Below are 71,185 nucleotides of genomic sequence, written 5' to 3'. Positions count from 1 at the left end.
TGGCAGCAGGGATTTAAGGCTTCAGTGCCGCCTGCTAGCTAAAACAGAGCTAGCCTTAGCCGTGGCTTTAGATGAAGCTTGAGCGGCTGAACATGCAGCCCAGTCCGCTGCTGTAATTCAGAAATGTCAAGCCTCCCACATGCCATCCTCAGCAGCAGCCGAAGTTAACCAGCAGTCTACTGAGGAAGCAGAGGAGAAGCAAACGAATGTCGAAATAGCACGTATCAATTTGACAAGGGATGGCAGATGGAAGCCAGCCATGAATGCTTCTCAGGCAAGCTGCCTGAGTTGCAGAGGGGACCATCTGCAGTCCAATTGCCGGTTTAAATCAGCTGTCTGCCGGCGTTGTGGGAAGATGGGTCACCTAGCCTATGTCTGCCGTGCCAACCTGCCTGCTACAGATGTTGGTTGTAATGGGAATAGAGCGGTGCAAAGACAATCAGGCCATGCCAGGGAGACCTGCAACGCCATCGACCGGGACAGCGAGGAAGAAGGAACTGTCAACACAGCCTCTGAAGAAAAACCCAGCTGTCAGAAGATGTTTACCACTGTTGTAATTGAGGGATCTCCTTGTAAAATGGAGATTGACATGGGGTCGGCAAGATCCATTATTTCCTGGGGCAGCCTTAAAAGGATCCTGCCCACAATTTCTAGAGCAGAGTTAGTCCCAACTAGCTGCATTTTAAAGGATTACCCAAAAAAGAGTTATTCCAATTGTGGGTAGTGGTCAATTTCAAGTGGAGCATGGCAATTTTAAGGGTACACTACCATTAGTAGTTGTTGAGGGTCCGCTTGCTTCTCTCTTGGGATTTGATTGGTTTGAAGCATTGGGGTTCTCTATTGCAGGAATTCACACTACAGAAATTGCTGCCGGGTTTGAAGACCTGACACAGGAGTTTGAGGACGTTTTTAGCAATGAATTGGGTAAATATAATGGAACACCAATTTCTTTTAATCTAGATCCAAATGTAACACCCATTAGGCTTAAAGCTAGGCGGGTTCCTTTTGTGCTGCAGGAAAAAGTAGATGCAGAGCTAGATAAACTGATTAGGCAAGGAATATTAGAACCAGTAGATTACGCAAAGTGGGAGACCCCAATAGTAATACCAATTAAATCAGACGGTTCCATAAGGATATGTGCTGACTATAAAACAACAATCAATAAAGGATTGCAAGCACATTCCTACCCAGTACCTGTAGTGCAACACCTGTTGCACTCGTTAGGTCATGGACGCCTGTTTGCTAAGCTTGACCTAGCTCAAGCTTATCAACAATTACCTGTAGATGATGCAACGGCAGATGCCCAAACTATCATCACACATAGGGGAGCATTTCGCTGCCGTAGACTCCAATTTGGAGTCTGCGTGGCTCCCGGCATTTTTCAGAGCATCATGGAACGGCTACTACAGAGGTTACCTGGAGTATTACCATACTTTGACGATGTGCTCATTGCAGCACAAAGTCAGGAGGAGTTACTAAATAAACTTAAAACAGTTTTCCTCCGTTTCAGGAAGGCTGGTCTGAAATTGAAGAAAAATAAGTGTCAAATTGGAGTGCAGGCGGTAGATTTCCTCAGGATATTGATGCCCAAGGTATTCACCCAGCCCCTTCAAAGGTAGAAGCTATTAATAAAGCTCCAGCTCCAAACAATAAGACAGAGTTACAAGCTTTCCTGGGTTTATTAAATTTTTATGCCATGTTTTTACCCCATAAGGCTTCTGTAGCGGAACCTTTACATCGATTGTTAGACGCATCCACGACTTGGAAATGGGGCAATCGTGAGGAACAAGCATTCACGGCTGTCAAATCGCTCCTGACGTCGTCTGCTGTCCTCATGCAATACAATGAGGCACTACCTTTAATATTAGCTGCGGACGCCTCTCCTTATGGCATAGGGGCTGTTCTTAGCCATAGATGCCCAAATGGCAGTGAGGCTCCAATAGCGTATTTTTCGCGTTCATTGTCCAAGGCAGAAAGAAATTACAGTCAGTTGGACAAAGAAGCGCTGGCAGCAGTGGCTGGAATCAAACAGTTCCACCACTATCTATATGGTCATTCTTTTATAGTACAGACCGACCATAAACCGTTGCTTGGCATAATTGCAGGAGACAAGCCAACTCCTGCAATTCTGTCACCTCGTATGTCTCGATGGACTGAATTCCTTGCAGCATACAGCTATCAACTGGAATATAGACCAGGAAAACACATGGGGCATGCTGATGCCTTAAGTAGATGTCCATTGCCTCAGAAGGCTTAAGACCCAGCTCCAGCTTCAGAAGTGTTTCTAATAGAGGACTTAGAATTACCACTCTCCGCTTCTGATATAGGAAGCCATTCTAAAAATGATCCTATTTTATTGCAAATAATTGAATGGGTCACTAGAGGTTGGCCTGCAGGAGAGCGGTCTGAACAGTTTTTGCCATTTTGAAAGAGGTGCCTGGAACTGTCAGTAGTAAAAGGGTGCATTTTATGGGGAAACAGAGTAGTAGTTCCACAAAATTTAAGAGTGCAAATTCTACAACGTCTACATGAGGGGCATCCCGGCATAGCTAGAATGAAAGCATTAGGCCGTAGCTACGTCTGGTGGCCCAATCTGGATGCAGAAATAACAAATTGGGTGGCCAATTGCTCTCCTTGTCAATCATCACGCCCTAATCCAGCAGCTGCTCAACCTAGGGTTTGGAAATTACCACAATCTCCATGGGCAAGAATTCATATAGATTTCGCTGGGCCAGTAAAGGGGCATACATTTTTAGTTGTGATAGGCGCATTTTCAAGATGGGTGGAAATTGCATCCATGAATACCACTACATCAGGGGATTAAAGAATTATAATCTATATTATTATATTCACTATTAAAGAATTACAGAAACTATTTTCCACTCACGGACTATCAGACACCTTAGTGTCTGATAATGGGCCGCAATTCACATCAGCGGTGTTCCAAGCTTTTTTAGCAGGCTTAGGTATAAGACATGTATTGGTAGCGCCTTATCACCCAGCCAGTAATGGTAGAGCGGAACAGGCAGTCCGTGCAGCTAAAGACACTTCGCAATGTTTGGGGTCAGGTCCGTGGGAACAGAAAATAAATAAGTATTTATTAGAACAACATTCAACACCTTGCCCGATAACGGGTAAAAGTCCAGCAGAGTTAGTAATGGGACGGCGTCTTCGCACCGTTTTAGACAGGTTACACACGCATTATCATGCAAATGCGGCTCCAGAGTTGACAGTCCACACTCTGAAGTTTAAGTTGGTGGAAAGAGTTTATGCTAGAAATTGCATAGGGGATCCTAAATGGGTACCGGGTCGGTAATTCAAATAACTGGCCCGTGTTCTTATAGGGTCCAATTAGAGGATGGCCGGCAATGGAGATGCCATATAGGTCAACTGCAGCACTGCAATGAACAGTTAATACCACATGATATTACCCCAGCATTGAATTATGCATCATTGCCACTGCATTCAGAAGACAGCAATGTGCGTCCAGCCTGCTACCCATCCAGTTTCAACGCATCTACCTTTCCAATATCTTTGTCACGTGATCCCTTACCTGTTGAACTATACCAGCCAGAAGGGAAGGGCTCGTTAGAGGAGCCTGCGGAGGAGGCGGCAACATCAGCGGAGAGACAAGAACAAACATCTGCTTCAGCGGAACAGAACGGAGTGCGGAGATCGGAAAGGATATCCAGGAAGCCCGCATATCTCAGAGACTATGTATGTTCCATCCGGGGGGAAGGAGTGCTACATTCTGAAGTCTCGAGAAAGGCTTGTCAATCAATGGGGGGAAAAGGAAGCCGTTGAATCTGGCCTGTGTGCAGGCCCGAGGAAGCTGGGGGAGCTTCCTATTGGTTAACAGTTTTACAGCCGCATATAAAAGGCTGTCAGTTAAGTTCGTTACTTTGTTCGTTGTCAGCTACGTTAATAAATGGTTAGCGTTACATTGTCTCCAGCAGTTTCTTGAGGAGAATACTTTCCAGCGTGCATGGCCATTTTGGGTTCTGAGGGCGTTTTGATTTTGCCGCTCAAAAATGGCTGCTTGAAGTTATGCTAATTGCTGGATTGCTACGCTCTTTTTGGTTTGCCTAGTTGCCTTCCAATCCCACCTTTGTCACCAGTGTTAAATCGGATAATGGGAAGGCACACTCAGGCTTAGGCAACAACAGCTCTTTATTGTAAAATAACAAGTATGTACAATCCAGCGAAGGTTCAGTCTGACAGCAGCCCTTTTATAGGGAGCTGTCAGATCCTTCGACCAATGAGATTAAACCTCTGTTCCCGTCGGAACAGAGGACCTTGGTGGAAACCATTATGACAGTTGCTAGTATCTAACCCCCAGTTTCATGGATTCCACCACCAACCCAGCAATCTATTCTAGTAGTTTAAGCAGGGATTATGCTATGTAGCACAGTAGGTTATATGAGAGAAGCAATCCTAACTGTTCTCGAAGGCCCAGCTTCAGCCAAGAATCTTACATTTGCTGAGCAGAGCTTCTGTAAGAGCTTCAGCTCCCTGGGAATACCAATTATACTGCCTCCAATGGTGATTCGAGAGATGCAAAACCCAAAACCTAAGTGGGCCTATTTGTAAGAGGGAAATACTCCCCTCTAAGCCCACTCTGATCTCAGTTACGCAGACCAGATCAGGTCCCTCATCCAGAGAGATTATTGGATTAGTGTGACCAAATTGAAAAACATAATCTGTTCATTTTCATTTCCTACAAGATTTATGAACAATTTAATTAAGTTGCTAAATAGTCATTATTTTGTGGATCATAAAGTTATGATTAATAAAGTATAAATAATCAATTGTGGTTTTGGCATATAAAAGGAGCTTCCAATCAGGATCTACAGTTCAGATGAAATGTTAAGCACTCGTGTATAGAGTGAACAAACTGCATGCAGTGCAGTTAATTCACTTATTCTCAGTCGCCATGGCCCATAGCAATTTGTCTTACCATTTTGTGCAAACGTGGCTAGACCCTGCCAAAGGTCTCAGTTGCACGTCCTGCTAACCAATGTCAACAAGAGTGCTGCCAAGGTGGACAGTGAACTTTGTTTTGGAGGCTACAGAGGATAAGACCTCCCACTTTGGGGGAAGCAAGGACCCAGGCTTTAATTTATGCCAGGGTTCACACTGAAATGGCATGGACTTAATTCGATTTTGTTATGAAAATGTAAAACAACAATTTAAAAGAGCAACGCAAAACTAGAACCTTATTCTCGTGATTCTGTTTAATGGCAGAATTCAGCCACCAAATATAAATGTGCAATTTTCTTAATATTAAACAAGAAAGAAAAGAACATGGCTCCAATTCTTTATCTGAAACAGACAGTATAGTTTAAAAGACTAGGGATTCCATTTCTCACAGGTGCATGTCTTACAGCTAATGAAAGTCAAATAGTTAAGCAGTAGAATAAAAGTGCCATACTTTCTATTGCTACCTTTATCAAATGGAAGTATAGAGGGCTAAGAAATCAAAACTACTGGATCTCTCTTAAAATAAGTGTGAAATAAGAATTGGAATATTGGAGAAAATGGAAAAAACTTGCCTGCGACCAGAGGTGGGTTGCTGCCAGTTCGGCCTGGTTCAGCTGAACCGGTAGTGCCCTGGAGCAGCTGAGAGCGAACTGGTACAGTGGCTCTTTTGGCCCATTCACCCTCCTATGCTCTATACTTGTTTTTATGGCAAAAGGCAAATTGTAGACGCGTGTACAGCATGTGACGCCTGTGCAAGCCCCAACAATCAGCTGGTTCTCACAGGGGCGGTGGATTGCGCTTGCACAGTGCAGGTAAGGCATGTGAGGAACACATGTGCGCACAATCAGTGAACCGGTAGTGAAGGTAAGGGAAACCCACCACAGCCTGGGACTAAAAGAGAGGGAAAAAAAGAAACACCTTTCCTTTCTCTCCATATTGATGATAGAGTGTTTAACTTGGACACTGTTCATATAAACCAAAATTTGAACTGAAATCAGTATTACAGATCAATATTACAAATTGCACCCCTCAGTACCTTGGGTGCAAAAGTAGAAATATTCTACAGTACATTCTGCATTACAGCCTTCAAAATTTGATGACTTCTGCATCATTTAATCTTATCTTCTAAAACGAATGCCAAAAGTCACTTAGACCAGTAAATATTGCCGAGCTATCATTATCTGAACCCAGAAATTCAAGGAATATGAATTGTTATGAACTGTAAAGTTTAGAGTCCTTGCATTGCAGAAGGCTGGAGACCTGACCTTCTACAGAATCCCTGAAACCCTATCTCACTGTTCCCAAGAAAATTGCAGACAGCTAGGCGAGATTTTTGTAACATAGGGGACTAACAAAAAATCTTCTCCTTGATACAATTCACAAGTGATTCTGGTTGTTTGCACCTGACATATAATAATAGTATTTCACAAGTTAAAAGAGACGATTTGTCCCTTCGCTCCCTTAGTCTCTATAGTTTTTTAAATGGTGACAAATTTCTGTCTATTCTTTTTCTCTAGCTCTGTGCTTACCTCTGCATCATTCCTTGAAATCCTGCTAAAATTAAAGAAAGCAAAGCAAAGCAATCTTTAGGTAGCATTGTGAACCTCAGACTATATAATTAGGCCTTACTGAAGAAACCATTTCATATGACTGAAGTTAGTACAGCACTGCGAGCCAAATGTTATTACCCACCCACCCCCCACATCTTCCAGAATGTAGTAAGAGCCAAGAGACACGGGTGCTTTTATACACAGGAGTAGAATAAGGCAAGAAAATTCTGAAAAGGTCAATTCAGAATGAATGAGTGGATAGATGAATGAATAATGTAATATGAGAGTTGTCTGACTCCTTTCATTTCATTTCAAGGATATACATACATACATGTATACATGTATACATGTATACATACATGTATACATGTATACATGTATACATGGATACATGGATACATGGATACATGGATACATGGATACATGGATACATGGATACATACACACATACACACACACATACATACATACATACATACATACATACATCAACCTTCTTTGTTGTTTGTTAACTGTAGTGTTTTGCAGTGTAAGCAGAATAAATGGGAAGCTCTAATTACCAGACTCTTGGTACATTCTGTCCCTATATAGTCACTAGATGGGATCATATCAAAAACACATCCTCTTTCTAATTAGATTGACAGCTTGGGTTTGCCTGGCCTTATTCCTGGAGAAAAAATACTGCCTTAACATACGCTCTCCAACTGCTTATGTATTTAGCAATGTTGCTAAATACATAAGAAGGGAAGTTTCTTTCATAGTAAATGTGAACACTAAAAGAACCATGAAAAATGCCATATAGGATATTGTTTACCCAACAACCTCTAATTACAACATTACATGCTCTAATTCTGCTAGAATATAGTTGCTACTTTTACCATTACGTGTTTTTTGCATGTAATAAATCATACAAACTAGAAAAAAAGGAAGATGTGGAAATAACAGAAATAACTGATAAATATTTATGCTTAGCAACCTGATACTTAGTAGAAACGGATTATCAATAATTTTTTTACCAGATTTTTCAAGGAACATATTGCACTAAATTGTAAAATAATGCATTTTTTTCTAATTTATGTATGTGATATACTTCTTGACCAACATAGATCATGGGTGTCAAACTTGATTTCATTGAAGGCCACATCAGGGCTGTTTTTGACTTCAGGGGGCTGGGGTGGGCGTGGCCAGGGTGGATGTGGCCAGCTCAACATCACTCATGTTGGGGGTGCCTGTGGTGGCCTGAATACTCTGTCAGTGAAAATGGGCTTCTGAGCTCCATTTTGGATGCAACAGCCTCCTGCAACCTGCTGCCAGTGAAAATAGAACTGGGGAGTGCCACCTGCAGCCCTCCTGAGCTCCATTTTTGGTGGCAGAGCACTGCGGCTGGGCCAGTCCTTTTTGGTTCCCAGGGCGGCCCTAGGGGCCAGCTCTAAGCAGCCCATGGATCAGATTCAGGTCCTGGGCCTTGAGTTTGACACCCCTGACATAAACCATGTTCACTGCTCAAAACTGCAAGAACCATAATTTAATTTGGAAATTTGTTTGCTCTTAATGTAAAGCCATAATGTAAATACTCAGAAAAAAAATTGTACTGAGGAAAAAATTAATAGCAGAAGTTTATTACATTCTACATGGCTGGATTAGTTAATTTATAGCAGGGGTGTCAAACTGGCGGCCTGCAGGCTGGATGTGTCACATGGAGGCCATGTCCACCCCAGCTCCGTGAAGGGGAAAAAATCACAAAACGTCACATGACGGGTGATGTGATGTGGTCAGTTTGACACCTGTGATTTATGGCTATTTATGGCTATAACCAGAAGTGACAAACGTCTCTGCAGAATATCTTGCTTGATACAGAATATAGAAATCAAGCCCCAGAATTTAAAGGACTTTTACCCTGCATTTTCCAGTATTTTTCTTTATTACGTTTTCCAGTGACCATACTTTGGATGTTCTTTCATGGCCTTGAAAATGGGTGACATCTGTTTCAATGCTGTCTTGCTTGAGAATTGCTATTCCTGTTTTGCCAGGTTCAGCTTTTACAGTACCTGATAGTTAAAAGGTCATTTATATGAACAAACATGCTTAACTCCAATCTTGCAGAATACTTTCAGGATACCTTTACGCCACTGTTTCTCAACTCCAGCAAGTGTAAGATGTGTGGACTTCCAAGAATTCCCCAGCCACCTGAGCTGAACCATTTTTCATTTGCAGGAACTTGTGTATCTTCCAGTACCCGAACTCTTACCTCCTCCATCTCATCAACAGAGATTAAGCCTTTGCAATTTTGTAAAATAATTTTAGGTTTTTTTAATCAAACGCATAAGGGATTAGGGTCCTTACCCCATTATTAATGCTCAGATTATTTAAATGCCAAACAATAACAACAGTAACAACTATTTATATATTTGTGAGGGTACTTGGTTCCAGTGGTGGGATTCAATTTTTTTTACTACCAGTTCTGTGGGTGTGGCTTGGTGGGCGTGGCTTGGTGGGCATGGCTTGGATGTGGCAGGGGAAGGATACTGCAAAATCCCCATTCCTTCCCTGCTCATGGAGGAAGCTTACTGGAACATCCCCATTATCTCCCCACCCCACTAAACCTGCTTTCCAGCTCTGTTCTCCTGTTCAGGGCAACAAAAGAAGATCAGCTGGGAGGCAGTGAGGGCAGGGCCAGCCTATTTGCCAGTTCTCCGAACTACTCAAAATTTCCACTACTGGTTCTCCAGAACCTGTCAGAACTGGCTGGATACCACCTCTGCTTGGTGCTCCCTGAGCTTACATTTTTTCTTGCAGACATTTCACTACCCTAACAAAGTAACATTATCAGTACACTGATGACGTTGCCTAGTTAGAGTAATGAAACGTCTGCAAGAAAACAAGCAAGCTCAGAGAGCACCAAGGACTCCTTATTTCAAACCAGAGCTACAAATATTCGCTTTTAGTGGTATCATATATTTGTGGACAGCTTGATATAGCTTTTTGCTCCTTTGGTCAGTTGTGATAAGCATTGATTTTCTCCTGTAGTATATTATCTATCTTTTGAGATTAATAGCAGAAAGAACATCCACAGGATTGGTATAAAGCTGTTTCTGAGGGTTTGGAAAACGAAAAGTGTTATGGAAGGGACCTCAGTCTTACCTGAAGTTGGAATTCACAAACCACAAATAGAAGCCATAATATGGTTGGAGGAAAGACAAGAAACCATAAGACACCTATACATTATATGTAGGCCTTGATTTATGACCACAATTAGGTTGCTAAGTGAGAAATGTGTTAAGTGTACCTCTTTGTCCAATGTAGGAAGTAAAAGCAGGCTGTTTTCATGGAAACCTTTTCCTTTTGAACAGCATCTTCAATTACTTTCTAAAAATATGGACATTTTTGCCAGAAAGGAAACATTGGGGAAGATAAGATCCTTGAATAACAGTTCCACCTCCGTCTGTTGCCAACTGTGCTTGTGAATATATCAAGCCAACTATACAGCAGCTGAGATTTATAAGATCCAACAATTGGTTACCATTTTGTTTCCCCAAAATGGTAGTAAAAGAGTAACATAAGAAGTGAGGTTTGAACTAGTTAAATTTGATAGTATCATTTTGTTGCCTGCAGGAGAAGTAATACTTAAGTAGGAAAATGAATGATTTCTTTTTGCTATGGACATAAACTTCCCTCATGGTGTGGAACAGGCCAAGAGGCAACCTACTTCTGAAAGAGCACTGGGGCACATTTTTTAAAAGAGAGAGAGCAGTAACTTACTCCAGGGCGTTATGGTTGGCATTCCTTTGGTAAATCTCTATGGTTTTCCTATGAGGATATGGACTGAAGAGGTGCTTTTACCTCACGTTTCCTTGTGGAAAGCAAATAGGATGATGGCTTTTAATAGCAATAGCAATAGCAGTTAGACTTATATACCGCTTCATAGGGCTTTCAGCCCTCTCTAAGCGGTTTACAGAGTCAGCATATCGCCCCCAACAATCTGGGTCCTCATTTTACCCACCTCGGAAGGATGGAAGGCTGAGTCAACCTTGAGCCGGTGAGATTTGAACCGCCGAACTGCAGATAGCAGTCAGCTGAAGTGGCCTGCAGTACTGCACCCTAACCACTGCGCCACCTCGGCTCTTTTCAGTCTATTTGATGCTGGCAAGAGAAGTGGCAGCCAGAATATTCACTTCCTCCTACCTACTCACCCCATTTCTTCTGTCATCCATAGGTGACAAGAGAAGTCAGAGACACCACTTTTGTCTCAGTGGGAGAGTCCTTAGTTTCCTACTGCCAAATAGTGAATGACTCTGAAAGTCAATGCCTTAAACCTACTTTGGAACTATTTGCTACAGACTGATTGCTCAGCATGGCTTGTTCTGGCAGGGGCTGAAAAGCACCATTAATGGAAGTAAGAAAAGATGACCAGAAGCTAGTTTTGCAGTGGGCCAGGGAGGCCTGGGTTTGAGAAATAGTTAGTGAGGAAGCAGATATGCAAATGATCCCTAAATCTACCAGTTTTCCCTCAGTAACAAACTCCTGTCATCCCCAGCCAACATGATTGTTTTCAATATCAAGTCAAGAAAAGATGTATCACAGAAGTGTGTTTTCCATTCTGCTTTTCACTTCAAGCTGCCTAATAGACAGCTTTCTTCCCTGGTCAGATAGCTTATACGGTTGCCAAGGTAACCTTTGCTATCCCTTTTCTCACACTATTCAAAATTATGCTCATTTTCCTAACTGTGTACCAGTAAATACTATCCCAACAGGAAGAAAGAAGGAGAGTTGTGGTCATTAGCTATGAGTCATCCAAGATTCAACAGAAATAGAAAAGATAACTTCCAATACATCAAACCTTTCAACAAAAGATTTGAAAGGCTCCTGATAGGGAAGCTAAACAATGTGATCTAGTTTCATCAATGATTGATACCACCTCTACAAACACAATGCCATAATTCAGGCACTACTCTGATTCCAGCTAATTAGGATTTGCATTTGTAGAACTGAGATTTATCTATAAATGTACATAGCGGTGGGTTGCTAACCAGTTTACTACCAGTTCGCTCGTGCTTGTGCGCACTCATGCGCAGAAACATCCAGTGGGCAAAGCCTCATCCAGGTGGATGGGCGAAGCCTTCCACCACTGCCACTACCAGTTCAGAAGAACCCATCTCTGATGTATAAGCATAATTAGATACTTATATCAGACTAATTCACTTATAGAATTTATGGTTAAATTGCCAGGCTAAAAACCAACAACTGAGAGTTCTACTTCTGCCTTAAGAACAAAGTTAGGTGAACTTGGACCGATCTTTCTCTCTCTTAGCGCTAGGAAGAAAGCAATGGCAAATCACTTCTGATAATATTGCCACAAAAACTTTATGAAGTATGAAAACTTCTCCACGGCCTTAGCTATGGACATTGTAGGCCTTTTGCTTCAATATAATAAAAGCAGTGACTACCATATTTTTCAGAGTATAAGACGTACCAAGATTTTGAAGGGAAAAAACCCCCAATTTTGCACTCTGCAGACCTTCTCAAAATGGCCCGTTTTTCACAAAAACTGTCCCTTCCTTTTTTTTGTCCAAAAAAGGGCATGCATAGCCTTTAGGAGGCTTCCAGGGTGCTCTTGGGAGCAGAAGGGGCCAAAAATGAACAAATACAGCCAGTTTTTTGCTCATTTTTGTCCTCCCCAGCCCCCAGGAGCACTCTGGAAACCTCCTAATGGCTATGCACGGCCATTTTTGCAAAGGGGGTGGGGTTTCAGGAGGCAAAAAGTGCTGTATTCAGTGTATAAGATGCACTCATATTTTCACCCTCTTTTTTGAGACTATGTACTAAACAAAATGCCTTTGCACGTACAACAAATGCAAAGCTTAATCTTATAAGACAAAATCATACATTAAACCAACAAGAAATTAATACATGACATTCTTATTTTTAAGTATTGTAACCATCCAGTATTGTAACTCGTGTATCTGTTTTCATGGACAAGATCCAATAGCCATGGCTGAATAAGCTTATACCTTTTGGCCTTCTGTACTTGTGAAATTGTTATCCTGCAACCTGTTCTGGTCATATGTGAGGTCAGAAACAGTAGTTGGTAAATAGTTGGGAATACGTGGCCGATTTCATTTTTGTCACATTGCCCTTGCCAAACTCTTCTCCAATCCCTGTTCAGTAAAGAGAATTGTGTAAAATGGTGAGATGTGTTGGATGAAATCCAGAGATACATCCCTTCCCCAAATCATGAGAGTTAGTGAGAGTAACTCATAAGGCCTTGTGAATCCATCTTAGCATTTAATGCTTCCAACAAAATGGGGCCAGATGGCCCCAAATTTTCAAAGAGGAGCTCAATCCAATATATTCAAAATAGAATAGGATAGGATAAAATTCTTTATTGGCAAAGTGTGATTGGACACACAAGGAACTTGTCTTTGGTGCATATGCTCTCAGTGTACATAAAAGGAAAAAAAGACAAAAAAATACATTCATCAAGAATCATAAGATATGCTCTTAATGTTTTTATATATAAAGTATTAGCCCATTTTAAGTAATCCTAAAGCTAGAACCAGAAAACTATGAAATGAAGCCAATTGGATGACTTTGGACAATTCATTCTTTTACGCCTAAGGGGGCGGCAACGGCAAACCACTTCAAAAACTCTTGCTAAGAAAACTGCAAGAATTAATACAGACAATCATCAGGTGTTCATACTAACACAAAGGCACACACAGATACAAAATATGTGATACATACATACATACATACTGTACATACATGCATACATGTGTTGTGTACATGTATTCTTCACACACACACACACAAACACACACACACACACACACACACACACAGACATCATTGCAATTATTTCAGACCGGTATAAAATAAGTGTTGCAGAAATATGCATGCCTCAAGTTATGTGCATAGCAGAGCAACTGCTGTGGCCAGGTACAATTCAAGCTGGTGACTATTTGAAAGATGGATATTCACATTTCAGGAAAATCTGGGTACTCTATGATTATAGTGCATATATGATAATTCTAGGCTTCCATTTGAACAGGGCCTCTGAATTATACTTCCTGGAAGTTTCTATAGTGTTTAACCATGTGGTTAACCTGAGTCTAATTCATATTTCTGATGTACTGTGGAGAGACAGAAGTCCTGCAAAAAGATAGGGAAAGAGTTTGGGTATTCCGGCTGTGCCTAAACATGGCTGTTGCACTGCCCTGCAAACATATGATCCCCATTTGCAATATTTCCTCCTAGCTTCCCCAGAAAGTCAGTGGGGGAAACTGGCAGTGAAGTCGTAAGCCAAGCTGTTTCCTGAGGGCTGGTAGAAACAAGTTTGTCCTGAAATCCAAGTTTGGATTTCTACTTTGAATGAAAGAGCTGCTTAACGGGACTCCAAGGGACTCCATCTTGCACAGGGCTGAATCACTGGCAGTTAGTTCTTCCACACTCACGAGAGACTTCTCTCCAGGAAATCTTCTCTGTGCTGTCATTTTCAAATTATTTATTTATTTATAAAGATGAAGGTATTTTTTTCTGATTTCTCCAATTCTTAGGACATTTCGCCAGTGTATTTTATTGAAAGCCTTGGCCTACTTAAATCCATTAAAAAAATTTAATTCTTTTTCTCTCTCCCATCAAAACCACACTTTTTCAGAATTGCTAAATCAGTTTGTTTTTTTAAAGTTATATTGGCACAGTTTTAAATGTTGTAATGTTAGCAATTCCATTTGAGGGCAGAAAGACCTGTTAAATATTTATTAGATTTGTGTGCGGCCCATCTCATCTAGAGGTAGGGTATTTTTAAATATTTCACTTTGTGTTACAGGACAACCAATGAGCAAGATTATATTAATGTTTACTTTGTTGGGAGTTTTTTATTTTTTTCGGTAATTCCTGTGTGCTATTTACAGACTGCAGTTTTAATGTTCAATTTAATTGTATATAAAACCCATCATCTTATAAAGCAAAACCAATGAATGAGTAAATAAATTAGAGAGAGGGAAAACAGATGCCTAATTTGTATATTAGCAGACATTGTTACTGTTTTACAATTTGTGCTTTTTTTAATGACTAATACGGAGAAAAAGATGACTAAGTGCTCATCTATGTGTCCTCTTGGTTAATGAGATTTTAAGGCTCAATTGGATGGAGACCAAAGTGAAAGATTGGTAAATGTCCCCATAAGAATAAATATTAGTATTGGAGCCACAGACAGCCAACAAACCTTTAACAATTCAAATTGATAAAATTTTCTTTGATGAAATGACAGCAAACTAAGGATTTGTAAAAGAATATTTACAACAATATTCTTCACAAATAAAGAAGTATGCAATTTGGAGGTATTTCTGAAATATTGTAGAGACAGTTTGGGGTGGATTTGCGTGTCTACATCTAAAACAGGCACAGATGGCTACATTCTCACGTGCCTCAATTTGCATGTGAAATTTCATCCGATTAATACAGGCTTGTTCATTGTAAATGTATAGATCAGCACTTTTTAATTTTTAATTAAAAATTAAAAAAAACACACTGCCATTCCAGATTTCACTATAATTGATCAAAGTTCAAGAGCTCTGTGGTACTGTGTAAATGGCCAGCTCCTCCTGCACATAATCTATCTTGTTCTTTGAGGTCAAAAAGGAATGGAACTCTTTTACTAGCCCTGGTCTTTTCAGAAACAGAATCTATCAAAATGCAGTCTCATTCCTTTTCCAATTACTGTATCACTTATCTTACAGGCATTTAAAAATAAAATATCTGGGCAGATTAGACAAGCTTTAAATCTTTTGTCCTTGTACTGACCCAAATCAGGCGCTCTCTGCTTTGGAACAACAATTTATTTTAGTTTATTTTGATGCAAGTGGTAGGTTACCAAGTTGCCCTTAATGTGGATAGTGATTATAGCAAGGACAAAAGCCTGTTCCAGCCAGATTGCATCTTCATGCTTGCAGTTTTGCTGGCTTCTCTAACTTGGCCCAAATTGGAATAAAGGTGAAGGGATTCTCTTCTGATTTTTAGGATATCTCTCCACTATATTTTGTTGAAAGCCATGGCCTACTTAAATCCATTTCTTTAAATTTAATTATTTTTCTCTCCCATAAAATCATACTTTCCAAAATTGATAAATCTTGGTTGTTGTTTTTTTTAAAATTATATTGACTCAGTTTTAACCGTTGCAATGTTAGCAATTCCATTTGAGGGCAGAGAGACCTGGTAAAATGTCAATATTTCCCAAAACTAGGAACAGGTACTTGGCCTCAAATTTTATCCTTTTAAAACAATAACCAACTTGCCAATCTTGACTCATGTTAAAAATTATGTAGGGTTAGATCAGGATATTATTTGGATGGGAGACTAGCAAAGATTTTTAGCATTGTATACCAGAATGAAGTTAAAAGAAAAAAGACCCAAGAGAAAGCACTAATTACTTCATATGGTGGCCAAGAAAATGACATGGCTATCTCTCTAAACTCATACGCTGTATTCCACTCGAGTAAAAGCTCACTTTCTTAACAACCCATTTGTTCTGGTGCTTCTGGCATTCAAATTATAAGCTTGTGTGTGCAGTTACACTGTTTTCAACTGTCCACTTTACTCCTATGTCACGTAAAGTGAGTTTGTTAGGCTTTTAATATAGTCAACTTAGATAAAAGCATTCCATAACTACATTGTTACACCAATGATCACACAGTATGTGCTATTTCTGGCTGTCCAGCTGTTTAAAGTTACAGAATCTCTGCCAGAAAAAAAAAATTAAAAGCACCAGGGATAGTTTTTGGCTTTAAGTACAAAATATTCTTCCTTGGTTTCTCTGCACTCTGCACTCATTCCAGATCGGGGTCTCCAACCTTGGCAATTTGGACTTCAACTCCCACAATTCCTCAGCTAGCAAAGCTGGCTAAGGAATTCTGGGAGTTGAAGTCCACAAGTCTTAAAAGTTGCCAAGGTTGGAGGCCCCTGTTCCAGATCATTTGCTACCATCTCCCTTATTGTGGAATAACGTTTCCAGTTCAGCCACTAGCCTTGGTAAGCCACTAAAGTTGACAGTGGACATCTTTCCAATATATGTATCTTGAATTTGAATCAGAACCGTAACTTGGCCCTTCAACTTCTAGTAGAAACCTCAACTCAGGCAGCATTTCCTTCTGTCATTTCTAGTACAGGGGATCAGTGATATTATGAGACCATCCATAAATAGCTCTGTGAAGTGATGGCAGGGACCTGCTTGTTTACATGCCTGCTTGCTTGCTATAAAAAAAAGGGAGAGGAAGACCATCACTTTTTCTTTGTTTTCCTTCTGTTGTTGAATCAAACTTCACATCTACTTTTACTCCTGGAAAACTTGAGAAATGCTTATGGAAATGTCTTCATCTTTGTGACGCTATTTGTGAACCAGCCATTGTGGCTTGTTAAAAAAAATACAATTAAATTAAACATGGCTCAGCACAATGTGTAATTTCATACCTTTTTTCTTTCCTGATCCCATCCTCTGAAGTAAGAGAACAAGGCAGTCTAGTAACATAGGAATTTTAAAATCCTATCATGTCATCTCTAACCTACACTTCCCCAAACTAGACATAATTCTTTCAGTATTTCTGGATAGGACTTGATTTCCCATTTCCTCACATTCTAGTTACCAAGTCTACACATATTAGTTACCAAGTTACTAGTTACCAAGTCTACAGAGAGCTAATGTGGCGCAATGGTTAGAGTGCAAGTACTGCAGGCTACTTCAGCTGACTGCTAACTGCAGTTCGGCAGTTCAGATCTCACTCAAGGTTGACTCAGCCTTCCATCCTTCCGAGGTGGGTAAAATGAGGACCCAGATTGTTGGGGGCAATATCCTGACTCTGTAAAACCGCTTAGAGAGGGCTGTGAAAGCACTATGAAGCGGTATAAAAGTCCAAGTGCTATTGCTATTCCAGTTTGTCAATTTGTGAATATGTGATCCTTAAAAAGTGGTACTTCAAATCAGACATATTTAAATGTGGCTTTACTTCATCCTGGTAAGCATAACATTGAAAAGTTATTATGAGTTTGGTTCCAATAGAAAAAAAAATATTTATTCTTGGCTGTCATTTGATTATATAAAGTTTCTTTTTTGTAGGCCAATTTCATTATTGTGCATACCAATCATATGACTTTCTTTGGATCATAAGCTATTTATCGATGGACAAAGTATTGACTACAACAGAGAAATAAAGTAGCAGAATTTATTTATGAGAAAGCTGAAGTTTGTAGAACCAGCAATAAAATATACAAAGAAATTAAAATGGCTATGTTCTTCAAGAGCAACTTGCTACAGCAAAAAAAAAAAAAAAAAAAAAAAAAGGGAAACACTGAACAATTTGAGAAGGGAAATAAATGGCACAAAAACAACTTGATTAGGAAAGACGACAGCAGCTTAGCACTGGAACAATTCTAGATTAGCATGACTGGAGATCATTATTCTCTTCCTAAAAGACTGTTGTGGCTGCGAAAAAGGCTAGGCAGGATTACAACTCTCATTAGCCAGACTGTGGTTACAACACAGTTGCAGGTTGCCTAACCAGCTGTAGGGAAAAAGTACAGTTTGGACTAGAAAATCTTCTTTCCCTTTATTTAGCAAATGGCTGGGTTCAAACATTACACTAGCTATGTTTAGATTTGGCTTGCAGTGTTACAGTAGCTTATTCAGCAAACGATGATCAAAGCAAGCAATGATTCAATTTTCTGTATGAATGTTGCAAAGCAATGCCTCTGAATCACTCTTCCTTAAATTAATGCTTTCCAGATCAGTTGAACTTCATCACCTTGAACCAGAAAGCTGAAGTCCAGCACATCTGGAAAACATAGTTGTTCTAATGAGTGGGAAAAAACTTTATTCACCATCATCTTCTTGCATAGCGACTTTTCAACTCCAGTGAACCACAGTGAGATTAGAGTGGTATCTTCAGCATTAGAAGCCTCCAATTCATACAATGGAGAAACTATAATAGCCAAGCAGCAACTGAGTAACATTGTCTACAGCTGGGGCTAAATTTTAAAAAGCCACATGAGAAGGGGGCCACAAGGAGAGGACCAATAATGCTGACAGAAATGAATGAGCAACAAACAGTTTGAATGTTAAAATATTGCCTTTTAAAGGGGTAGTTTTAAACAATATATCTTATGGAGGAGAGGAAAAAATACTAATAACCATCTCTGTTAACTACTTTAAATAGCTGTTGTTGGTTACTAATATATTTGAAATAGCACACAGAGGCTAAGACACATGGGCATCTGTCCTGTAGACCAGATTTAAATTCCACTCAGCCATAAAATTTGGATGATTATGGGACAGTCAATATTCAGCAGCAAGCTTCACCTTTAATTTTGCTCGAGGGAAAACCCACCCTTCCTTTTTAAGGATGAATGCTGTCCTGCGTCCTTTTAGGCAAAGTAAATAAAAGTGCAATAAATAATAATAAAAGTAACAAACTACATGCTGACAACAAATTTGTGATGGAACCTAACACAGAACTATCAGCTCACTTTTGTCCCATAATCTCAATCCAATGCCTTAATCTATAGACAGTAAAACATTTCCCCATGATCAAAAGTTTTGGGTGAAAGGAAGTGGAGGGAGAACTGACTTTTAAGTTGAATGACTGAGGTTCAAATACTGTTTCCACTGGGGTTTATGCTGCAGTCTTGAGTATTAGTAGTCTATGTAGTTGGAATGTTCTAAAGTCTTTGATAGGAGCATCAAAGCTCAAGATACCCAAGTGATCATTCTATTGGCTATTTTTCTAGCCCTTACCTTGCAGGACTGTTCTATTAAGGTATATTGATAATCATAGAAGCGTTCGAAAGCAAGGAACAGAAAGTACATTGTTTTGGAAAAGAAAAGAAAAAAAGCACACACTCATTTCTAAGAAGTGTCCTTTCCTATATCCTTTCCTCTCCCTCAGCTACTTGAACAGACTCCTGCCTGTCAATTTCAACTGCTTTATTTCTGGATAAAACACTTAAGAGGGTAGCATTTCAGAAACAGCTTTTTGTGCCATGCAGTAAAAATGCGCAGAAGACCAAAAAGCACTGTTGAGGAGGAGCACTTGATCTAATTGAACACTAAAACAAAATCTTCTCTCCTTATATTAATAACCAGTATACAAAATGGAAAATATTGCATGGGGAAAAAAACAGCTAAACAGAATTTCTTCCCTCCAACTGTCTTGAGATCAGGCAAGAAGCTCCAGCAGTGGTGCGCTTAAAGGATGACCCTCAATCAAATGTCTCCTGTTGAGGCAGAGCAGAGATGTCTGAGCTTCATGATGCTGTAAGGGGAGTAAATGTTTGATGCCAGGAAGCCAAAAATGGCGAGCTGTTTACAAAAGGTGATCACATGGGTGAATTGGCACATTCAGCAGTCATCTCCATGTCGAACACCTGCAAGGACTCTGCAAGAGATACAGAAGAAGAGAAATGCAATCCAATTTCACATTGCAAATATATTCACGCTCAGCAGATTTAATATTTAAAGGCCAGATGAAATCTAGTCTACCAGATGTTGCATTCAAGAGCTGTTTCCACTGCCTTGTTAAACGAAGCTGCTCTTTGCATTTTATTAGTTTTATTTCGGCCAACCTGCCACTGTTTTTTATTCTTGCAAAGTGTTCTGCCAGTTTCGTCTTTGTAGTTTCTTATCTTTCAATATTAAACATCTGTGAGGGCTACAGGCTGCTGTTCTTTCATTATTTCATTAAAATTTCATTGATGTTTCTGTTCCACAAGTTTCATTTTATCTTCTGTCTCATTCATTCTAGAATATGAAAACTTAAGACTCTAGAACACATCTATTCCTGACATTCCCTCATGTGATATTTTGTTCTCACTTTACTTTTAGTCTGTCCTTCCTGTCTCTTCATTAACAGGGCATTTCACTTTATCACTTGACCCAAACTTTTGATCAAAATTAAGCAAGAATCCTTTTTAATCAATTGAGGGACTTCATTTAACCCCACCTTAAGCAAATATATATCTTTTCTATGGTTTGGGAAATGATAAACAAGTGTTTATATTTGGGCAAGTGGAGATGTTTTATTTTATAAGTTTACTTACCCATTTTCTGTGAATAGACAAACTACATTTAAACAGTCCTTTGAGATTAAATTGAGATTAAATTCTGGTTTGCAAAACTGGTTGGAACACGCTGTCAACAATCATAGTTTGTTGAGTGAAATACAGAAGCAACTAAGTACATAATAAAAGAGTGTTCAGTATTTAAGCTGAAATGTCAAAAATCTGGAAGACACAATGCTGCCTCCTTCTGGTTTAAATGATGGTTGGATAATTAAGAATATCCCAGCCTGCTTCGCATAACTGCCTAACTACAAAAGCAGCAGGAACAAAGTGATCCTGCTATCCTTCCACCACAGACAGTTGAACTATAAGCCATGCACTCACCAAACTGCCCGCTGGCATTTCCATCAGCTCCTTCACCATTACTGCCAAAATGGATCAGGGATTCAAGTGTGCGGGGAGACATGGGTAGTTCAATAGTGCTACTGCAGGTTGTTCTGAAAAGGGGGGGGGGGAGAAGAGGGTTTAGCAAGAAGACACAAAAGTTAGAAGTTGTGTAAGATCTGGTCGGACATGGCTCTTCCAGAGACATTCATCCACATACTAGATACCTTTGAGATAGACTGGAGAAGGCATTAGTAGAATGGTGAGGGTGCTATAATGGCTGTTTGGGCTAAGAATGTAAGCAGGGATTGGTCTTTTAAGCACTTGATGGGAGACCTCCCGGGGCTTTGGGAAGCTGAAAAATATACTGGAAAAAGGCAGCAGTAATCTATTTGCATATTATATGCATGTATCTATGAATTCACCAGGAATCAAACTGGACTCAAAGGAGACTTGTTACTTTTCGTTCATTACAACAGAGGCAAGAAGAGAATTTTGGAGTCTGTATCATACACACACAAATGTTTTCCCTTCTCTTTTGCGATTATTTTGTGCTTATCAAAAGTTTTAAAATACCCATTTTACAATGGATTGTTGTAGTCTAGCTGAGTGCCATTGGATTTTGGCAGCACAATTAGGGGCTTTATATAGAGGCAAGTTGCATACAGCTTAATTAAAAAATTTATGTGCAATTATTCTCTAATCTGTACAGCAGAAGCAAGGGATGTTGCTAGGAGGCGAGGCAATTAACACCCACCCTTCCTTCTGTTGCAGGTAGTCCTCAACTTACCATTCATTTACTGGCAGTTCGAAGTTACAAGGACACTGAAAAAAGTGATTTATGTGTTTTACATGCAGCATCTCCATGGTCACATGATCAAAATTTGAATGTTGGGCAACTGAATCATATTTATGATGGTTGCAATCTCCTGGGGTCTCATGGCCACCTTTTGCAGTCAATGGGGAAGCCGGATTCACTTAACAACTGTGTTACTAACTTAATAATTGCAATAATTCACTTAACCACTGTGGTAAGAAAGGCTGTAAAATGCAGGGAAAAAAATCACTTAACAACTACCTTGATTAATAATAGAACTTTTGGGCTCAATTGTGGTCATATGTTGAAGGCCACCTGTACTTTTGTATCTATATATTATCTATTTTGGGATAAAAACCAATGATAATTGAAGCACAAATACCAATAAAAGAGAATATTTACAGCTCAGGGTTGAAATGAGGGATCCTTGGTGCTCTCTGAGCTTACTTGTTTTCTGGCAGATATTTCATTACCCTAACTAGGTAACACCATCAGTGCTAGTAAGGAGTGCTGTTTGCTCTCAGTGTCTTGGCTGGCTGTGTGGGTGAGGGGGCCCTTAGACATTCTTTGGTTGGGCTGAAGCACAAATAACTGGGGAGAATGTTATAAACAAATATGTAATTGCTTGATAGAATCCATGGGTCCTAGTGAAGCAACCAGACTTACGGAGTTACACAGATGAACTTAGTCTTCAGATACGGAGCAGCGCCTGTTTGTGAACAAGAGAAAAATATGTTAGTTTGTGTATCTTAAAATGCAAAAAGGGTCTCCTATTCCAATTGCATTTTTGTTTGTTATGTTTCAATAAAAAGATGTGGAGATAGATATATGAGGAGAAAGCAAATAGAGAATTACCCCAGGATTTAGGTGCTGTGAATTGTGTTGTCTTAATTGACAGCCCTTTATTTACCTGTAGGTACATTTAAACTTAGTTTAGTGGAAATGCTAAATTTAGATATTCTTGCCTTTGCATATGACTGGACTTGCAAAGCAACTTTGGATGTAACAAAAACAGGCAAGAATGCTAAAGGCTTATTTTTAAATTGCCTTTTCATTTCCCCCCAGTGTTTGTTTTTAATCAACCAACAAGTGCCACCAACACCACCAGATTAAATTAGAAAAGACTCCATAGCAAAATTTTCTGGTTTGTATAAGTGGCTGACAGGACATTCACTTCTATATATAATATGAAGATTTGGTTGAGAAATCCTAATTAAATCAGCTTTTTTTTTTAAAGAGAAAACCAAATGTAGTGAGTAGAAAGTCTCCTGGATGGCTTCAAGGTAACATACAGGACTGATTTGTTTGAAATGGAAACCAAAGAAAGTCAGGGCCTGTTTTAATACTTGTATCTGAGAATGCAACAATAAACCACTGCTATGCCAAGAAAATGGCATAGATGTATCCATAAGGAAATCAGGAGTTAAGTTCAATTTGAAGATTTACTGTAGTGAGTGGACTATGACTTGCTTCATAGGTTAAAGGGTCCATCTTCAGTTAACATATTTATATAAATAAATCACTATAAATCACTATAAATTATATATAGTAAATCACATTAAATTCCATTAAATATTGCATGTAAGATTACATGTAGTTCTCCAAGAAGATATCCTTCCACCCAAAAACAAAGAATGACAGCAATACTTAAGAATCTTTTTCCGAGGTCCAATTTCCATACGGCTTTTGCGCAAATGTAAGAATCCTTTCAGCAGCCAAGGTACCTATTTAATGCTTTTGGCCACCTAATGGAATGATAATATACTGTATGGCACATCTAGGGAAGCTCAAAGGTTTTCCTTTTCCCATTGGGTTTTAGGAGGCACTTTTGGAGGCATTCTTCCTCTCTCTCTCTCGACATAATTTATACATTATTTATGGTGTGCGCTAACAGTATTTATGTATGACAGGAAGCTGGAAACTACGCCTCCAGTGTTGTATGGCTATGACTGAAGAGAAATCCAAGAGCTTGCAAAGGAATTTGGGACTGCAACATACCTACGATAATCTTGGGGGGTGGGGGGGAACAGCACAGAAAGTCAACAACTACCTGGGTCAGTGGCTTCAGGATGCTCCTGGCTCTCAGGACGGCAGTATTTTCCAAAGGCCTCTTCTTTAGGAATATCAGGGTACAAATAAACAAGTGGGGAAACCAGGATGTTGGTAGCATCCATGATCTTGTAACCCATAATAATCTCAGCAAATGACATGTTATTGAGTTGTTGCTTGGTGTATGGCTCCACTGACTGAATTTGTGTTTTTCCTGTAGAAAGAGGATTAAAAAGGACCAATAGACTACATGTCCAAGATGGAGAGAAAAGAGGGAGAATCAAACTCACAGCAATAAAAAAGTAGTCTGAAAAATGTCACAAAATTAAAAATAAATCTTGTATACTGATTAGAAAATGGTCATCGCTGATTATGCCCTTAGTAAACAGATGAATTCTTCTGATGTTATAGAACATTCATTAAAATATTACACATAGTAACTCTGTAAGAAATAAAATATCAGCATGTCTTGAGCTAGAAGTAATATGTTTGTTGGTTCAGTCCTTGCCACTTCTATTTAAAGATTTCAGCAAGGATGGGAATGGACTTTCCATAGAATCCTATAAAGCCTAAAGAGACAGAAGTTGATGAAATTAAAAGTTATTTGCAAAACCTAGGAATAAGGAAATTGTCTTATCCTGATAAACCAATGAAATATTGCTTTAAATAATGTGCAATTTCCCATTATTTTAAAATTTAATATACAGTAACAAAAATGCTATGTCTACAATGGATTCCTTAAAAATGTTGTGTTGTAATTACCTTGCTGCTGGAGACTTAGATATTAACTCAAATTGCTTATACTTGTCCTATTATTGCTGTATTTTGGATTGAAAAAAGATTGTTAATGTATGGATCAATTGATAAGTGTTAAATATGCATATATTATTTCTGATTATATTCCTAGTATCTGAAATTATGACAAGAACTGGATTTTTCTGGCATATATGGATGGCAAAAAAAACAACAGTACACAACATTGGAAAGATGTGGATTGTCGGGATGTACTATTTCTCAAGATTTGAAGCAGGAATTGGCAGAGTTCTAAGAAACAATTGGGTGTAACTTTTAAGCAATATAATACCATCTGGAGTCACTTGGCTGAATTGGGCGGCTACAGAATGAACAATCAAATAAATTGGGAAATTTTGTGTTCTGTTTATATTTTTTCCTTTTCTTTTGTATCATAAATATGTATTCTGAGATCACATTATGCTGTTTATATTATTATATGTGATGTTTGGTGTCATTCAATTTGATGTAATTAATATAAACATTAAAATAATAAGGATAAGGGGCAATTTATCTATTTTTAAACAATGGTCTAGTTTGTACTTCCAGAAGTAATAGGTAGATTGGAACAAAATTGGTTTTTAGATTTCACTCTTATTCATTTGTGGCATTGATTCCAAAATGACATAAGATGTATGTATTAGGGGCAGTTGCATATAAATGCATCTATTACAGAAAATTGCATGCAAAATATGTATTTTTACAAATTTTATGTTCAAACACACAGAAAGCTGACAAGGACCCATGACGGATGCTGAACATTCTCTTCAAAGAGGCATTTTCTCTTTTTTCTTACAAATAACAGGAAACACCACTTCTTAATGCTTGCTAGGGCATAAATGTATTGAAAATATACTTACTGGTTCCGAAATAAATATATTCTGGCCTTATTCCCATTTAATAGATTAAATCAATAAATCACCTGAAATTCTCGAATTGATATTAAATGCTTATTTTTATGTTTCATTTCTTTTGGGGGTAAGCTGAGAAAGGTGGAAGAAAAGAGGAGGATGACCATCAGCAAGCTGGATGGGCACGTCAATGGTGATAAGATGCACCACTGAAAGACCTGGAAGACTGGGCTAGATACAGTTTATCATAGATAAAATCTATGTGGTCACTAAGAGTTGGCTAAGACTTCTTAGCACATCATCCAGCCTGGCACAGGGCACTTTTATCATTTCAGGATTGCATTCCTTACCACTAATATCTTTCTCCACCCATGTGAAAGTGATTCCACCTTCCTTGCTGCTTTCGCTGAAACGCAACAAAAAGGTTCCTGGTGGCTTTGTGCTCAGGATGGCTCTTTCCCTCTCTTTGCTGATGAAGCCCATGATATATCTAGAGAAGGAAGAGGAGGAGAAATATGTAGTTTCAATATGGTATATTTTACTTATTTTTAAAATAATCACACAATCATAGAGTTGGTTGTAATTATGCAGGACAGTGATTCCCCAAACCTTTTGCTCATTTGAAATTCTGGATGCATCTCAAGGATTATCACAAAATGGCTATCTGCTGTAGTCAACATGGCCAGTTTATTTTATGGATCCATTTATTGTATTGTTAAAGCAGTGCTTTTAAAATTGACTTAAGATCCAAATGCCAGTATCCTCAAATTTGGGGGGGGGGGGGGACAGGCAACCCCAAATTGTGGGAGGCTGGTTTAGAACTTTCTCACCTTTGAGGACCGATAAGTGACAAGGACAACTTTTTCTAGTCGGAGATACTGTCAACAATTATGATTTTTCTGATCATGCTTACCCTTCATTCCAAAGTGCCAAGATGTACTTCTTCACTAGGTCAATTATATTGTCCAGCCACACCCAGAATGAAAAGCCTTTTCCTGCCATGTTCTCCTGTAGAGGGTAAATCAAGAAGGCCATTAAGCAAACTGGCTCACAGTTTGACCCACGATCATATGCCTCACTTTCCAAACCCTTACCTTGCAGAATTTGGCCCATGTTATTTGGCATCCAGAGTAATTGACACCAGGTCCTAGGACAAATAATGAGAATGGATGAAAAAAACATTTATTTGTTTGTATTCCTCCCTTATTATTTTTACAAATAACATGAGGTGGCAAACATATCCAACATACTTTTGTCCTCCTGTTTTACCAAAAAAAACCATATGAAGTGAGTTGGACTGAGAATGACTGGAGAGACATCCAGCCAGCTTTCATGGCTAAGGAAAGACTTGAACTCACAAAACTTCTATTTTTTAGCCTGGTGCCTTAACCATTAGACCAAAGATATTAAAATCAAATCAAAATTAAAGCGAGCCATTATGGTATAATTACAGTTTTAAACTTTCAGCAATGATAAAGGAGGGCCAGATTCTAATCCCTTGATCTGCCATTGAGGGTCGCTAGAAAGCTCCTGGGCAGCTGTTCACTGGATTCATATACTCAACTAACACAAAATATAACTTTGTTTGCTCTGGCTTAATGTTCATGGATGTTGCAGGGGGGAATAGGCATCATGTGCATCATATACATAAATAATGTCATCATGGTTTGCAAAAGACACCCATCTTAGCATGCTGGGTTAATCTAAATGTTGTGGTTTGTAATCCAGAGGTTATTGGTTAGCATGTTATGTGATCTCAGCTAACTGTGATCGGTCCAAGAATCCAAATAAGCCACTGTGATCATGTGTTTAAATTGGCAGCTATCACTACTCACTTGAGATGTTGGCAACGGGAGATAAATCCCTCCATACCATCTTGATTTTCTTGGAGGAAAGGCACTTTTAAAAGCAAGGTAATAGCTGTTTTACAGGAATTTAGGGTGATGTGGGAGGGAATTGCCAGCACTGAAGCATTCTGTACATACTCTGGGCCTGGGTTTCAATAATCAGCCAATGATTCCCCAACTCTATATTTGAAAATTCTGTTAGGAGTTCAAAACTGAGATCCTTGGGCTTTAACAAACCCCTAGTCAAGCTGGGAAGATGACAATCACTTAGCATCAATACATGTTAAATGTGTGTGTGTATGTGTGTGGTTGTTGTTACCAAGTAGCTTTTCGGCAAGAGTTGTCAACTGTTCTATGCTGAGTCCCCGTTTGGTGGTTGAGGAGAACTGCCAGCTGAGCACCTCAGCAACTTGATCCCATGTGCCAATGGGTGGCTTTGTGAAAAAGTTCACGTTCTGCCAAGAGAGGAATTACTCATAATTCATGAAATCAGGAGAAACGGCCTCTTCCTCCCCATTCCTCTGCACTGGTGAATTTATAGCATAGCATACCTTGGGATTATTTGTCAGCATGTTGTACCACAAAATGGATGCCCATGCATTTGGCATCTGGCAAATGTTGGAGATCACCACTACTGGAAGTGAATGGGTCTAGGAGAATAAAATACAAGTTACCTGAGCATATCTTTTTTGGGAACTTAGGATCTTATTCTTCACAAGCAAATTAAATATTTTTTTAGTTCTCCCATTTCACTAATCAGGACGTTCGGGAGATCATTTTACAACATTCATCTTAATGTTGAGCTGTGGTATCAATATTAAAAGGCTGATATGGTAAGAGCAGTTTAACAATTGTTTCTGCTTTAATGGGCCATAGCAAATTCTAAGATTGAAAGTGCATTGACCCACTTTGATTTTCTAGATTCCCTTTTTCATAAACGTCCTTAGTCTGGATTTTTAAGTTTGGGAACTCATATTTCAGAGAAAGATTTATAGCATAAACTAATCATTGGGACTACAGTATTTTTCAGATTATAAGATGCACCTTTTTCCCTCAAAAAAGAGGCTGAAAATCTGGGTGCTTCTTATACACTGAATACAGAATTTTTTGCCTCCCGAAACCCCGCCCTCTTCACCAAAATGGCTGTGCTTAGCCTCTAGGAAGCTTTTAGGGAGCTCCTGGGGGCTGGGAAAGGCAGAAATGAGTGAAAAACAGGCTGTTTTTTGCTCAAATCCCCCCCCTCCAGCCCCTAGGAGTACTCTATAAGCCTCCTAAAGGTTATGCATGCAATTTTTTTGACAAGAAAACAGGCCCATTTTTGCAAAAAAAGGGCCATTTTTTGCTTGCTTTTGGGGGGGGGCACCCCCCAGGAGCACTATGCAAGCCCCCTAAAGACTATTCATGCCTTTTGTGGGGGGGAAAATAGCCTGTTTTTGTGAAAAACAGGGTGTTTGGGGGAGGTTTGCAGAGTGCAAAAACTTTTTTTAAAAAAATTGCCTATTCAAAAACTTGGTACGTCTTATATTCGGGAGCGTCTTATACTCCGAAAAATACAGTATATTCGTTTAAGGAAGTGGGTGCTTTCAGAGGAATAGTTCCTTACATAAAGGCAAAATAAATACCACATACAATGACTATATGTCCATTACAGTCCTTTATTTTAGAAAGCCTTAAAATCTATCTATATCTATCTATCTATCTATCTATCATCTATCTATCTATCTATCTATCTATCTATCTATCTATCTATCTATCTATCTATCTATCTATCTATCTATCTATCTAGCATTCAACTGTAGTACCCCCTATCTCACTATCATTTGTTTGTTTTTGTTTTTGAATCTTCCTTTGTAAAGCAAAGTTACAATGTTTAGTTTATAAATATTTTTTATTCTTTAGAACTTTCTTTCAGATTTGCTCCTTTTTCAGGTTTGTTCTTTATTTTTTCCAAGAAAATATGGTCATTGTACACTGTTAGTGAAATTCGTCATATGGGCATCATTATCTCCTTTATGTGTTTTCTTGGAAACTGTTACCTGAATGTTACCATAATTCAAGTAAAGCTTCTTGCTTCCTGTAGTATATTTGATTTTGTTCTTGGAAAAATTCCAAGATGTTATCTAAACTATTACTACAATACAGAAGCTTCCATTCCAGCCATAAATAAGCCTTCTCATAAAGAAATAAAGCTACAGTTAAGTTAATAGATCTGGTAATATGACAGATTTTTACCTCCAGGTCAATTTTCAAACCTTGGTGGTAAACTTCTGTCTCAAATGTAATAAGATGGAGTTCTTCTGTGACGATGAGAGAAGCCTGAGAAGAAAATGATGAGAGAAAAAAGTTAAAATTTTCATAAATTATGTACATACCTAGCTATCATTCAACTTTCAACATAAGCTTAAGAGCGCAAAAAGAAGTTAAAAATAGTAAGCTGAAGAAATTAAAGGCACTGAATAAGAAAAAGAAACTTCTGACACTAATTTACACCAATAGAGGTTCATAACCCCTTCTGTTCTGGCCAACCATCCCTGATTCCACCACAAACATAATGCTTCCTACATTGTTGTTTTCTTATCTCAAGATTTCACTGCCTAAATTCAATTATAATTTTTCCAGTCATCCACCTTAATGTCCTTTTCAAACCTTAGACTGATGGCAATAAAAAAAGCAAGGCAGTTACATATTTGTGAACTTTTATCTACCTGTCAACAATCACTCAACAGAAACTTAGGTAGAAACAAAGGGGTGCTGTTAAACAAAGAGCAAAGTCTTGGAAAAACAGAAAATATGAGTTCTTCCTCGATAAACATGTCAGTGTTGTAAATCTATTTGTATGAAGAAACTAAAGACAGGAAAGCTAGATTTTCCAAGAACAGACAATGAGGCAAGACCTAAAGAATTTCAGATAGAAAACTAGTCCAGAAAATCAAGCCAAATGATGGGAATTCACAGGAACAACATTCAAAAGTATAAGGGTTTTTTTCCCCCCTCCAAAGGGCATAGAATCTGGAGGTTCCCATTATATAGTGAAATTTCTGTAATTAGAATAGTTAATAATTCCTTCCGTGGAGTCATGCTGATCTCTACTGGTCATTAGATGGAAGTATAATTTAGAGCTTGGTACTTCAAAAAGCCATGTTTGCTATCCTAATTAGCAGTCTCTTGGACTGAGTCTCTGATCCTCATGCAGAAATATCTGATAACCCACAGTCATCAAAAAAGGGGCCTCAAGAGGGTGTGGGAGGCCTGCAGAGTGCTCCTGGGGAGGGGGAGAGCAAAACCGGGTCCATTTTTCGCTCGTTTTTGACCTCCCCAGCCCCAGGAGCACTTTGCAGGTCTCCCAAACCCTCTGTGCATCCATTTTTGTGAAAAACTGGATGTGCGGGGCAGGGTTTTGGAGGCCAAAAATGCTGTATTTAATGTATAAGACACACCCAGATTTTCACCCTCTTTTTTTGGGGTGGTGGTGGTAAAAATGTGTGTCTTATACTCAGAAAAGTACGGTACATGTATCTCCCATAAAGCTTCCTTAGGTCCAACATGCTGGTGACTTCATATTCTGCCTGATAATTGGATAATGATAATGACAGTTGGAGGGACGCGGTGACTCAGTGGCTAAAACACTGAGCTTGTTGATCAGAAAGGTTGGCAGTTGGCAGTACTAGCACCACGTAACTGAATGAGCTCCCATTACTTGTCCCAGCTTCTGCCAACCTAGCAGTTTGAAAGCACATAAAAATGCAAGTAGAAAAATAGAGACCACCTTTGGTGGGAAGGTTAGAGGGCTCAACAACATCGCCTATACATGACATACATATTTCTCGGTAAGTGGAAGAACAAATTAAGTAAAATGATACCCAGATAAATAATAAGAAATTGGTCCAGGAAATCCCACAAATGCCGATCAAGTGCTGGGAAACTGTGAAAACTCCATAGAGATTGTGCAAAACAACTGTATACTCAATATTGTCATGTGGGTTAGGAAACAGGGTTTTTTTTACTAATCACTTTCAGATTTCCCCTCTTGGGAAATCGTTTGGTGGAAATCCAGGTCTTTTGCATGCACTCAAAGAGTTCTAAAATTTGTTGGAAAGAGCATCTGTTGCAAATAATGATCTGGATGACTCTTTTTTTAAATGAAAAAATATAGAGCTGCAACTGATGGCAGGAAAGAATGGAATAATTGTTCTTTTTAATGTTTTTGAGATGACGTCCCTCAGTGTTGCCAATGTAGAATCCAAGAGGCAGTAAATCTGGAAGAAGGAAATTTGATCTATCCAACATTCACTGCATATCTATAGACCCCTCATATCCTGGACATGAATTGTTTCAACTTCTAGCCTCAAAACGATGCTATAGGGCCGTGATGGCAACCCTATGGCAGAGCCCTCTCTGTGGCACACATGCTGTCATCAACTGCTTTCCTGGTTTCTGGTTTCAGCCATGTGAGCTTTGTGCATGCCGGAGCCCTGTAAACCCAAAGACCAGCTGGCTCTGGCACATGGGAAGAGCAGCTGGCTGATGCGCATGCACCCATGGGAAACCCAAAGACCAGCTGGCTCTGGCACATGCGAAGACCGGCTGGCTAATGCGCATGCACGCACAGGAAACCCAAAGACCAGCTGGCTCTGGCACACGCGAAGACCAGCTGGCTGATGTGCATGCATGCACGGGAAACCAGAAGAGCAGCTGGCTCTGGAACATGCGAAGACCAGCTGGCTGATGCGCATGCACACACGGGAAACCCAAAGACCAGCTGGCTCTGGAACATGCGAAGACCAGCTGGCTGATGTGCTTGCACGCACGGGAAACCCGAAGACCAGCTGGCTCTGGCACACATGAAGACCAGCTGGCTGATGCGCATGCACACAAGGGAAACCCAAAGACCAGCTGGCTCTGGAACATGCAAAGACAAGCTGGCTGATGCGCATGCACATGGGAAACCCAAAGACCAGCTGGCTCTGGCACACGCGAAGACCGGCTGGCTGATGCGCATGCACACACGGGAAACCCAAAGACCAGCTGGCTCTGGAACATGCGAAGACCAGCTGGCTGATGCGCATGCACGGACAGGAAACCCAAAGACCAGCTGGCTCTGGAACATGCGAAGACCAGCTGGCTGATGTGCATGCATGCACGGGAAACCAGAAGAGCAGCTGGCTCTGGCACATGTGAAGACCAGCTGGCTGAGCATGCACTCACTAGAAACCCAAAGACCAGCTGGCTCTGGCACACGGGAAGGCCAGCTGGCTGATGCGCATGCACACACGGGAAACCCAAAGACCAGCTGGCTCTGGCACACGGGAAGACCAGCTGGCTGATGTGCATGCATGCATGGGAAACCAGAAGAGCAGTTGGCTCTGGCACACGTGAAGACCAGCTGGCTGATGAGCATGCACTCACTGGAAACCCAAAGACCAGATGGATCTGGCACACGGGAAGACCAGCTGGCTGATGCGCATGCACACACGGGAAACCCAAAGACCAGCTGGCTCTGGCACACGGGAAGACCAGCTGGCTGATGTGCATGCAGGCATGGGAAACCCAAAGACCAGATGGATCTGGCACACGCAAAGACCAGCTGGCTGATGAGCATGCATGTATGGGAAACCAGAAGAGTAGCGGGCAATAGCCCGCAGGCCACCTCTGGCATGCGTGCGATAGGTTCACCATCATGGCACTGGAGCATAACATGCTATAGACACCAGCTTATGGATTCCTACTTGGAAATACACTAAAATAAACCAGTTAAAAATTACACAGTTTAATTTTTTTGTTCTCTCAGAAACATGGCAATTCTTATTTTGTTTAAGATCCCTTCAGATTAAACAATGAAATGACAAAAGAATGGGGATCAGGATTAAAAATACCCTGTTCAGCTTATTTCTAAGAGTGACCGTTTCCCTTCCTCAGTATTATTCTATTTTTGTTCATGAAAGATACTTTGGATGTTATTCAAAGACTGAAAAGCTCTAGAAACTCAATTGTAAAAGGGAGGAGACCAAGCAAGAGCAAAATAAGGAGAAGGGATAGAACTATTGCTATTTAACTCATCACCATCAAACTCCATCACTAACCCAACTTAAAACAATTAATTTAAAACCATCCCCATGATGGGATACTCACATCACAATTGGCTCTTCCACCATTACCACATCTCTGCTCTCTCAGTGTCTGTGTATGAGTGAAAAAAAGTATTACATTGGGTTGGCTGGTTTGGACTTACCTGAGACCTTCCCTACAAAACAATCTAAAAATATATTTGCTTCTCTTCTTTGCTACAATGCCAAAAAAAATGTTCACAGCTTATGTTTCCATTTTATGAACTTCAGCTTGTCATGGTGCCTGAACTGATGAAAAATGTGGCACATCATTAGCAATAAGACTGTAATGATTTTATACTTTATACAAGTGATTTGTTTCTATTATCTATTGTGATGATTAATCACACTTAATGGCGAAGGGCGTATCTTTAAATAGCAGCCACTAAAATGGAAAGTGGATTATTTCATGATCAAATAAAAGAATAGAGGAGGAGGAGGAGGAGGAGGTGGAGGAGGAGGAGGAGAAAAGCATTATCTAAGACAAGAATGCTTTCGTTCATCTTTGTTACTTCCATGATAGGCCCACATTTATTTAAAAAAAATGCTTACCAAATGTTTGAATTCTGCAGAAAGGCTTCCATTGTTGGACTCCTCCATGTTCATCACCTTAGTATTTGTTCCCAAGATATTAAACTTCCGGGATCTTGATAAGCCAAAGATAGGTACACCTTTAGACTGTCTAAGCAATTATCAAAATAGCAACACCCTAAACAAGAACAAACTGGCTCCTCCCAAGACGCTTTGGTAATCACATATCTGAGATTTATCAGTAACTTCCCAAAAGTAGTATTTAAAGTGTGACATCTTAAACTTACCCCCGAAGGGCAGCCACTTCACCAGAATCCCTGCAAGAAAGGAATAAATGTGCCTCATAAAATCAGGAGAAAATGAATAGACTGATAATACTACATAAAAGTAAAAAAAAAAGTCTGAAGTTTTCAATTTAATATAAAATGAGCATTTGAACATACTTGTCAATGCAAACTTTGATTTTCAGCTGATAATTCAGCTCTGGAAACTTAACCAGTAACCTACAGAAGAGAAAATAAACATTAACGTCTAAAAACATATCTCTCCCTACTCCTGCTTATCAGTAACACACACAAACACACAATGAATCTGTAATTTATCTGATCCATACTAGGCTAAACTGATGATGGGAGGGACAGGACTAGCAACTATTCACTGACATTAGTATAAACCCCAGTAAGAAAATGACACTTATCCTAACATAAGGCAAAATAGGACCCATTATACTTACCATTATTTATTTGACGGTTTCTTAATTGCAATTTGCAAGTGTGGAGATAGGTAACAACGTAAATCCATTATCTTTCATTATCTAAAATAATTTTAACAGTTCTCAAAGACTGCTTCAGTGACTTCTTCAATTTCAGAACTTACAGAATAACATGATTGGAAGGGACCTTGTAGGTCTTCTAGTCCAACCCCCTGCTCAAACAGGAGACCATGTACCATTTCTGACAAGTGGCTGTGCAGTCACTTCTTGAAAGCCTCCAGTGTTGGAACATTTACAACTTCTGGAGGCAAGTTGTTCCACTGATTAATTGTTCTGTCAGGAAATTTCTCCTTATTTCTATGTTGAATCTCTCCTTGATCAGTTTCCAAATCACTGTCTGGCCTTTGGGAGCTTTGGAAAACAGCTTGACCTCTTCCTCTCTGTGCAGCCCATCAAATATTGGATTACTGCTTTTATGTCACCCCTAGCCCTTCTCTTCACTCAAGACTAGCCATACACAGTTCTTGCAACTTGGAAAAACCCACATAACCCCTCTTTGCCGTTTGCAAAATACATTTTGCAAATTATAAAACAATTTATGAAAGTTGCAGAATTCAGTTTTTCTGATGAAGAACTTAGGTTATTTTAAATAAGTATGCTTAATTTAGAATGTGTGTACGGCCTTGCTTTCAGCACCCTCCTTCCTATTTCAAATGTCTGTGAGCAGAAAACTCACCGTACTTTTGTTGTAAATTGTACTCCAGTTTTGATAACAAGTGGACGATCTGGATGCATTGGCATACAGGGCTGCCGCTCGACCACAAAAGCACTGTTAAAAGCAAAGGGAAGATCAGTGGTGATTAATGGGGGGAATTATGAGAAAAGAAGTGTTAGTAGTTCAAATTTACAAGTTCACTGAAAAGTTACAACAGTAATGCTTGACAACTATACTTGACTCAATTTTTAAGTAAAACAGTCAGTCATATTTGGGATTCATACTGCTCTAAAATTTATGATATACTTCTCAAATGAAAAACAAAATGCATTATCAGTACCAAAAATACAGGTTTCAAGATAAAATGCACAGTGGACTTGTGCAATTTTTCATGTATTCTCTTTTTAAAAATTGCAGATTAATGCAGTAATACTACAGGACACAGTTATGAATAAGTAACTGTAAAATACTCTGTTCTCAGGAGTGTGCCTGGCTCTTTCTCTTATAATTTTCCACGTTGGTCAAGACTGTTTTATCTGAGTCCTCATTTGAAGTTAATTTTGGCTGAAGTGTGTTTTGTATTTGTTTATTTGGTTTTAATTTTTGGACTCTAATAAACTTCCAGGAATGAGTTTTGTGTTATTTATTTACTATATACATAAATAAGACAAACTTGTGGTTGATTGTAAGTAGTCGGTTTCTATGTGCAATATTTCAGCGCTGCCAACTTCAGAGAACTTGATCTTTTCCACACACCCAGGACAAACAGACAGTACCTCTTCATGAGATTCCTGAATAATTCCACAATACGCTCTTCCAGCAATGGCCGGTGTTGAACAATTGGGTCCCCCTTGTAGGAGACCTTCTGCTGCAGCTCCTCAAGTTTCTTAATCTGCTGACGTGTTTGAAGTTGTGACTCAGCCAAGGATGTTATCCTGGATTGAAGGGTAGGAATGGAACAACAAGATAAAAACTGCTATACCTTATATCAACATAGTTGAGTAGCTATACTTTCTACCTAAGGAGGCGATCGTAACTATTTTCTCCTGGTTTCTAGATAAATTTATACAATTTATACAATCACCCACCTAAGTTAGGAATGGATATCCTGCAGTTCTAGCATACCCATTAGTCAGGTAAGATGGGACTATAGTTTAATAGCGTCTGGATCATACAAGGAACCTGATTGAGCAGAAATTCCTGATCTAAATCTACTAGTAATGTCAACTCTACAATAACTTTTAAGGTGGAGAGGCTGTCCTCCATATTTTCTATTCACGAATATTTTCTATGTATTTCAATGACCTTTTCATTTGGAAGATGGATTAGAAAGAGCTTACAATATATTCTCATTTTGTAACTTTACTGAAAGATAACTGGCAACAGGTTCTGCAAACAAAAAAGCAGCCAGAATCCATTCTTACCAGTTCTCCAGACGATCTAGGCAGATGTTGGGTGGTCCACCAATACATGCAATCTGCTGTCTCCTCTTCCAATCAGCCAGTTCCTCATCCACTAATGTTTTCTGCACATATTCCATGGCAGATAAGAGCCCAGCCAGTTCACTCACAATCCCCTTTGAGAGGAAGGAACAGGAATGTTGACAATTCTTTTCTGTTCTTATTTATCATCTCATGTTCAAATACAATAGTCCTTGCTTAATGGATGTTGTTCAGTGACCTTTTGGAATTACAACACCACTGAATAGACATATGACTGGTCTTCAAAGTTCCAAACATTACAGTGCCTTGATGGTCAGTGAACAAAATTCAGGTCCACTCAGGCTTACCTGCATGTTCAACTACTTTTTGGCTGCCTTCCACCTGCTGTGGCCAACTATCGCCACTGCGCCACCTTCTTTTGTGCTGGTGCAATCAGAGTATCTTTTGCACTTCATCCATGGCCTCCCTGGCCAGGGACTTTTTTTGTGTGAAAGAAGGACCTTGTCAGAAGGACTTCTTTTGTACTGGTATAGCCAGGGCCCTCTTTCAGGTGCCTACCTTTTAAAATTTTGCAGGAAAGCCACATGTGATTGGACAAGGCCTTATGAAATTTGGTCAAGGGCAGGGGCAGCTAACAGCTGCCTTGAAAATGCCAGGGCCGGTGTTCATCAGCAGAGGCAGGAAGAAGACAACGAAGGGCAGTAAGGGGCAACAAGGACAGCAAGCATTGGGTGGCAAGGTTGGCAGAGATGGCCGAGTGAATGGCAGACTAAAGAGCAGAGTTGGGGAATAAATAGATGGGTGGAGAAAAATAAAGAGAAGGCAGTCCCTTATCTTACCAAAGCTTGGAGCAGGGAGGGAAGTCAGGAGCTACTTGGATTGGGATGGGTTCCCAGCTAACAACCGATGGAATTTGGTTGGTGACCGCAACTGTGACTGCCAGGATTGTGATTGCAAAATAATGTAGTCATTACTTAGCAATGTAAATTCTGTAACATTGCTTGGCAATGTAAATTCCAATTCTGGATAGCACTGTAACTCAAGGATATCTGTATATTTTTAATCAATTAAATATGATATTTAAATATGAGTTATATCCAGACTTATTCTCAAAACAGTAAGAATAGCTGGTTAGTCACAAATGATGTCCTTTGAGTTCAATGAGTATAAGAATGACTAAGTCCAGATTTATCGTAATAATTATAAATGGTGCCTCTGCCCATGTTTGAGCCACTTAGAATGAAATATTGGACAAATGTAATCATAATAAACTAACATTCTTTAGAATTCTACTTTAGTATTATGATAAAATAAATCTTTATGAATTTAATGTTAAGAGAGAAACAAACTATGGTTCACATGGTAGTAGACAAACTCAGAAATAGAACTTCCTGATTAGTCTCTCTCCTACTAGCACAAGAGTTGAGCAGCGTTTGCTACAAATAATTTTTTACCTTAATGTATACTTAGCACTATTAGCTGTAGGCTTGCTTAGAATTCTTTTTTTTTTGCTTTTAAGTGAGTGTTAATTGGAAAGGGAGATCCAATTGGAAAGGGGGATCTCTTGGATACACTTCCCTACTTTAATAAATAAGAGGAATCAAATACCGCACCTTTCCCAGCGAGCATTCAGAATTGTATACTTCAGTTTTTAGAACTTCCCAGCCAATACAGATATTCCTAAGAATTTGAGTCTTTGAAGTCTATTCATTGGGGATATCAATAATGGTAGAGGCTGCATTTAGCCAAAATGATGGTCCACAAAGTATTATATTTGGACTCACTTGTATAATATTTTGTTTAGGTTTAGTATACTATAAGAATCTAACCAGTACCTAAAGAGGATCTCTCATTCTGCTTTGTGCAACCATCCATGGTGAACAAAGAGCAAGGTTCTTTTTCCACACAAACCCTGACATCTGCTGTACAACCTATCTAATGTGCCTTGTAGGTAAGCCGTGATGGCGCAGTGGTTAGAGTGCAGTACTGCAAGCTACTTCTGCTGATCACCGGCTGCCAGCAGTTTGGAAGATCGAATCTCACCAGGCTCAAGGTTGACTCAGGCTTCCATCCTTTCAAGGTGGGTAAAATGAGGACCCAGATGGTTGGGGGCAATATACTGACTCTGTAAACTGCTTAGAGAGGGCTGTAAAGGACTTTGAAGCGGTATATAAGTCTAAGTGCTATTGCTATTTTTGTTTTGGGAGAAGTGAATAAAAGATGTGGATGGCAAGAGAACTTTCTCACAATAGCCCTCACCCTTCGCATTTGATCCAGTGCAGTTAGCATTTGCTCCAGCTGTTGCATCTTCTGGCGTGTCACTGACTGGTTGTTTCCATTCAGATCCTGCATATCTAAGAGATGGGAGAACATTATTTGAGCTCCAATATCAGAGGGATGTCCGATTCCTTCTCTTGCATATCTGTGATTCTCAGCTCATTTCTTCCTAGTAAACAAGCAGCTTGCTCCTATTTTAGGATTTCCTTACCACTTTTCTCATTTTGTACATTGTTCCTCTTTTCTCATTCCCCCCCCCCCATTAGTTCCCCTCTAGATTTAGATCGTGACTGTTTTCATATAAACACATTCTCTAATCCAGCCCAGTACTCCACTCAGTGGCATCAGTGAAGAAGAAAAAAATGAATAAAATGGCATATAGAGACTCTTGTTGCAAACCCTGCCACTTTTGCACTTGCATCTAAACAAACCTGATCCCACGGCAGACAGTTTTATGATTTTGATTACCCTTGGGGGCTAGGATGGGTATGGCCTAGTCATCCCAGCCAACTGGGTGGGCATAGTCTCTGGGATGGTCCCGCAGGACAACTCTGGGCCTATCACAGGCCAGATTCGAACTGCGAGCCACGTTTTTGACTTGTCTGGTCTAAACCATTCAAAAGTGGTGGGTGGGGCTTGTTCTGCCATGCTTTGTTACTCATCTTGCCAGTGTTAAATCCCATTCCAGCAGTTGTTGTTACTGGTACTGTATAGATATACAATACACTCCCATCTTGAGGGCCATATCGGCTATAGATGATGATTAGTTGTTACCCAACAGTAACCTAAACACAACACATAAGGAAACAATGGGCTACCTTTCATCTCTACATTCTTTATAGTCACTTCCAATACAATGGGAATATGATCCCACTCTGAAGGCTTTCCCAAACCCATTAACAGAGACAATCTTTTCATATACATATACATACACACACACACACACACACACACACACAAATTTTCATGGATGATTTAAAAGTTGATCTTTCTGTAGTTTGCACTGATCATTGTTGTTTTTTTCAGCAATAGTTAGGACACTGTGCATAATTTATTCAATTTGCAAAATTGAACCTATTCTTTGAAGCAGAAATCCTACACAAACCGCTGTATCTCTATAAACTGTTGATCATAAATTTCTTGTCCCTAGTAGAACTTTGTGCACAAATCCTGAAGTGCCTGGATTTAGTGTGCTTCACTTGTATCAAGTAGGAAATTAGATGAAATATGTATCTTTTAACCAGGAAATTCATTGGTTGCATAAAATTTATTACATACCACCTTGACTCTTCAAAGTCTTATAATTAAAATCAAAATCATCCTGCAGGTTCTCCACCACTTTCATCTTCTGCTCCAGATCCTATAAAAACCATGAAAATTGCACAGGATCATCACATTGGAAGGACTAGAAATATTCAACCAAGAATTTTGAACTATTCTTGATTCGGACATTCTGAGTTCCCTACCTGGACGCGCTTTCTAACATCTTGCAAGTGTTGTTCCAGCATCTGCTGTTTCTCTGTCACTACAGCAGCTGTAGGGTGGTTTGCCTGACCACCTTGCTATAGTAAAGTGGGAAGATACAGAAGAAAAAAATAAGAATAATAATTAATATCTTGCAAGTAATGGAGCTATTGTAATTGTGTGCTTGTGCTCAAAAATCCAACTTGGGAGTGCTGTTGACAAAATGCTTGTGAAAACAACAGTCTGGGTTTTGTTTTTTTGTTAGTAATGATATTATTTAAGACTTAGAAAAGGGAATAATTGGGCCAAACAATTGAAGAATCATTAAAAACAGCCACCTTATCCCAGGCCTTAGGATAGAGTGGCTGGGGAGTTCCCATACATTTGGTTTTTACTCCTAGCTGACTATGATTTGTCCTACATGTTTGTGTTCTTTCTTTCTTTCTTTCTTTCTTTCTTTCTTTCTTTCTTTCTTTCTTTCTTTCTTTCTTTCTTTCTTTCTTTCTTTCTTTCTTTTTCTTTCTTTCTTTCTTTCTCTCTCTCTTTCTCTCTCTCTCTCTTCCTCCCCACTCTTTCTTTCCCAGAATTATCAAGGAATTAGATGTCCTTAAAATGGAATTAAATAGCCTTATGTAAACCAATGATGATAGCTAGAATAAATCAAAAGAGCCTTTCCTCACCTGTGCTGCTGTTGCTGCTGTCTGTAGCAGCCGATTCTCTTCCCAGAGACAACGGGCTACAATGCGGGCAATCTCCATGGGTTTCTCCAGATATCTGCTCTATAAAAGAAACAAGAGAACCAAATTTAATGTCCAGGGATTGTTGTTACTGGATAAATATTTTGAGAGTGCCAGCATGTTATTGGCTCCTAAGAACTGAATTGCTGAATCCTGACCAGTTTCCATTCAAAACTCAACCTTCATAAATAACCTTTACCTTCTAACAAGCATTCAAAGGATATGCTTTGCAAAGCATGCTGCTCAGAGTACCCTTATTCAAAGTATCAGAACACCTGTGATTACTGTAAGGCTTATAGCTGCTTCACAGACTCTCTTGGTTCTCCAAGATATAAATGCATAGCCATTATATTTCATAGCGGTCCCACAGAAGTACAGTCTGTGTGTACATGCATACAACTGGGGAAACACTTCAAGGCAGCTGCACCAAGCCTTCTGGGTTGTGGCTGTTTTAATGCTTTAAGGAATACTGTATTGCTTTATAAATTGCTTCTTACAAATCCTTTGCACAAGCCTACTTGCCAAACGTTTCTGGGAAGGCCAGACAAATCTTGCAAACTACTTTCTTTTCCCCAATACCTGAATTTTACTGATATGTTCTCATCACATATCAAAATTCCTCAATCAGCCTTCCCCAATCTGGTTGCGAAAGACCAGGAGGAAGAAGTTGAAGGAGAAACAGCCTCAGATCAGACAACCCTTTTATAGTAACAATATACAACTAGCAGTTATCCTTCCTATTGGGAAATGAGCAACTCAGGCAGGAAAGAGATATAAAATTTGAACCTGATGGCTGAGGTGACAGATAGACAAGGGTTGAAGTTGTTCATTTTCTACTCCATTTTTCCCCCTGGCATTTATAATAAAGGCAGCTTATCAAAAACCAGTATCCTCCAATGTCTACCCGTTGTACCTCTACCTGCTAGTCTTCAAGATCAAGTAATGTTTTGAAGGATGCCTAGTATCCTTCAGAATTCTTGGATCACAGTTCCCATGATCTCCTGTTATCATGCCCAATACTCCTGAATATTGTTCTTACAGAAAAATGTAAAGCTTGATTTAGAATTCTTTGTTACTACACATCAAGGAATGTTGATGATTCAGAATGCTGAATCTGTTGTTTGCATTTATACTTCTGCAAATTTTAATATTCGGGCGAAGGGATGCTCGAATAACAATGTCTTCTGCCTGCCTCCAAACTGTAAGTTAGATCAAATAATCAGCATGCAGGATGTGTATCTCCACATAACATGTAGTTGAGATTAAGGAGGTGTGCGTGTCCGCTCGTCTGCAACCATCTGCAACCTACACTTACCCATCAATCTCTTTGCAGCAAACTGTAAGTATGCGTCGATGCCTACAAGTCTAAATCAAGCTTAAAGTGAAATGTTGTTATTCTATGAAATGATTTTTCAGGATAAAAATTGAATTATCTCTACACTGAAGCATAAACACTGATGCAGAAATGTATTGGAAAAGTCTGACCTTGAACTGAGAAATGATGCAATATTTGGGCTCTGGGTTTAACTTCAATGATAAGTAAAAAGATGCAACTGAAAAGAAGAGTTGAGCTGGCATCTGATTCAGAATAACATTACATAAGACCAGGTAATTTTTGTCCAGTAAGGAGCAGGTAAGATGTGATGAGCATCATTCAAACTACTATTCTCTTTTATATCACCTTCTCTTCTCTATCTTATGTCCACTTTAATCATCCCCTCATCTACAACGTGAGGAGTATAAGGACTATCTTCAGAGTTACTAAAATAAATATTTGGATGAGAAGCTTCTCTACAGTTTCAGACTTACTTATGTAGACAATTTTGTTTATGAATGACAAGAAGCCATTGCAGCGAATCTATATATTGAGAATGGGTACAAATAAAATAGAGGCAATATTGATGGGAAATAACCACAGCCACATCTTAATTGCTTTTCAAAATGCCAACAAATGTAAGGGAAACTATACAATATTGCATCAAGGACAGTGCACATTATCCCCCTGGGATAGTTTGCTAATAATATACTTTCTTGACGTGGGATAGATTGGCCAAAATGATTTATGCTTTAATAACATCATATCTAAATTATCATCATGTGTCTTAGATGGGACTTCCCTTAAAAATGTACAAAAATTCTTTAGCCTGCTGTTGTGTGATGTACCTGATTCAAGTCATTTTATACTTTACTCTTGGTAATTTAAGCTAGCTATCTGTTTCAATATTCTTCTGCTGGCTTGTAAATCTTGAACAATTCAATAGATACAATCGGTTAGAATGGTTCTTGTGGTGTGTACTTGTCTACCTTCACTTGAGTATTTTAAAACTGCTGCTGCAAAAAGTGTTGTCTTCCTGTTGTGGGCATCTTCTCTAAAGAACTTTCCACTTTGGGTATATCAAGTTTCTTCTATGGTTTGGTGTCAAAAGCTACTTAAGATGTTCATCTAGATTTTTAGATCCCCCAATTACTTTGCTTCTGACTCCAATAGAGCAGTGGTCTCCAACCTTGGCAACTTTAAGACCTGTGGACTTCAACTCCCAGAGTTCCTCAGCCAGTTTTGCTGGCTGAGGAACTCTGGGAGTTGAAGTCCACAAGTCTTAAAGTTGCCAAGGTTGGAGACCACTGCAATAGAGGGTTCAATCTTACTAATTTACCGGTCTGCTTTTGTGTTACTGATACAACTGTTCTTATTTTCTAGTTTAAAGTGAGATACTAATATAATAACTGATAATTTTTGTAATGTTTCTCTGAGAGGCATAATTGAACTAGCAGGCTTGCAGCTGGAGATTCAAGGACACTAATAAAATACTTCTTATTGCAGATATTAGAAAAGCCCTTAATCAAAAGAAAACAACTACTGCGGCCTCTAGGATTCGCATCACATTGATGGCAATCATAAGACTCTTTCTTCCACTCTTATGTCAGAATGGACTGAAGGACAGAGGAGTAATTAGTACCTATGTATTGTTATTGCTATGTAACAATCTGTCTCAGGCCCTTTGCTTCTGAGCTTTTTAACTCTTGCTCTCACAATTATACGGCAATGATAATATTGCAATAAATAATGATAATATATTCAGGAAGGGAATCACTTTTTTCTTTTGCATTTCAAATTATCAGTGCTATGACTACAAGTCATAGACCGAGACAAGACCGAGTGGCTATTGATGCTCCCTCCCAAAGATTGGCCATTTACTCCATCTCTCAGGCTGGGGGGTGAAATTATACGCCCCTCAGAAAGAGTTCGCAATTTGGGAGTCCTCCTGGATCCACAGCTGACTTTAGAACATCATCTGTCGGCTGTGACCAGGGGGGCATTTGCCCAGGTTCGCCTGGTGCACCAATTGCGACCCTACCTGGATCGGGAGGCCCTTCGAATAGTCACTCATGCCCTCGTGACCTCAAGACTGGACTACTGTAACGCGCTCTACATGGGGCTGCCCTTGAAGAGTATTCGGAGACTTCAGCTTGTCCAGAATGCAGCCGCGCGAGCGATTGTGGGTGCACCTCGGTACACCCATGCTACACCTATCCTCTGCGAGCTGCACTGGCTGCCTATTGGGCTCCGGACACGCTTCAAGGTGCTAGTCGTTACTTTTAAAGCCCTTCATGGTATCGGACCTGGGTACTTGAGAGACCGCCTCCTGCCAATTACCTCCCTAACACCTATCACATCCCACAGATTAGGCCTCCTCCGAATTCCATCCGCCAGCCAGTGTCGACTGGCAACTCCCCGGGGGAGGGCCTTCTCTGTGGCTGCTCCGGCTCTTTGGAACGATCTCCCCGTTGAGATCCGGACCCTCACCACCCTTCCAGCTTTCCACAAAGCCACTAAGACCTGGTTGTCCTGATGAAATTCCAGCCCCATTTGAAGCTGTGACTGTTGTTGTATCTTAATTTTGTTTGTCTTTTATTTTCTTATTTGTATCCCCTTCCCCCCTTTGGTTGTTAGCCGCCCTGAGTCTCTCGGGAATAGGGCGGCATACAAATTGAATAAACTAAAACTAACTAAACTAACTAAGTCAGCACATTTCTTGCATTTCAGACTGTTAAATCTTAGAAAGGTACTTAGAGGTGTGTCCTGTCATCTTAGAGATAGGTATTCAGAAGTTCACATAATACACAATTAAAATTTGCCAGCTATTTCTACCTGTAGGAACTGTTTGATCCGGCGTAGATTATGCTGATAGAGAACATTGGATTCTTGTAGGAAGCGACTGTACTGCTGGTCAATTTCACCCAGAAGATTATGAAATACCAAAGTAGCATGAGACTCTTTGCTGGCAGCATAAGCCCTAAAGAGGATAGCAAATGAAATCCAACTTACTACTACAGTTTGTAAGATATCTTAGTCTAATTCTGTCTAATAGATAATCCTATCTATTAAAAGCAGAACCTATAATAATTAATGCCAAAAAGGTTTCTGAAGTTCTAAAATGCAAGAAAGTTCATGTGAATTTCCAGTGAACTTTGCAAGCATAATTCAGGAAATTTAAGAACATAACACCCACAAAGGAATTTCAATGTCCCAACTGGGCCAATTAAAAGAAAAGAACTAGATGGCACTCTATGGAAAACAGTTAGTTATCCCTCATTTTGGGAGGTGAAGGTAGAAACTTGAAGATGCTGTTTTCTGTGATGGGCTGGCCCAATGAAATAGCACACTGTGGGAAGTTTGACATATTCCAATGTTATCTGTCTCTCACAAATAAATAAAGACAGAGATTTTCCAATGGGCATTTGGACATTGTTATCAGGTACAATGCTGGATTGAATACAGGATGTTGTTACTCAATACTATGTTGTATACAGTATACATGTGGTTGTTTTTGCCTTTTCATTTGTGATGGTAGCAGGACATGCATTTGATTAATAAATAAACAAGGCTCTGTAATGCATGAGATTTAATAAGGGCAATCTATAGAATTATGTAATACAGGTAATCCTTGACTTACAACAGTTTATTTAGTGACCATTTGAAGTTACAACAATGTAACTGGAAAAAAAATGACTTTAGATCATTTTTCACACTTATACCTGTTGCAGCATCCCCGTGATCATGTGATCAAAATTTGGATGCTTGGAAACAGGTTCATATTTATGACAGTATCAGTGTTCCCAGGGTCATGTGATCCCCTTTTGGGATCTTCTGATGAGCAAAGTCAATGGGGAAGCCAAATTCACCTAAAAACTGTATTACTAAATGAATAGCTGCAGTGATTCACTTGACAACTGTGGCAAAGAAAGTTGTAAAATGAGGCAAAATTCACTTAACAACGGTCTCACTTAGTGACAGAAGTGTTGGGCTCAATTGTGGTCATAAGTCAAGGACTGCCTGTAATTCGTATACCAGATGTATCCCCAATTATATTCCTGACAACCTAACAATTTCAGCAAAAAAAGAATATAAAACGGAAAGAATCTCACAAATGAATGTTGCATATCCCGAAAACCTCTGTGTCTAATAGCAGGGAGTTACATGGTCCACAACTGCAAAGCTTCTAAATCATTGCTCAGGCAGAAGTCAGCACTTCTTGCCCTAATTTCAAACAGCAATCAATCAGTTCAGACATTTGGCAAAAATGATCTGTTTCTTTTCCAGAAATAGAAGAGAGGAATAGAAAACAAGAAAGACACTGCATGCATAGATGGTGTAAGATTGATAAAGGAAAATAATGATTAGGGGACTGGAGACTAAAACATATGAAGAATGGTTGCAGGAACTAGGTATGTCTAGTTTAATAGAAAGAAGAACTAGGGGAGACATGATAGCAGTGTTCCAAGATCTCAGGGGTTGCCACAAAGAAGAGGGAGTCAAACTATTCCCCAAGGCACCTGGGGGTAGAACAAGAAGCAATGGATGGAAACTCCCTTCCCATTGATTGTAAGCCGCCCTGAGTCCCCTCAGGGAAAAGGGCGGCCTATAAATGTCAATAAACTATAAACTATAAACTATAAACTAATTAAGGAGAGAAGCAATTTAGAACTGAGGAGAAATTTCCTGACAGTTAGAACAATTAATCAGTGGAACAGCTTGCCTCCAGAAGTTGTGAATGCCCCAACACTGGAAGTCTTTAAGAAGATGTTGGATAGCCATTTGTCTGAAACAGTATAGGGTTTCCTGCCTAGGCAAAGGGGTTGGGCTAGAACAGTGGTCCCCAACCTTTTTATCGCCGCGGACCAGTCAGCCTTTGATAATTTTACCGTGGCCCGCTGAGCGCGCGCAGGGGTGGGGGGGCGTTGTTTGCGACGACACATTGATTGCGTACCTGCGCGGGGCTCTCTTCCCTGGAGCCTTTGCGCATGGCCCAGGAGCTTTTGCGCACGGCCCAGGAGCCTTTGCGCTGCAGCAATCATGTCCCCCGGCCGCTGCAGCAATCATGGCCCCCGGCCGCTGCAGCGATCATGGCCCCCGGCCGCTGCGCGGCCCGGTGCCAGGTACTCCACGGCCCAGCACCGGTCCGCGGACCGGGGGTTGGGGACCACTGGGCTAGAAGACCTCCAAGGTCCCTTCCAACTCTGCTATTGTATTGTATTGTATAAGTCAGTTGAGCATCCGTATTTTACTCATTGATTTGAAGAGCTCTAGGACTCTTCAAATTGGGCACCAGGGACAAGTTGAGTTCTGTGGAGAGAGGTTTCTTTGCAGGCTGGAGGGGATGTGGTTTTGTGTACTGCCTGCATCAAGTGGATGGGGCTTTGGTTGTTTGTGCAGCTAGTTTCTGGCATGCCACAGACCAACCAAGGACCAGGGCTTGGGGACCCCTGCTCGAGAACATATATGTTTTTGCTCAAATGTATCCAGGAAGCTAAAAAACATAATTTCTCACCAATCCTGGCTCTCTATCCAAGGTGCAAGGAACTGCCGAAGTTCCATTGGAAAGCTGTCACTGTAAAGCTGGTGGAGCTGCTCCAAGTATCTTGTGTCCAATTGCTGCAGTTGGTTCCACTGTGCCATCTTGGCAGGTGATTCTGAAAAAAAGAAAACATACAGGGCATTTTAATGTGAGCCATTGATGAGTCAGGCTGATGCTATCCAAAAATATCCAATCATCAATTAATAACAACCATTCCTGATTCACAATCACAAGTAAAACCTAACAATGTAAATCTGTAACAAGGAAACAAAGCTCAACAAAGAAACATTCCTAATGGCAATTTATGGGTATTTCATTTTAAGTGACTTATATCCAATTATTTTGCTTCTGATTTTTAGTCATAATTATTGTTATTGATAACTGAGAAAGCCAAAGCATTCCAAAAACACTAAACTTTATTTATTACAGAAAGGCTTTCAATTTGTCAATACCAACATGTGGAATATGGTCAGAAAAATAGGAATCCTAGAATATCTTACTTTCCTCATGAGAAATCTGTATAAACATAGACAGAATATGGAAAAACACTGATACCAGATAATCAAACTAATGATAACAGGAAGAATCACCGGCCTTAGAATTGCCAGTGAAGATAACAAAATGGTATACAGTATATGTTTTTGCCTTCTAGCATCAACCATCAACAATAATAGAATAAGCAGTCAAGAAATAAACTGCCAGCTAGCGGGCGCACACTTCCTCATTGCTTCCCCAAAGAGCAGCTATGAAAACCTTGGAAAAAATATTCAAATGCCATGAGGTGTCCTCATTGACAAAGATCAGAATCATGGAAGTCATGGTATCTTCTGCAATATTCTCTTGAAATGAAAGTTGGACTTTGAAGAAGAAGAGTATTGACCCCCTTGAATTTTGTTGTGGGAGAAGACTCCTGACCATATCATGGACAGCGAGAAAAGAAATTAATGGATCGTTTAAAAATATTGATCCAGAGTTCTCATTAGAGGCACAAAATTAGGCTCAAAATTATCCTGCTTTGGATATATTTTGTGAAGATTTAGCTCTCAGGAAAAGGCTCTAATGGTAGGAAATGTAGAGGAAAGAAGAGGACAAGCAGCAAGATGGATAGACTCAATTACAGTGGTGATAAGTGCACCATTGGGAAAGCTGAAAGTTTAGATTAGGGACAGATTGTCATGGAGAATCTATCTATCTATAGAAAGAGAAGGAGAATATCTATCTATCTATCTATCTATCTATCTATCTATCTATCTATCTATCTATCTATCTATCTATCTATCTATCTATATGCAATGTTTCGGCGAGGTCTTACTTGCCATCCTCAGGCTGGCTAAACACCAGCCAAAAACACCAGCCTGAGGATGGCGAGTGAGACCTTGCCGAAACGTTGCCAAAACAATCTCAATCTTACATGGGAAAAAACCTGAATACAACAAAACCATACCTAAACCCATGAAAATCCACGAAAATATGTGTGTGTGTGTGTGTATGTGTGTACGCACGTATATATATATATATATATATATATATATATGTATGTATGTATGTATGTATGTATGTATGTATGTATGTTTGTTTGTATGTATGTATGTATACACACACACACACATATACACACACACACAAATATATGTATGTGTGGCACACCAGATGGCACACAATCAATCAGCCAACTAACTAGTCATAAAATATTTATTCAATATTTCTAAACAATTAAGTCTTGCTTAACCTCTGGGTTACAGAGTTAGTGTTGACTCCTAGTTACTGTCTGGAAAGTCCCTGGACTTTTCCTGACAAGATTTAAGAAGTGGTTTGCCATTGCCTGCTTCTGGAAAGAAGAAAACATATTGGGAATTTTAACCTGAGCTCTCTATGAGTAAGTGTCAAACCAAAATCTGTTTTCTAGTAGCTAATCTTGCTCTAGAATATAAGAATCCCAAATAGCTTTAAATAGCACTTCAATCCCAGCTATTCTGATCCCACAATGCATAGTACGTAAAATTCTGTTTTCCTTAATAGGTCACTAACCAAGGCGAATTCTACCTAAAGGAAAATCTTTAACAACAACAAAAATCAGCTCTAGGTCTAATAGAACCTACTTAGGACCATTATGCATTAAAAAAGTTAGTTCCTCCCCCATTTAGCATCTTTCAAATGTTTTCCTCTAATATGGTTATTGGTTTGTTTACATATTACAACAACAGAGGAGACCTAAAAATTACCGTATTTTTCAGACTGTAAGATGTGCCGGAGTATAAGATGCACCAATATTTTGAGGAGGCAAATTTAAAAAAAGGTTTTGCCTTCCCTGGCCCCAAGGATCACTCTGCAGGCTTCCCAAACCCTCCGCATGCACCATTGTTATTATTTTTTTTACAAAAAAAGGGTGTAGGAGACTTGTAGAGTTCTATAGATTTTTTGCAAAAAATGGAGTGTGCCTAGGGTGTGGGAGGTCTATAGAGCACTTCTGGAGGCTGGAAAGGGCTCAAACACCTCAATTTTTGTGAAAAATGGGCCTGTTTCACTCATTTTTGCCTTCCCCCACCCCCAAGAGCACTCTGCAGGCCTCCCAAACCCTCTGCACATCCATTTTTGTGAAAAACGGAATGTGCAGGGCGGGGTTTCGGGAGGCCAAAAATGCTATATTCAATGTTTAAGATGCACCCAGATTTTCACTCTTTTTTGGGGGGGGAGGTGTGTCTTATACTCCAAAAAATACAGTAACTGGTCTGAGATTGCTGTCTCCTCTTCCTCTTTTATAGGTAGGGCTGAAATTTTCTTTAAAGCTTTTATTGATTATTTCAGTTCCCATCACAGCAGCTGTTTATCCTTAATTTTCTCTCCACTTTCATCTTCTCATTGTTTTTCTTGATGATTTCTTTGTAACTGCACCATCCACTCCTTCAATCTCCCAGTAAAATCCCATTCTGCCTCTCCATGTTTTCTCATAAATCTGTCAGCTTTCACTACATTTACACATGCTTCTTGCCATTCTACATTCTTTGCTGCTGGTTGCTCCCCAAATTCCTGTTCCCCCACCTCTTTCTTCCTACCTATATTTTATTACTTGCACCACCACCCATATTCTTTATTTTACTTTCCTCCTCAATGCTTCCAACAGCTTCCCTGTCTTGCAGATGTTTCTTAAATATCTAAATATGGATAAGCTATATTCACCTGTCTAGTCCAGGTTAACTAGGATGTTGCAGCCCATCAAGTACTCATTTTAAATATTGACTGTTGTAAGGCCTTGCTTGATGTCACCTGTAGTTTGTCCTTCTTCCCTATTATTAATAATAGGAATGGCGCTGAATTGATACTGTAAATAGCCATGCAAAATTCTAAAGGATTCGCTTTCCGCTAATTCCTAATGATTTTAATTTGTAATTGAGCGCCAGTCATTAAGTCCTGGACCATATTTTGGGGCACTTCTAAAACACTGAGGTAGTTACTGGAATTAGGGGGGGGGGGATTAGGTTGTCACTGATAGACTTTTCCATTTAGTGCAGACTTCAGAATATGTAAATATAACCTAGTCAACCAGTACAAACTGTACTGGAAATTAAATTGATGTAGCCTTAAATTCACTTGAGAGGATCAGGGCCCAGACCTGTAACAATCTATTTCAGCTATCCTCCAGATAAAAAGTATGGGTGACTACTTGTTTCCACTCTTCCTTTTTGCTGGTTTTGAGTATTTTTATGCTGTTTGTGTTTGAATTTCTACTAGCCCTATTCAAGCCGGGCGAGGTTGTTGCTTAATTCCCCCAAAGACTTCTTTTAACCGAAGGGAAACTCTGGGATATCATCAAGGTATGAGCCTGTTGAGTAAGCAATTTGGAAAGATTACTGCCTTACTTGTTTGCTACATTTCACATTTGACCCTCACTTTGCTACACTCTTGGCAGGCTCTTGTACATATTCCTAGCAGAAGTGGGTACAAAATCCTTTAACATTTCAATTTTTAATTTTGCCAGAGTGCTTCTGCTGCCTCTTCCTTTCCTTTCCTGCACAATTCTTGAGTTAAGTCAAGGTATTAAATCTACTGTTTGGTTTATTTCCAGTTAGTAATCTGCCTGCAAAACATGGTGGTGATTTCTAAGTTGCTCCGAAGTTGATTCGTTTGTTGTCTGACCTGTTTCAAAGAGAAGTTATTTAACTGCAGTTGTATGAGGACCTGTATGGATTAAGCCAACTCACAATGCTACTATCATCACTCCAAGTAAATCTTTCTATTCCGTTTCTTCTCTTAATTTGTTCAGCTTCCAAAATTCTATCTTAACATCTCTTCCTGAATATATGGCCTTCATTTTGTCTTGCAAATCACTAATAGGCAATTCCAACCTCTGAACAAATTTCTCTACAACCTTGTAATGTACCAAACCCATTTCCCCCTCCCCACATTTCTCCAGTGGAGATATATTACCTGGAAGGCCGATGGTGGAGTAAGCATCCTTTTGCCGGGCATCTTCAGATTTCCAGAATTCATGATCTCCTGGATCCTAGTCTGGTGTCTTAACCACTACAACAAACCGTCTCTCTTAATTTTTAGACAAAACTAGAATTGGGGGCGGGGTGGGTAGGTTTGCACTTATGCATCCCTAATTTATATACAAATATGCCACAATTTTACTTTCTGTTCTACTGAGAGCACATTACCATAGCTTCTGGTACCCCACTTACCAATATTTGTGTAATAATTAAAATAATTAAAATAATTCAATTGCCTCCAGAGTCACCACCTTATGTACAAATTGGTTCTCCATTCTCCAAGGTTTATTCACTTTCAAGGAATACTGTCTCCATCTTCAGATATGCAGCTACATCTATGATGTTGACAATTTTGGGTTTTCTTCATTTACAAAACAATGCCACTCTGGAAACTTTTGGATTGTATTTCAGAGATTTTAACCATGAAGCTTTGTTAGCTGCAAAGTCATGTCCAACCCATCACGACCCCATGGACAGCATTCCTTCAAGCCTTCCTATCCTCTACCATTCTCTGGAGTGCATTTAAGCCTACTGCTTCAGTGACTCCATCCAGCTGCCTCATTCTCTGTCATTCCATTCTTCTTTTCCCCTCAGTCTTTTCCAACATTAGAAGCTAGTGCACAATATAACTCATTCAAGGAAGATACTTGTGGTAAAGCCTATAAGGTGAGGATGGCTATCAATTACTTTTTATAGCAAAGGCAGTAAGAATACTTTTGGGCTTGGTATCTATCTTAGTCTAATCTGCTCATCTATGAAGGCTCATCTTGTACATATAGTCCTCGACTTACATTTAGTTGTAAGTCATTTAGTTACAACAGCACTGAAAAAACAATTTATAACTGAGTCTCATGTTTATGACTCACAGTCACATGATCAAAATTTTGGCGCTTGGCAACTGTCATGCATTTACAATGGCTGTAGCATGATTTGCCTCCTTCCCAGCTGCCTTCCAACAAGCAAAGTGCAATAATCTAATAATCTCTTACATCAGGACTCTGTACTCTGAGTAATGAGTTTCCTTCCCTGAAGGCAAGTGGGATTTTTTGCAAATATTGTACCTTTCTCTATGAGAAAGCTAAGACAGTGTAAAGGAAATCCTGTCTCCCCTCCCCTCCCCACCCAAGGAGGAGACAATGAAGAGGAACAGGATGAGGAAGAGCTTGGATTTGTGGCTACAATGAATAATCACAAAATCTCCAAAAGCAGAACTTACGTAAATAAGTGTATGATTGTGAAGTAAATTCATTTTCTAACAGATGTTTAGCAAAACTAGATGACAGAAATTCAGTTTTGTTAAGTGATCCTTGAAAAATTCCAAATCTCTGATCAGTGTACCTAATGTGTTAAACAAACTCTTGGTCACAGCTGAAGTTTCTGTGAAAGTGTAGTTGTCTGCCTGGTGACTCAGGAAATAATATGCTTGGAAATTCATAGCAATTTGCCCAGTCACATTTATAGTTAATTAAAGCAAAGTCTCTTTTCCTGGTTTAAAATATTTCTTTCCAAATTTTTCTCCACCTGCATTAAATAACAATTTATGAGAAAAGCTGTCAAAATTCTTGCCTGTGTTCTCGATTGTTTATTACTTTCATCTGACATGTGTGTGTGTGTGTGTGTGTGTGTGTGTGTGTGTGTGTGTGTAAAGGTTCCCCTCACACATAAGTGCTGTCGCTCCCGACTCTAGGGGGTGGTGCTCATCTCTGTTTCAAAGTCGAAGAGCCAGCACTGTCCGAAGACATCTCTGTGGTCATGTGGCCAGCATGACTAGATGCCGAAGGCGCATGAAACACTGTTACCTTCCCACCAAAGGTGGTCCCTATTTTTCTACTTGCATTTTTACATGCTTTCGAAGTGCTAGGTTGGCAGAAGCTGGGATAAGTAATGAGAGCTCACTCCGTTATGTGACACTAGGGATTCGAATCGCAGAACTGCCGACCTTTCTGATCAACAAGCTTAGCAATAGAAATTATACCTTCTAATAGCAGACAATAATGTAGGCCACTATTTCTGAACCTTGGCAAATTTAAGATGTGCAGACTCCCATTCCCAGAATTCCCTAGCTAGCACTGCCTGGAGAGCTGGAGTCTACACAGCTTAAAGTTGTCAATGTTCAGAAACACTGGTGTAGACTCTGGAACAATAAAACAAAAAACAAAAAAATGCTTTGAAAAATACAAACAATAGTTCGGTTTGCTTGGCTAAACACTGAGGTTTGCAGAAGAATGCTCACTCACTTCTACAAACATAGTTTAACAAAATATTTGGAAGTTCTGTTTTTTCTTAAATGAGGACTGCCTATGCTCAAAAACCATGGAATGTTTTGTGTCTTTGGAAAAATAAGCAGAATCTCTGGTTTGTAGGGGATGGAAGCAGAAATACAGCTTCTTGGACCTGATCAGTTTCTGAAGAAGAGCTTGGATTCTTGAAGGATGATGATCTGTAACTCTTAATACTTCTCAAGTATGCACTTATCTTGTTTTTCTCTGTGTATCTTAACTTTCTCCTGTTTTTCTCTCTGTATCTCAACCTTGTAATAACTTAATTATATAACTGTTACATTAAAGGTGGATGAAAGTGAATAGTTTCCTGAGGCTGACTTCATCTCAGAAATGAGATTTGGGTTGAGTATTTCTCAGACATACAGCTCACATGTTTCGGTAGTACCTTCTCTCCTCAATTAGGATGAAATGATCCAAGCAACTGGGAAACCATAGTATCAGCTAAATTTGAAAACAATGTATGTTGCTTTCTTAAACCCTGAATACCTTTCTAAATAATAACACTTTAATCTGCAATACTTTAACCTGCAAATTGTCTCTTTTAAATTTTCCTAATATGAAAGTATTTTTCTCCCTCAGAGCAATCTAGTCAGCAGGTATTTTGGATTATTTTCTGACATCTCATTTCTTATTAACTTCAGTTAAAGCAAGATATTGACAATACTGTTTCTACTTCAGATTATGTTCCTGAAAAGCTCATAATTCTTTTCTGTCAACAATGTAAATGTTTATTATATATTGTCTCTAGACACCCCTTTGTTCAGGGGTGTCAAACTCAAGGCCCAGGGGCCAGATCCAGCCCATGGGGTGCTTAGATCTGGCCAGTGGGACCGCCCTGGAAACAGTGAAGGATTAGCCCACGATGCCTCTGCCAGCAAAAAAGGAGCTCAGGAGAGTCTCACGCAGCCTTCCTGAGCTCTGCTTTTGCTGGCAGAGGGTTGCAGGAGGCTGTCGCAGCTGAAAATGAAGCTCAGGAGCCCATTTTCACTGGCAGATCACTCGGTTCACTTCAGGTGCCCCTGACACGAATGACATCAAGCTCGCCACGCCCATCCCAGCTCCTCGAGGTCAAACACAACCCTGATGCGGCCCTCAATGAAATCAAGTTTGACACCCTGCCCTATAGCAAACTACATATCTTTGTATAACTATTTTTATATATAGCACCTTTAAAAATAATTTGTGGCATGAACTTAGTTTCAAAAGCCAATAATTGATAGCACTATGATGTTCTTAATAGCAACCGAAAGTTCTCATGTACGTATGTATATATTTAGTGTATTTTTGGCAATAATCCCCAGGTTCTTTTTTAAAGAGCAAAAGTCATACACAGACTGCACTTATCAAGCTGTTATTTTTAAAGACAAATTATTGTTGTAACTAAATAACTTTATATTCTTCTTTTAAATAAAAATATACAGATGTTGTCTAACTATACTTTTCAACACTGTAGGTCTGGTAACAAATTTAGATAGAGGTCATTTTTTGGAATATCATAGCAAATTGCTGTCCAAACAGCAAGCCTCATAAGGTTTGCCTAGTGGCATCATATTTGATTTTCTCCAAATTATATTATTAATCATGGCACTAAGCTTCTACTTTAATGAAATAAGATTAAGAATTGAAATGTATAATTATTTTCTAAAGCACAATATATTTTTCACATTATCAAATTTACTGATATAGTAATAAAAAAATGATCCATACTATAAAACTCAGGGGAAACCCAAAATGAGTCAAAAGCTATTTCAAAAACCACCATGAAACCATATCAAAAGCTTTTTCAGATCTGAAGAAAAAGCTGCTAGATTCTGTCAATTTTAGGATAAAGCAGTTACATTAATCAACAACCTGAGATGGGTTGCTTCATATTTATTGGAATACTGTAACTAGTTGTGATGTGAAAACCGAACAGTCTTGTAATCTTAGCATGTACCATAACCAGTGAAATAGATAAATCCTTAGGAAGAACAATATTTTGAGCCTGGATGAAACTTGGGAGGTAGGAATATATTTGAAAAAACTTCAAAATATATTTCACTAAAATAGGCAATTAAAACCTCCTATGTGGTAGTCAGCTGGGAAGCCATCAAGCAAGAGACCTCCCTAAATGTATATAATTAATTTGTAGTCAACATTTCTTAAAATGATTAGGAATAGTCAAGTGACAATTGTGTCATCAGTTGAGTTATCTGTTGGTAAGAAATATACACATTTTTTTTAAAAAGCTGTTTTGTATGGAGGGAAGAGGGAATGGCTTTAGAGCACAGGAGGAAAAGCCACTATCAAGGCAACAGTCAAATAAAAGATGGCCTCAAGCCAATTTGAGAATGGGCGATGGTTTTTACCTGATACGCTCATTTCCTGTTGAAGTAGAGACAGCAGCCAGACTGGGTATGTTCCGTCCAATAACCAATTGGACTGAGTCTACACTTATGATGTCTTCAGGCCCTTGTGGCTCCTCCCCAGTTCAGACGAAGGAAAACTGTAGACTCAAGTGAGAATTATGAGCAAAATGTACATGTGCAAGTCCATAGTCTCTGTTTCTCTCTCCTCCGCACAAAAAAAGTTCCATTGCAAGATGTATAACCAGGGTGGGGCTGGCTGTTGTCTCCACTTCAACAGAAAATGAGCGTATCAGATAAGAACCAATGTCCATTTTCCTGTGATCGTGGAGACAGCAGCCAGACTGGGACGTACCAAAGACTGGGCTGTCTACTAGGATGGGGATACTAAAGAAAGTCCGTTAAGGACCAGCACTTATTGCAGCATCCTGCGCCCAAAGGCTGCATCAGCCGACGCATACTTGTCTAACTTGTAATGATGTATAAAGACCGTGGGAGACGCCCATGTGGCTGCCCGGCAGAATCTTCCAACGTGACCTGCGTGGACCAAACAGCAGTTGTCGCAGCACTACGTGTAGAATGAGCTGTAATGTGTAGAGGAACCTGCAAGGACTGAAGTTCATAAGACAGTTCAATACAGGCCCTGATCCACCGCCCCAGACTCAACGATGAAGCCTTGATGAAGCCTTGGTACCCAAGGAAGCCTGGTGGAAGGAAACGAAGAGAGCTTCCAAGTAGTGGAGCGAAGCGATGCGGTCGATGTAAATCTTGAGTGCACATTGTATGTCAAGAGTGTGCCACTTATGCTCCCTCTCATGACAAGGAGGCAGGCAGCAATCAGGCAAGGTTAACTCTTGACCCCTGTGTAAGCAGGTATTCACCTTCGATATGAATGTTGGGTCCACTCTTAGAACGACTCGGTCTGGATGGAACACGCATAAGTCATGCCTGACTGAAAGAGCAATCAAATCAGAAATATGTCTGGCAGATATTATAGCCACCAAAAAAACAACGTCTTAAAGGACAACAGTTTCCAAGAAGTGGATCTCATAGGTTCAAAGAGCGAGCCAGTCAGAGCCTCTAGGACACGAGGCAAGTCCCAAGTTGGATACCTATGGACGGCAGGGGGACGCAGATTGGATGCTCCATGGAGAAATCTCCAGATCAAGGGATGAGAAGGTAGATGGTCGGAGGCAAGACAGAAGCCAAAGCAGCCACCTGTCGGCGTAATGTATTAGGCGTAAGGCCCTGATCAAGCCCCCTCTGTAGGAAGTCCAATATCTGAGTAATGGGCGCTTAAGTGGGTCAATAGTCTTGTTAGTACACCAGAGTGCGAATGCCTGCTTAGTGGCATCGTAAATGCGGTTAGTAGAGCTTCTGCATGATACCTGAATGGTAGCAATGCCCAGAATCAAGGAGCACCACGGGGAAATCGCTCCGGAGCTGTAGCTTGTAAGCTGGCCGATCTGACTGCAAGGCAGGCTTCCTGAGTGAACTCATGGCTGCAGGCAGTCAGACAGCTGAAGAGAGGAAGCCAGAAAGCAGTTCTGAATTTCCCTCCAATTTAGTCAGAAGAAAAAAATTCAATTAAAAAAGCCAATTCAAGGGGAAAAAATTGAACAAATCTCCAATTAAAGTTATAAAGTTAAAATTTGGAGGAAAGATCAATTATCACAGCTAGTCCTGGTTGGACTGAGTCTGAACTGGGGAGGAGCCACAAGGGCCCGATGACATCGTAAATGTAGACTCAGTCCAATTGGTTACTGGACGGAGCATATCCAGTCTGGCTCCTGCCTCCACGATCACAGGAAAAAGTAAACATCTCAGACCAACATGAAGATAAATGGAAGAAGGAGCAAATGCATTCAGATTTAACAAAATTCTGTTACTATAGCTTAGGGGTGTCAAACTCGATAGGGCAGCATCAAAATTGTGTTTGACCTTAGGAATGGGTATGGCCAACTCACCATCGCTTGTGTTGGGGGGGCTGAGTGCTCTGCCAGCGAAAATGGGCTCCTAACCTCCATTTGCGGTTGGGATGGCCGCCTGCAACCCTCTCTTTGGACACACCAGCTGTCGCCCATTACTCTTCCGGGTTCTGGTACAATAGCTGGTTCTGGCCAGCTAGTCTTTGCGCATGGGGGAGTGCCAGAAACTGGAACAGCAGTTCCATGGTGCACATGCATGCACTGGGAAGCTGAGCTTCCTGTTTCCAGCATGGACATGTACACTGGCCAGCTGGTCTTCGCACATGCATTTGCGCCAGAAACCAAAACACCAGGTGACCTGCATGAATGCGTATGGCTAAAACCGGAAGCTCAAATTGCTTTTTCAGTTTTGGGCGCTCTAGTGTGTGTGCACAGAGGAGCTGCTCTTCTGGTTTCCGACACTTTCATTTCGGCACTCGGTGCCAAAAAGATTCGCCAACACTGCCCTAGACTTAGCCTCCCACTTGCAAATTGATTATAAAACTAATGGTTTACTACATAAAACATTCACAGAGATATTAGAGAAGTAAGTAGTATGAATTATTCTGAATTCTAGGTACAAGCAAAATGAACAGCAATGAAGAGGAGGGAAGGCATACAGAAATCCTGGAGGTCACTGACATTGGAGAGCATCGACCCTCTCTGCCCGCGGCACTGGGAACCTGGCATAAAATCTCTGCAACTGAGCATTGTCTGGGGTGGCAAAGGGATCTAATATCGGGAGGCCAAAATGGTCTGTGAGTTCCTGAAATAGTGATGGGTACAGACACCACTCCGCATGGTCAATGGAAGCTCTGCTGAGCCAGTCCGCCTGCATGTTTGTCACTCCCGAGATATGCTTGGCTACGATGGATAGCAGATGCCTGGCCACCCAGAGGCCCAGCTTCCTTGCTTCCTGCCTGAGGGATCTGGAGTGTGTCCCCCTGACAACTGAGGTGAGTTTTGGTGGTTTTCGTCAGAATCAAGATGTGTTTGCCTGAAACAAATTGACGGAACTGCCACAGGGTCAAGTGGACCGCCAGTAGCTCTAGCAAATTTATGTTTCAGTACAGTCCTTCTGGTCCCACTGTCCGTGGGCTAACTGTGCTTGCAGGTGGGTCCCCCAATCAAAGAGACTTGTGTCTGTGGTGACTGTCAGTTGCTCGGGTTCTCTGAAGAGGTAGCCCTTGGAGAGGGATGGGGACCTCCAAAAGCACAGAGATCAGATAACCTCCAATGGGACGCTGACCTTTGCTGGGTGTTCCCAAGGTCTTGGGAAAGAGGATGGAATAGAATCCCTGCCCATGATGGCCCTCTGGGACTTGTATCGCCCCACATAATGAGCAGGTGTTGCACTGCTAATTCAAGGAGGGCCTTCTTAGAGAAGGATTTTTAGAAACAGGGCAACAAATGAAAAACCTCGAGGGTGTGGATAGGAATTCCAGGGAGAGGCCTGACCTCACTATCTCCCGGACCCTATTGTCTGATATAATTTCCTCCCATCGGTCAGCAAAGAGGACCAGTGGACCCTCAATGGCAGGATTCAAAATGGTACTACTTGGGGCGATGAAAGAAATGATGTCCTCTGCCACAAAAGGGCCATTTTGACTGTCTACCTCCAGGAGGTCTGTCCTGGTATTGCATTTGCCTAGGGAAGAATTCCCCCTGGGCTTGGGGAAATGCAGCACCTGCATTAGAGGGCCAAAAGGAAATACGGAGAGGGGCAAAAATTGCCTCTCCTGGCCCCAGATGGCAAAATCTTTCTCTTGTCCTTGGACTCCACTAGGAAGGCTTCCAGTGGCTCACCAAACAGGTGCTCCCCATTAAAAGGAGCTGAAGCCAGTTGCCACTTGTGATGGGGGTCAGCTTTCCTCTGTCGGAGCCACAGCAAACGATGCACCGCCGAAGCAATTGATCTGGAGGCAAATCTGGCAGAGTTCAATGTGGCGTCCAGAGAATTGGATTGCTTACACTAGCTTATTTAAATCCTGGTGCAACTGCACGTCAGCTGCCGGGATCCTCTCTTGCATCTGATGAAGCCAGAGCAAGGCTGTGCAGTTAAAGAAGGAAGCGGTTGTAGCTGAGCGGACCGCCATGCTGCCGACAGGTGGACCCATTACAAAGACTGAATTGCCCTTTTGTCCTCTGGTTTCAAATTGTCCCCAGGATCACCAGGAATGGTGGAGGACTGTAAGGCTGCCGGAACTTGTAGTAATTTGGCTAAATCTGGCCTGATGTTGTAGAACCATTTGTCAGCCAAAGATGCAGGGAAACACCAGAAACTACTGATGTCCTTCTGGACTGCTGCAGTCCTGCAGCAATGCCCTGCTTAATGACATCAGAAATAATTTCCTGAATGTTGTCATGGGTTATTAGGATTGCCCCATCTCAGGGCGAAGGCCAGCTGCTGTGGGGGTAAAGGTGGCCTCTGGAGCAGCTCTGGCTATTCCCCTGCCCTGTCCAGATATTCCAGCAGGGCTAGGCAAGTCTGACATTGAACCGCAGAGCCCTGTATTGCTAACTGTCAAAGGAGGGCTGTGAGGAGAGAGGAGATATCTGTCTCCCTCTGGTGATAGCTCAAGTAAGTACAGGCTGATAGGCTGACTTGTCTCACCTCGTACCTCTGGCCGTGAAGCCTGTGTAGTTCCAGCCCTGGGGCAGATTTTTTCTAAGGCTTTCTGTCTTCTATGCTCATCTTTCTGAACTGCTCTGGAGCTCCTAGGGGTTTGACCAGGCTTACTGCCTCTGGAACAGTGCTTTGTTGAGACAGCCTTATCACTGCATCTCTCAAGTGTTGTGAAAGACAGCTGCTGCTTTGTTTGCTCTCTAGTCTGCCTCCCTGTCAATTCAACCACTGCTTCTATCTCCGCACCATTCACTGACCCATTAATGGTCTCCATCTCCATAATGTGAGCAGAGCTTTAGCTGTCAATCAGCAGTCCCTGGGAATTTAAAGCGCAATCAGTTAATGACCAGCAAGCTAGGTCTGTTCTAAATCCACAGCTGTGCTGTTCAGGGTGGTCAGGAACATCTGCTCTAGATCCAATTGCACTGCCTGAGACTAAAATTGGTGCGGTGTAATCCCCAGTGCTGCAAAAGGATGGCAGCACAGAACAGCGCTCGTGACTGCTAACCCTGTCTGACAAATTTGCTGGAACTCAACCTCGCTTGTGACTCTCTTCACTGAGACACGCTGGAGATGAGCACTGCTGCAATTGCTGCTTGGTGTCTCACTCTCTCTGGGCTAGCAGCGCTCGTGATTGCCACCCCTTCTCAAAATGGCTTCTGCCGCGTTAGCTTTCAAAGAGGAGCGCAAAGCCCCAAGTGGCAATTAGGAAGCCAGGTGTCAGGCTAAAGTTTTAAAGTCAGCCCTCGCATGGTCTGCAGCCCTGTTGAAAATTGTAAAAAGCCTGCCAACTGAAAGAAGCCGAGGGAGCAAGCCACAGCTGTATGAAATATTTGCAATGCAGTCCAAAAGCGCACGAATTCTCAACTGTCAAAATGGAGCCCAACTGTCAAGTTATAGCTGACAAGAAAGTCAAAGCCTTCAGAGGCTTGAGCTGAAACTCCCACCACCTGAGATAAAGGAATCTCAGTGACTCTACCTTGAAGAGGGAATCAGCTGAATCACTACTCACAAACAGTTATTTAGAAGTTTATCCAGGAATTCTTGAAGGGAGAAGGTTAGACACAACTGTCTTTACTAAGGGACCGAGTCAAAAGCTGGGAAGCCCTAGCAACAGGGGAGTGTCTTAGCAGCTTTGACAAACTCAATCCAATCCAATCCAATCAGTGAGTGGACAAGGTCAACCCACTCCTGGATTCTATCTCCGCCTAGATGGAGAACTTCTTATCTGAGTAAAATAAGGACCACTTTAGTTACAAAATACCCCCAAGAAAATTATACAGAAATTTTCTTCAGATTATTTTATAAATGAACTGGTCTTTCTTGATTGAAAGCCCACTACAATGAGGTAATACCCACATAACAATAATAATAATCTCAAGGAGCCTCAATCTCTAGGTTTTGTGCACTGCATCCAAATGAAGCATGGAAGAAATTTTCACCTCAGCTGTTACGCTCCACAAAAGCCCATCCTCTTGCATTCCACTTGAAAAACAGGAAAGGGATTTACAGTAAATGTAGGAGGTAGCGCTTTCTGGGAATTGTTGGGGAGACAAGGAAATAGCTCCTTTCAGACTTGTTCCTTGTTCTGATCTATTCCTTCTATAGTCCACTACAAGCTCCTTGGTCTTATTGATGTTAAGGATCAAGTTATTGTCCCCACACCACACCAGAAAAGGGGTAAAATGGAGGATGGACCCCATGATAAAGATGATCAACCAAGAAACTGAAACAGAATGATAAAATGGAACATTAATAAAAAGTATTGTGCTTTTTTAATCAAAACAAAGGTTTGACTTTTGTTCTTTACCACAACTATAAAAATTTGGCCTACAGATACACATGCTATCATTTATTTCTTACTATAAATACAATTATTGCATTTTATCTGTGATCTCTTTCCCAAAAGATTCTCCAAATCAAACTGCTATAACAAACTCATTTCTGCTTTGATTCTTCTGGTATTTGTGTTCTTCTCAATGTTTTGTACACACACAAATGCTCTGAAAGAATTCATTTGAATTATTATTTTCAGCAATGACTGAAAAAAGAGCACTTGACAGCAGAAACACATGAAATAAAAATGATGTGTAATACCTAGAGGAATGGCCTTTTGCAAGACTTTAAAAACTGGATTATATACCCAGGCCTGGACCTTAGAATGTGTTAGGATCTGTTTTGACTTTATTATTAGTTAATTATATTGGCTACATGCATTTATTTTCTGGAGGTGGTTTTTTTTACTGTTTCATTGTTTTCAATAGTTTTATAGTTTTAGATAAGTAAGCCACTTGGTTGAGTTGGGTAGTTATAGAAGTTGAATAAACAAACAAATAAATAAACAAACAATATATATTTCTCTTTACTCTTGGAAATCTTTTCTGATGTAGTTCCAAGCAGACTTCATTTCAGTTCTTCTTGGAAAACATTTTTATAAATTATTTTACAAACTTTATATTAAAAACCAAAATAGCCCTGTTCCTCAACAAAGCAAATCTTGTCAGAGCTACAGCAAAGAAATGGAAACAGAAACTTTTGCCTCTCCTCGCTATTCTTTCTTCAACAAAAATTATGCCTGCTTGACTAATATGACTTTTGGCTCTCGCCCTGAGCTTTGGAAGGCACTACATCTCAATTTCATCTATGAGAAAAATAATATGCTACTCTGAAGTCCAAACAAAAAGCAAACAACAAAAGTAACAAAAGTAATTTTAAAAATCTTAAAAATCTTTTAAGAGCGAGGCCACTGCAAATGTGTCCAGTAGACCTCTATGAAAAACAGAATGGCAAAACCAGACACCTATTAATCAGTTTTTTTCCAAACTATTTGCTCATGTCTCCAACCTTGTAGTTCTTGCTCCTTTTCAGGCAGAAGTGTACGTTCACCTGGGGCTGAATCTCTTTTACTGTTAAAATACTGTAAGTATTGCAAAATAATAAATTATCCACTCATCAGGAAGATTGGTTAATGTACATCTTGATCTGGGTGAGAAAAATCTGTCACATTTAATTGGATTATTTAATTCCATTCCTCTCAATGCAAAGCTGTAGCAGATTTATTCATTCGCAGAACATATTGCCTGTTGCATCTGTTTGCAAACAGATGTTTGCAAATGCCAATAGAATGCCTCTTTCTAGGTTTGATCTAGTGGTTAAGGCACCAGCTAGAAAGTGGGAGATCATGAATCTGCCTTAGCCAGCTGGGTGACCTTGGGCCAGTCATTCTCTTTTAGCCCAGCCCACCTCAAAGGGTTGTTTTTGTGGGCAAAATAGGAGGAGGAAGGTGCTCGTTATGCATTATTTATTATGATATTAATAATGACAGAGGCGCTTGTCATGCAAGATTCTGTTATTTAAGATAATGGAAGATGCAAGGAGTATAAAATATAATTATATGAGCATTTGAAAAACTATTTCATAGCTTTACAAGACACCCAGTTTTCAAAAGGCATGGCTCACTTTCACATTTACTCTTGGAATTTATGTAAGGCAAGAGTTTCAGGAGCTTGATCTTTCTGACAATGAGAAATTAACCTAACTTAGAGGTGCAGTTTTTCTTAAATTTTATACAACATCTGCAACTCTCTTACTTTCATTTAGTGACATTTTTAAAACAAAACTAATTCTATTTTTTTTTCTTCAGATCAAATTAACAAGAAAAATGGTTCCCAATTATGAAAGTTTATATTAAATTATGGAATTTAGCAGTCATATTAATTTTCTCTCCTAATTAAATTTTAATCATTGTTATTTGCTTTCCCAATAATGGAGGCGACTAGTTCTGTCGGAGAACAGTGGCATGGCACTTTTGACAGGATTAAATGCTATTTTCAGGATGGTGCTTACCTCCATATATTTTCTTCCTTCAGTGTTACTGCTTCATTTACATGCAGACATGGTAACATTAAATAGACAAGCATCCTGAAGAGGCCTCATGGGAATTATTTCTAATTAAATATACAATGTAAGTTATTTTTACTTTATTTGGACAATAGCCAAAATCTGTCATCATAAGCACTTTCTGAAGTTCTTCTATCATTTCGATTTCGTTTCTACATGTTCATCCCCACACCATTTATTATTCTGCCATTTCCTACAGACATCTGCCTCTCAATATTAGTTGGCTGCATATGGTTTTTTAAATAAAACCGCATACAGAAACCCACAGAAAGCAGTGCATCATTACAGATACCAAAAATATAATTTTAAGCCAGCTGATGTATGTATCATCAAGTATCTCTGCAGAATGGTCTAATAGCTAGGAATCGTGTTAGGAAAGTTATGTTGGCTCTGTCAAAAGAAAATAGTAAGACAAAGGGGACACAAGAGTAGAATCTGGCATATAAAAAAGTAATACCTCCATTTTGCAAATGCTAAGGGAAGTTTGTGGAAATATTGGCAACCAAACCAGTAAAGTCACAAAATAATCTAACCCTCTGACAAATTGAAAGACAAAAAAGTTAAGTATAAAAAGTGGAAAGCGGGGGACATAACTAAGGCAGAATATCAGCAAATAACCCGAGCATGTAAAGATGAAGTAAGGAAAGCTAAGTCTCACAATGAAGAAAGGCTTGCCACAAATGTAAAAAATAACAAAAAGTTTCTTCCAACATGTTAAAAACAAGAAAAAAGGTTAAGGAAACAATTGGTCCATTGCTGGGAGAAAGTGGCAGGAAGGTGACAAGCAACAGGGAGAAAACAGAACTATTTAACTCATTTTTTTTTGTATCTGCCTTTACACAAAGGGATAAAACAGTCCAACCTATCAAAAACAGCACCACAAAAATCAGATTAGGAGCACAAATTGAAATAGGGAAGAAAATGGTGAGCACCTGTCTACTCTAGACAAGTTCAAATCACTAGGACCGCACGGATTGTATACACCCCAGGGTTCTGAAGGAACTGGCAGACGAGATCTCAGAACCACTGAACTATATCTTTCAGAGCTCCTGGAGCACCGGGGAACTACCAGAGGACTGGAAAAGAACTGATGTGGTTCCCATCTTCAAAAAAGGGAAAAAATAGATCCAGGAAACTATAGACTTATCAGTCTGACCTCAATACCAGGAAAGATTCTGGAAAAAATAATCAAGCAACGAGTTAGCGAACACCTAGAAGTAAACAAAGTAATAACCAAAAGCCAACATGAGTTTGTCAAAAACAGATCATGCCAGACTAATCTTATTGCATTCTTTGACAATTAGTGAACCAGAGAAATGCCATTGATATAGTTTACTTGGATTTCAGTAAGGCATTTGTTAAAGTAGACCATAACCTACTACTAGATAAAGTAGAAGAATGTGGGTTGGACACCATCACCACTAGATGGATTTGTAACTGGCTGACCAACCACACTCAACATGTAGTCCTCAATGGAACTGCATCTACATGGAGACTCAAGGCTCTGTTTTAGGCCCAGTACTCTGCAACATCTTCATCAATGATTTGGATGAGGGAATAAGTGGGGAACTCATCAAATTTGCAGATGACACCAAGCTGGCAGGAATAGCCAACACTCCAGAAGATAGGCTAAAGGTACAGAAGGATCTTAACAAACTTGAATATTGGGCTCTATCTAATAAAATGAAATTCAATGGTGAAAAGAGTAAGGTTCTACATTTAGGCAAGAAAAACAAAATGCACGGGTACAGTATAGATGGTACCTTGCTCAATAGTAGTAACTGTGAGAGGGATCTTGGAGTCCTAGTGGACAACCATTTAAATATGAGCCAGCAGTGTGCAGCAGCTGCCAAAAAAGCCAACACAGTTCTAGGCTACATAAACAGAGGGATAGAATCAAGATCACATGAAGTGTTAATACCACTTTATCATGTCTTGGTAAGGCCACATGTGAAATACTGCATTCAGTTTTGATCACCACGATGAGACACCCTCACCTTCCTTAGCAACAGAAATTCTGGTCCTAATTGTGGTAGTAAGTTGAGGACCACCTGTACTCTAGGGACAATCTCTTGGACAGTAGGATCACAGCCATATAGACTTAAATTCCACAAAGGAAAAATAATGCTATCACACATATATCTCTTAAAAGGAGAAAAGTGGATCAAACCCAGGAAAGAATCAGCACAATTTCTCCCTAAGAAGCTCTAAACCGTGGGCATAGCAATAAAAATAATCCTCTGTCATGTCCCAACCAAACATTCATTAAAAATTGATGGGACATTCAAGCAAGTGCATGTTTTATAAGCAATTGTCCTACAGGTAGGTTGATTGTCATTTAGAAATTAATTTCAAATGAAGATTTGATATCTGATGCTTTTCAAACTGATGAGTACAGAATTTTTTTTTCATTGGGGGTGTTACTTGAAATCCTGACACTGAAAGGCAGAATCATGTTTGAACACAATTCAACTATCTCATTGTTCAGCAGAACTATTACAGATAGGCAGCCAGATTAAATTTTAATTGAATTTGGTAATTTCATATCACTCAGACAATCAGTATTTTGCATTAGAGATATCATGAGAAACTTTTGTATCTCACATCCCATATTGCGGAAATATAATCCCTAGGAATTGAAGTGTACAACTAATTGTGAAATCACATGGAAACTAGTAATCATTGGTAAACCATCGGCTCTCCACATTTGCATTAAACATGTCATTTTGATAAAGAGCTTCTTGTCACAAGACTTGAGTTGAATGTGGCTCCAGATTTTCATAGTTGGTAGACCTTCTGAAATTTCGAAATCTATTCATAGTAGAGTGAAATGTAGTATATCTAATATTCTTTATCTCAGCCAAATAATCTGCTACCTCTTAACTCTGGGTAAAAGATGGAAACAAATTTGTTCTGCATTCATGACCTTTAACAAGTTTAACTTGTTCCAGACAGCCAGGCTTCCATGTCAGATTATGATGGATTATGCCTAGAAAATATATTACTATTCTTTATAAACAAGATCTTAACAAGGATTGTTGTCTTACCTTGGCTTTAAATTTTGTCGTTAAAACAATGTTCAGATAGTTGAAACTGCAAATGTCATGTGATACAATAGCCAAACAATGGCTATTATGATAAAATTGAGTTATCTGTACATAGTGGAAGGACCTCTATTCTCAATAAACAATGGTAATCCTACAAAATCGTGGTACAATATAATCCTTATCAAATCTACCCTGCACAGTACTCACAGTACTCAGCTCATCAATACCTGCAGACTTTAGAACACTTTTTAAAACCGACCAGCAAAGAAATTGAAGCAATAAATATATAAAGAAATGAACCTGGACTTCTGAAATTCAAATTCAGGTGCTTTAACAGCATTGCTTTTAGCCTTAGGAAAAGAAAGGATCTTAAAAATGAGAATATTCCTCACACTTCATTTGCAAATGAAATTGTTATACTGATATATAAAGGTAATTTAATAACAGATTAAACCAAAAGTCTATTCATAGAACAGGGTTGAAAGGGCTCATTTCCCCCCCCCCCCAAATGTTCTTAACTAAGCTGTTCAAACATGCTTGAACTAATTCTTAACTATTGCTACAAGGTTTTCAAAACCATTTTGAGTCTTTGAAAATGTATTAAACAAGCTTACAAACAAGCAGGCATTCCTATTTCCCCCATCACCACCCAGGTATACTAATCCAACAAAGGCTGTAAATATCAGTAGAATACTAAGAACTATATTAGCAAGCAAAGGCCTATTTTCGAAAAAGAAAGTAAACATTCCTTAGGATTTCTAAATGTCATTAGATTACTCAGTATTGCATTGGTGTTTTCTGTACAGTAACCTTCTACCCAGTCTTAACCTATTGAAGAGCTTGTGAAAACAGAAACGTCGGGTCATCTCGCTGGTTGAACCCCAGGACTCAATTTAGCAGCAGTGTCACAAGTGACAATGAATGGTCAGCCTTTTTTGTGAAGTTACTATAATATGGGATAATGGTGAAATCTTCAAAACTCATGAATAGATAAATGACAATTAATGCAAAATCTTAATCTTTTAGTCAATTTTTCCCATTGTTGGGGAAGAATAGACTTCAACGTCTCTAGAGCAGCAATTTGCATAACTGTATATTGTTTATTTTCCTGTTTTCTCATTATCTCTATAGGAGATGGAATGTTTATATACTGGTACATTTGGTGTTGTTTTTTTTTAGACTAACAACACCCAATTTCTATTCAGGTGGATTTTGGAGCACAACTCCCACTATTCCTACAGGACTATGGGAATTGTAGGCCAAAACCAGCGAACAACACAAAACCCACCCATCCTTCCACACCTTACATATTTACTGGCTCCCTAAGAAGGTAATGGCTGTCAAGGTCTCTAAATGGCATCACGTGGAACTTTTCCTACTTGGCAGAACCCAATCAATCAAGAAGCCGCAAAGGACCCCCCCCCCAGCTTTTCCTCCAAGACCAGGCACAGATGACAGAACAACTGAAGGCTCTGTTAATTTCTTTTCCTTTCAGTTCCCACCTTCCACTGCTCTTCCCCAACTACTTACCCTTTTTTCTTCCTATTAAAACTCCAGAAGTGAATTGAAATATACTGCCAATCAACGTTATCTCTAATTTATACAACGGGATTTATACATTCGAAAGTTTGGGATAAAAGCATCCTTTTCATGAATCAGAGATTTTCTCTAATCGGGGCAGGGGAGGGGGCACTCTGCACATGCTTAGAAGCAAGATCTCTTAGCAGAAGTTGAGACTTGACAGCCTCCAAAAGTTCAGTTCTATTCTTGGTAGCCCCGTCCCGTCCCACCTCGCCCGTATTCCTTCCACTACCACCTCATCTTTAGCCTACCTTCGACCTCCCCAGTATCACTTAGCCACTACTGGAGCCGTTCGACTCTCGACGTCTTGTCCCCACAGCTTCCCGTCGAGAGCTTGGTCCTGCCCCCCTCACTCGCAGCATCAATGCTAATCCTCCGTTAGCGAACCAATCGCTTGCAGTTCCAGTGGTCCTTTCGCCGGAGGCGCACGAGGCGGCCAATCAGCGCGCGCCGCTACTTTTATTATTCATCGGGCTGTTCCGGGCTCTACTTCCTCCTCCCGCCGCTTTGCTGGAAACCCAGCTGAGTTCCGGGCAGTGTGTGACGTAGACGCCTCCGCTGTTGACTTGTTTAAAGAAGGGGGAGGAGAGGATTACATTTCTCCGGGGCTTTTAATGGCTGTGCATGAAGACCTTAGGGGCGGGGGCGGGCGGGGGCGAATAGAGGGTTGGATTCCCCATGTTCTCCAGGTGGGGGCGCAGCGTCCGCCTCTCAGCCGAAAGAGGCTGATCCGTGGGGATGCAGTGGGCGAGTTCGGCGAAAGCGTACAAAAAAGGAGCAAAACAAAAAGCGTTG

At 40.0% G+C, this 71,185-nt stretch overlaps 1 protein-coding gene across 4 annotated transcripts; it reads right to left on the bottom strand.

The window, feature by feature from the left end:
- Positions 1-17,729: 17,729 nt before the first annotated feature.
- Positions 17,730-70,741, bottom strand: STAT3 (signal transducer and activator of transcription 3). 4 transcript variants are annotated; one of them, XM_032235045.1, is made up of 25 exons: positions 70,642-70,740; positions 52,578-52,673; positions 48,126-48,267; positions 45,446-45,590; positions 41,239-41,337; positions 40,561-40,656; positions 40,373-40,454; positions 39,077-39,171; positions 36,800-36,951; positions 36,152-36,310; positions 35,397-35,489; positions 34,392-34,451; positions 34,236-34,265; positions 33,970-34,063; positions 33,443-33,490; positions 29,546-29,629; positions 27,865-27,963; positions 27,633-27,768; positions 26,561-26,613; positions 26,380-26,474; positions 25,817-25,956; positions 23,822-24,037; positions 22,441-22,483; positions 20,958-21,070; positions 17,730-19,951 (listed from the first exon to the last, which is right to left on the bottom strand). In XM_032235045.1, the coding sequence occupies exons 3-25, from the start codon at positions 48,251-48,253 to the stop codon at positions 19,893-19,895; spliced, it is 2,319 nt and encodes a 772-aa protein (XP_032090936.1). In that variant the 5' UTR covers positions 48,254-48,267; positions 52,578-52,673; positions 70,642-70,740; the 3' UTR covers positions 17,730-19,892. The 4 variants fall into 4 exon arrangements, with proteins under 4 accessions (XP_032090936.1, XP_032090935.1, XP_032090934.1 ...); XM_032235044.1 differs by lacking the exon at positions 52,578-52,673 and having other exon boundaries at positions 70,642-70,741; XM_032235043.1 differs by lacking the exons at positions 52,578-52,673; positions 70,642-70,740 and adding an exon at positions 57,273-57,367 and having other exon boundaries at positions 23,825-24,037.
- Between the last annotated feature and the right edge of the window lie 444 nt (positions 70,742-71,185).

This window comes from Thamnophis elegans, chromosome Z (genome assembly GCF_009769535.1).
Source record: "Thamnophis elegans isolate rThaEle1 chromosome Z, rThaEle1.pri, whole genome shotgun sequence".
NCBI lineage: Eukaryota > Metazoa > Chordata > Lepidosauria > Squamata > Colubridae > Thamnophis > Thamnophis elegans.
Note: the sequence above shows the minus strand (reverse complement) of the source record. Positions and strands in the feature narration are given on the sequence as shown.

What these genes read in the sequence shown, in the direction of transcription:
- STAT3 (XM_032235042.1), bottom strand. An exon ending in CACTGGATCAAATGCGAAGG is followed by an intron (nt 36,952 to 39,076) that starts GTGAGGGCTATT and finishes TTCCTCTCAAAG; the next exon opens with GGGATTGTGAGTGAACTGGC. An exon ending in GAAGTGGCTGCCCTTCGGGG is followed by an intron (nt 34,064 to 34,235) that starts GTAAGTTTAAGA and finishes TGGCTTATCAAG; the next exon opens with ATCCCGGAAGTTTAATATCT.